Raw genomic sequence first — 71863 nt, 5'->3', positions numbered from 1 at the left:
GGCTCCTCCATCTCTACCCTCTGGCAGTGGCATCAATATTTTGCGGGGGTGCCACCAGTGAGGTAGGCAAGTTCCTGCTCCTGCTCCTCCTCCTCCTCTTGGATCTACAAGTTAGGGTTTCGATGAGCTCTCCCTCTCATCTTTCCCAACTCCAGTGGGCTTAGAAAGGGAAGGATTGGAGGGAGGAAGACCACCCAGGTAATGGGGATAGCTGGAGAGCAGTTTAGGCCTTTAGGGGCCCTAACAGAGGTGAAGGCGGGCAGTCCAGTAGGGGCGGGGGTGTCATAGTGGCGGAGCTTGGGCTGAAGGCAACCATGGCGGTGGTGGGAGAGGGGAGAATGGAGGCCACCGCAGGCACATTAGGTCTTTTTGGAGCTATGCGGCCAAGGCAGGGGCAATGGGAGCCTGAGAGGAGGAGGGGCATAGGAAAGGAGGTGGTCGTCATGGCACCACACAATTGACTGTTCATCGATGGACCAAGTAGTGGCGGCGGTGGCTGGGAGCCTTCCCCATCGGTAGGTAGCGGCTGGGCCTTGGTGGGCCTACAGGATCATGCAAGCTGCAACCTAGGCGGTAGTGGAGAGGGGTTCGTGGGGTGGGTGTTGTGCACCTTTAGGCTAGGGATGCAGCTGGGCTGTGCTGGGTTGGAGGAGCTGATTGCACCTATGGAGAAAATATTGGACCTAAAGAGAGAGAAAAAGGAGTGGATCGAGCCCAAGTGACGGATGTGGGTAGGCTAGGCCTGTGGGATGAGGAGGTGCTAGCCTTTTTTAGAAGAAAGGACACAAAACTTTCGTCCATCTGGTTTTTCCAAAAAATAACAGCATGTCTGGACCTGATGTCTAGTAGGCACGCTCCTCGTCACTCCCGCACACGCCTTCTGATAAGCATTTAATAACTAGCAAATGCTAGTGCACGTGACAAAGGTGGAGGTCCAGCAAATAAATTAAAATATCATATTAGTTTGCTCCACTTGAGGGCGGTTGGAGTTTCTTTGCAAACCTCTTCTGTTTGGCATTGGAATTGGAGGACGATTGGATGCCCAAGAAGCAAAACTTTGAACGGGTGGGTGACATCCATAAAAATATAGGTGTGTCATTGATCAGTCCCTTAGGCTCTAAGGAGAAGAAGAGTATATTTAAAAAAATAAAGGATGCTATGGAAATTCATAAAATAGTATGGAAAACAATGGCAAATAGGTAACTTTCACCCTAAACATGGATCGAGCCCAGATGGTGGATGTGGGCAGGCTAGGCCTGTGGGATGTGGAACTCCTAACCTTGTTTAAGACGAAAGGAGATGGCTTGATGAGGGAAGGTTTTCTCTTATTTCTTCTATGAAGGTCGTGTTAAAGTGGCTTTCCATGTTAAACTTATGATTCCATTTCTAAAGATAAAAGGCGATGAAGGACGTATTAAGGTGGTTTGCCATGTTATTGAGCCCCTTATACATCTTCTAACCTTATGTAAATGGTGTTGTTGATGGACTGGACAATGTTTCTATTTAGGAGAATTTGGAAGGCACTGTGCGACCATGGAAACTATAGCTATAGCTATATAATGGGCTATACATTTTATACCATAGAATAAATGGGATGAACATATTATCTCAAACTTGTTCACACTGTATAGAGGAATATAAATAATGACTTGTCAGGTTTGACATTCCTTACAAATTAATAATGAGCTGAAGGCGCAAATGTGAAACCAACATAAAATGAGTACAATCGGTTTAACCTACTTTTAGATGCTCTTACTCGTACCCATGGCCTAGAACAATGGACTTGGCTTGTTGGTTGCAGTTTGTTTTCTATCCTTGGTAGGCCCGCATGAGTTCACCCACACCATTGCATCCTTGCTCAAAATCTCCTCCCATCAATTTAACCTAGCATTGCAACCTTGCTAAACGTCGTGAACCATCTCCTTCAACCCACAATTGTGCAAGCAATATGTGCAGTACCTCCAAAACCCAAGACCTCTTAGCATCTCGTTGATGTTGTTGGTGTTGTTGGTTGATTGGATTATGTGTTTAATTAGGAGAACTCGAAAGTCACTATGCCACCATACGTGGAACCTATAGGCACGAATATAAAATGGGCCACACATTTTTTTCAACAAAAGATAAATGGGATAGACATATTTTCTCAAATTAAACATGTTCACTCTATATATAGTTGAATAAAGATAATGGCATGTGAGGTTTTGCATTTCTTACATATGGATAATGCGCTGAAGGCACAAATAATGCAAAACTGACAAAATAGTGAGGACCTCGTCGCCAGCGTCGTCTGGGCCCGGGCCCCCACCCCTGTTGCTGGCCCTAACTTGCAACACCCGTGACCCTGCCCTTCCATAATCATCTGCATCACGATGCCCCCACCACCAGCACTATTTGTGCAGTAGCTCCAAAACCCAATACTTCTTAGCCTCTCGTTGATGTACCAAAAGACATGAGAGAAACCAAAGGGCATTTTGCCACAGTGAAGTCTACAGCCACAGTGAGGGAAAGCTAGACATTTAGGCATCTTCACATTAAAGTTGATCTCTACAATGCAAACAAACCTATGTCCACCTAAGTTTGTGTCCCCCATAGAGATGGGTTTCCATTTATGTCCCCCTAGTTTGTGCACCCAGCAAACTAACACCATTAAAATTAATGGCTCACAGGCTTTCCTCAAAGGCTCCACTACGATCCAATGGACACGGTCACTTCGAGGCTTCAATGCTCTTTCCCCGCACCATGCCATGCTGCCCATGCATGTGATCCTAGGTTCGATCCCCACATTCTCCATCTTGGTTTCTCTAAAAAAATTAAAACTTTGTCCATCTAGTTTTTCCATAAAAATATAGCATGCCTAGACCTGATGTTGATTAGGCACATGCATGCCCCCTAGCACTCCTAGACATGCCTTCAGATTTGTTGCCAAAAAAATAGAGTGAACTGATAATTAGATCAATCAATCAAATGTCATAAATATATAAAAAAGAAATTATTTTCATCAAGCAGACGATCGCCCATGACACAATCACAAACACTAAATTCGATCGCCCATGATGCAATCGCGAAGACTGAATTCAATCTTCCTTCTCTTTTTACCATGTTTGTTGTGATTTTATTCTTTTCCTTCCATATGTGCATATCATTAGAAATCAAGTTGCGCCTTTAGTTCTTGGCAAAGAATTATTTAGGGTCAGACGTATTTTATCCCACCCGCCCACCTGGGATCACATGCATGCTGACCCAAGCTTGTCTCCTTCCCCACGCGCCCGATGCAACTCCTCCCTCAGCTCTCTCACCCCTCCTGAAATCGGTAGCGGGTTCTGGTGGTAGCTCCTCCCACTCTTCCCTTCGATGGCGAAAAGGTGGCACCGCCAGCATGGTAGGTAGGTTCCTCCTCCTCCTCCTAGATCTATTAATTAGGATTCTGGCATGCTCTTCCTCTCATCTTCCCCAACTTTAGCAGACTTAGAAAGGGAAGATTTAGAGGGACAAAGGGCAACTGGCTGGTGGTGATGGCTAGAGGGAAGTTTAGGGGCCTAAGCGATGGTGGAGGCTACCGGGCTAGGTTAGGGCATGGGCATCATAGAGGCGAAGCTAGAGGAGACAAGGAGGGGTGCTGGAGAGGAGGTTGTTGTTGCAACATGGCATGGCTCCCTCCATCATCGGTGGACAAAACGGCGATGACTGCGGTGAATGAGTTGCAACACGGCATGGCTCCCTACAAGATGCTCACACCCAATTGTTTCCCCCTCGACTGGTGGTGGCTGGGCCTAGGTGGGCCTACGGGAGCATGCGGGGTGCCGCCTTGATTTGAGTGGAGAGGGCCGAGCACGGTGGCTGTTGTGGACCTTTAAGCTAGGGATGCAGCTGGGATGTGTTATGGTGGAGAAGTTGGCTGGACCGTGTGGGTGACTAGAGAGAGAAAAAATTTGGGCTCGAAGGGAGGGAAAAGGTGTGGACCAAGCCTAGACAGCGGATGTGGGAAGGCTAGGCCCATGGGATGAGGAGGTGCTAGCCTTGTTTGAACCCCTTACACACCTTCTAGCCTTATGCAATTGTTGTTGCTGATGGACTAGACAATGTGTCTGATTAGGATAATTTAGAAGGCACTATGCCACCATGGAACCTATAGCTACAGCTATAAAATGGGCCATACATTTTTGTAACACAGAATAAATGAGACAAACATATTTTCTCAAACTTGTTCACACTGTATAGTTGAATATAAATAATTGCATGTCAGGTTTGACATTCCTTACAAATTAATAAAGGGTCGAAGGCACAAAGTAAAACCAACATAAAATGAGTAATGTCGATTTAACTAAGTTAATAGTTGGTCTTACTCATACCCAAAGCCAAGAATCGATGCCTTTGGCATTTGGGTTGTAGTTTGTTTTCTATCCTTAAGGGCCCTGCCTGATTTCACCCACACTATTGCATCCTTGCTCATTATCTCCGCCCATCATTTTAACCTAGCATTACAACTTTACTCAATGTCGCGAACCATGTCCTCCAACCCACAAATCATTGTGCCAGCATTATGTGCTGTAGCTCCAAAACCCAATACCTCTTAGCATCTCATCAACAGACCAAAAGACATGCAAGAATTCAAAGGGCACTATGCCAAAGCAGAGTCTATGGCAACATCGAGTGAAAGCTAGACATTTAGGCATCTTCTCATTGTTGACGGTCCTTAAAGCTCACATTTAACCATCAACTAATCGTGGAAAAGGATCCAAATGCAACCAACACCTAGACTTAGGGTTTTATCTGACAGAATTCCACGAGTTTTGGTGTTTGTCTATTTCTGCAGGGGGTTATCAGGAAATACGGAAGAAAGGCCCACACGTCGGGTTTACATAGAGATATTAATGTGCCGCGCAATTTTCTACCATCTAGAAGACTCCAGAAGCCACGGGAACGAACGGGAGACCGATCGGGCCCGGGGGCAGGGCGCCCGCCCAAGTCCCTTGGGTGCCCGCCCAGCTACAGTAACCAATCAGCTTCAACTTCGCGGATCGTGCTCCACCGACCTAAGGGACCAAGGAAAACCGTGCGATTAATGTTGGTTTGATCCGACGGCCCAGATTCATCTGAAAAGACTATATAAGCAAGGCCCCCTGGCCCCTGGAGATCATACCTCTTCTACAGAATCAAAGCTAGGGTTTCAATTCTTCATCCAAGTAGAGAGGATCCCTCTAGTTCTTCTAGTTCTACCCCTAGTTCATCTAGATCTAGTTCTAGTTCATCTAGTTCTAGTTCTAGTTCCTCTAGTTCTAGTTCTAGTTAGTTCTAGTTGTAATCTAGAAAATAGGGAGAGAGAAGAGGAGAGCGGCGGAGGAGCCGGATCTGTCGGATCTTCATCGTTCTCCAGGTTCTTCAATTCACAATTCCTGAGTTCTTTAATTACTTTTATTTACATTCAAGTTATTTATTGGATTCCCACTTGCATCAAGTGCTCTAGTCTTTACAACGCTAGAGTAGTAATTAATAGATTAGACGTGGTGTTTAGTCTTGTAATTACCTGGAATTGCACCCAATCTTGCGGATTGTTGTGGTAGCCTTAGGGTAGTGACAGCCCTAACGGTCGACGTATTCCACCACGTTCGGATCGGTGTTTGTAGGACCGTAGTCAGACCTTCCTAGCCCCCTTCTCATCTCTTTCTGTGGTTAGTGCTCTGATGTCCCGATATAGATAATCTTGAAGTAATTCTTGATTCTTAGATCAACTAGAGAACTCTCAGGAAACTTCCTCTCTTCCCACCAAAAATATTCATATAGTTATCCTTGGGCGATCTTGGATCTTAATTAGTACACTCACGTTCTCTGTGGAAAATCGATACTCTGGAATACTCCCGGGTGAAGGCTACATCGGTATCCGTGCGCTTGCGGATTTTTCTGTTTGCGTTTAAAATACCCAACAAGCTTTCTGGCGCCGTTGCCGGGGAATGGTAGCTATGCTAGTTTCGAACCAAGTCGTTCGTGTATCCTTTTTCTTTTCCTTTTTTACCACACTCACCTTATCATTTTCACCACACCACATGGATTTCACTCTAAGCATTAATGAGCATGGAATTTATTTCATAGCCACTTCAGTTACTCCATGCTCATATGCAACATCTTCACAATCCATTGGTCTCTCCAACATCACCACATTCGAGATCTCCAACCCCCTCTTCCTTTCTATTTATAAAAACTTTAAAAGGGCGGTTGTCGATGCATATGTCTATATGAAATATTGCAGATCTCGTTGAGTTGATCTTGATATAGGTCAGCGTTGGAGGGGAAACCACTTCACTGACATAAATCGATGGTTTCCCAAGGACAAGCTTAGTGTCCTAAAACAAGCACTGATCAGATCGTAACATGAGCTTTTAATTATTTACAACATTAACTTGTGTATTGAGCATATAAGGATAATTGTAAAAAAAAATTCCTTCGGGTATTCTTGTCACTAACCTTTCCAGGATTGGAGCAAGAAGATCGGATGAATGACAAGCACAAGGTATGTCTAGCCAATCATCATACAACATTGAATTAAATTCATCCAAACTTGAATTTTGCAAAATTCAAGCTTGGGGGAATAGTTTACATGAAAACATCCTTTGCCATGTTGCTATGTTGGTTGTCCCTACCTTTGAGACATGCTCAATTTGTTAAATACTAATCACACTACTTTATCTCCACTTGAGTAGATCTCTATAAATGCTCTCATGCTACCTTTATTTGCTTTAGTATATGTCTAGGTTTGGAGTAGTTTCATTTATCTCTTAATTAAGCATGGTGCTTAGTTTAGGAATGATGCTCTTACTTCCAAAGGATTTTAAATTAAGCATGATGCTTAGGTTAAAATGCCCTCCTAAATCAAATTAGACATGGTGTCTAGGTTGATTTTTGAGCCGATAGTATGCTATAGTAGATATTGGATATTTTGTTGGACTAACCCCTGCAGGAAAACTTTCAATATCGACCTGGGAAGTCCTGAGATAAACTCACATTGGAGATAAAGAGACAGACACATGAAGTTTAACAATTTACACAAGGAAGGCATAGCTCACAAGTGATGATCCATGGAGGGTGCCACAAACACGATGCACAACCGCTAAGAGAGGAAAGCTTCCACAAGGTGATACTGTACCATCACTCTTCAAGTAAGGTAACATCTTAAGGTACTTGACTATCACTTCTATAAGCTTCTCCTTGGTTCTGGCATTCACATGAATAAAAGAGACAAACATGTATGATTTACAATTCTAGATTAACCAACCCAATCGAGTCAATATGTTTAGTCCTTTCACCTTTGTGATCCCACACTAAATGTTGCACACGCAATCTTTGGAAGATATATATAAAAAAACAACATAACTATAGATAGATTATCTTTCCATTAGGTTGAGCAATCTGATCTGACGAATGTTTTAAATGCTACACTCATGATCTTATTATCCATCAACTTTGTCTTGCTCACTATGCTTAAGGTTAGAGAAGAACAAATACACTTTTGGTTCTGTTGGTGTTTTCCACCAACAGGGCCCATGCACTTGATCTCTGCCTTGTCTCTATGAGCAGGTACACTTCGAGCAAAATATGAAGGACTTTTACAACTCCTAGACTCCACTAAGTGAAGAACCTAGATATACGAGCACAAACACACTAGAGATATTGGACACTCAGGCAATCACTGCCTTGAGATGCTTGAGGACGTAACTACTGGAGTAACCCTGCTGTGGAAGTAATTACTGACCTTCTGCCGGTCAAGAGAGACAATCCAGGACGCCCCGTCATCCCGATCTCCATCGGCATGGTGGAATTCCTAGAAGCACTCTACGACTTTAGCTCCAGTGTCAACATTATGCCCGGGGTACTCTATGAAAAATTCTTTACACATCCTTTACTAGAAACAACCATGTGTTTGCAGCTTGCAGATCGTACGCTAAGTTTCCCAAAGGGAATATTGAAGAACCTCTGCGTCCGAGTTGGTACCTTGTACGCCCCAGCAGACTTCATGGTGATAGAGACTGGTACTGATGAGAGGGCACCCGTTATCTTAGGGAGGTCATTCCTGAACACCTCGAGAGCTGTCATCTACGCTAGTGCTGCCAAGATTAGTTTCTACATCAAGGGAAGGAAGGAGACGTTTTCCTTCAAGAACAAGACTACACAAATCTCAGAGCAATCCCGACATGAACCAAGGAAGAGGACCAATAGGAGGAACAGGAACAAGCAAATGTGGACCGAGTCAGCTAAGATGATCACTGCAGTTCAAGGAGGTCAAGATCGTCGACTTAAGTCACCGTTTCTGACCAACAAGGACGACCCAGGAATGCCAAGCATTCATTGCTCCATCAATGGGTAGAACTTCTACAAGATGCTTTGCTGCGTCAACATAATGGCCGCAGTCACCTATCAGCTCCTATTCGGAACCATGCCCCTAAAACCGACATACATTCAGCTCGAGATGGCAGATCAAACATTCCGAAAGGTTATTGACATGGGAGAAGACGAGTACGATCCACCCATCATCCTTGGGAGACAGTTCCTCAGCACCGTTAAAGCAATCATCTACATTGGAACCGGAGAAGTCCACATGCACTTCCTCTCTGAGAAGGTACGCTGCTATTTTAATGACCTTAACTATATAGTTGAAGACTCTAAGCAGGTTAGGACAAGAAGAAGACAACGCAACCGCAACCAGAGGAGGAAAATCATCAAGGACGGATGGGCAGACTACGAAGGAGATGTAGTAAGGTCTGAAGACATACAACTTGAACAGAACTGTCCTGAGGAGACCATAGCACCGAGTCAGGTGTGTAGAGAGAAGATAGTTATACACGAAGAGGAGGCACCACCGGAACCACCGACTACGCCATCCAGCGAATCCCAGGACGACTGAGAAAATGGAGAGTCCCGTTCGGAGGACTTAAAAACACCGAACGCCTTGCCAAGAGGTAAACTTGGTAGTTATCCTTTTCTTTTCAATTATTTAAACTAGTTTGCTTAGTTAATCAGGTTCATATCATCTTGAAAAGAAAATAAAAATGTTAAAAATAGTAAGCCCCATGTGAGTATGCTCATGGCATAAAACCCAAAAGTACATTCACTGTGGTGGCATAAAAATAAAATAAATATATTTATGTGCTATAAAAATGAAAATATAAAAATAAATTTATGATCCTACCAAAGAGAGTAACATTTATTGAGGAGGCTCAACATGATAAAGGCTAGATACTTCTGCTAACACTTAACTAGTTCCACAAAGCTTTGTTGTCTATTTGAGCTCCACAGAATTCAAGGATCAAAGAAGACTAGCAGACGGAGGACATCCTAATCGCTGTCAGAGTGTTGCTGACATTCAATACACCTCCGCCACCTGCTAGCTACATCAGAAGGAATTACGTCAAAATCCAGCTTCGGGGAGAGCACCCCTATTTATCCAGCTAAGTGTTCTACTCACGTTTATACTTTACTCTAATAATAAAAAGATGCATAATCATATAAACCCAAATAACGATTTTGTGCTTATATATATCTTTGCTTAGTTTGTTAAATAAATAAATAAATAAAGTTTGCTATGAACCCTCATGATAAGCTCTCACATGGAAATGATGAATAATTGCTCTGCCATGGCTAGTTCTCAAAATTGAAATCTCTCTCAAGTTTAGGCATGACTGTTATTAATTAAGATTTGCTCTAAACCTGAACTTGTGGGAAGAGTACTTAATCTAAAGTCTAAGTTGTTAACGGATACGATATGGGAAGGTTGAGCTGTTGTTTATCTGTTTCTAGAGATGCTAGAATTCTGGAGAATTTTATCTTTGAAAATCTTTAAAATATCACATGATGAGTTCCTGTATGATGAGAGTTTAAATTCCTACCACAGCCATATATACATGCTTCCTAGACATTGAGCCACACATTTACTTTTTTACTGCTTATGAGCATTGAGTGTGGTCAAGCTGTGTAGACCCTTAGGAGCTTGTCATGTGGTTAAATCAAGATTCACTTGCACGTTCATTCACACATGCTACTTCTACTCCGGAAGTACCATCCACATATATCCACACATTTCCATCTCCAGAATCACCCAAAAATATTCTACTCCTATTCGGGAGAGAATAGCCAAAAAAAACATTTATGTTTTCCCCTGTGAAATAAATGCTCAAGTTATCTTGTTACTACCACTTGCTACATTATCTCATGAGATGAGTGCTCTAAAAAAAGAGAAAGATACGAGGAAATAAAAAGGGGCAAGTGCCCGGAACCTCGAAGAAAAGAAAAAGTGAGACGAGAGGTAAAAATGGACAAGTGTCCGACAGTAGAATTAGGGGTACAAGATACCCACCTGAGAGGAAAGAAAAAGAAAATATAGAGCATCTCATTCTCCTCAAAAAGTTTCAAAAGAGCAAGAAAGGTATGTATCCCCTCAAAAGAGCACAAGTAGAATTAGACTTTCACCATTGTTATCACCATCATTACCATGCACCATTCATTCGCCACACATGCTCATCTTGATTTGACTTATTGACTTGTTCTTCTGGATCCATGGTTTGACTATGCAATAAATGTCTTTTAAGTATGTATTAGTTGTCTCCCACCTATGAGCTCCAGATATCAAAACCTTATTAGAGTAGGGTGAGAGAGAAGGCAATGTCACTATGCCTCATACCAAAAATACCACATACTTTGAGAGAAGGCACACACCATTACTGCCTTGGTAAGGATCCAGAAATACCACAAAAGAGAGACTAGAGAGAGTCATACAAGGAATCTCTGAGTTTTATTTGAAAATCTGCAAAAACTCCAGAGCTATAGTTAATCGAAGAACAAGAGACATGGCGCTTGACTAGACCGTTCTATCTTTTAACTGCTCAAGACACAGGTGACGGTTGCAAGCCCCATGGTGGAAGGTAATATGAGTAAGTTTAAATCTTAACAGTTACCCTAACCCAGAGATGAGATCTTGTTTGAATGCATGTATATCTTTAAGGCATGTAACCAACTGCAGAAACTCTTGAGTTCAACTTTGCTCAGGGACGAGCAAAGGCTAAGCTTGGGGGAGCTTGTTGACGGTCCTTAAAGCTCACATTTAACCATCAACTAATCGTGGAAAAGGATCCAAATGCAACCAACACCTAGACTTAGGGTTTTATCTGACAGAATTCCACGAGTTTTGGTGTTTGTCTATTTCTGCAGAGGGTTATCAGGAAATACGGAAGAAAGGCCCACACGTCGGGTTTACATAGAGATATTAATGTGCCGCGCAATTTTCTACCATCTAGAAAACTCCAGAAGCCACGGGAACGAACGGGAGACCGATCGGGCCCGGGGGCAGGGCGCCCGCCCAAGTCCCTTGGGTGCCCGCCCAGCTACAGTAACCAATCAGCTTCAACTTCGCGGATCGTGCTCCACCGACCTAAGGGACCAAGGAAAACCATGCGATTAATGTTGGTTTGATCCGACGGCCCAAATTCATCTGAAAAGACTATATAAGCAAGGCCCCCTGGCCCCTGGAGATCATACCTCTTCTACAGAATCAAAGCTAGGGTTTCAATTCTTCATCCAAGTAGAGAGGATCCCTCTAGTTCTTCTAGTTCTACCTCTAGTTCACCTAGATCTAGTTCTAGTTCATCTAGTTCCTCTAGTTCTAGTTCTAGTTAGTTCTAGTTGTAATCTAGAAAATAGGGAGAGAGAAGAGGAGAGCGGAGGAGGAGCCAGATCTGTCGGATCTTCCTCAAAATTATACTTTTGTAGCATCTGGTTCGTTCTTCAACGTTCTCCAGGTTCTTCAATTCACAATTCCTGAGTTCTTTAATTACTTTTATTTACATTCAAGTTATTTATTGGATTCCCGCTTGCATCAAGTGCTCTAGTCTTTATAACGCTAGAGTAGTAATTAATAGATTAGACGTGGTGTTTAGTCTTGTAATTACCTGGAATTGCACCCAATCCTGCGGATTGTTGTGGTAGCCTTAGGGTAGTGACAGCCCTAACGGTCGACGTATTCCACCACGTTCGGATCGGTGTTTGTAGGACCGTAGTCAGACCTTCCTAGCCCCCTTCTCATCTCTTTCTGTGGTTAGTGCTCTGATGTCCCGATATAGATAATCTTGAAGTAATTCTTGATTCTTAGATCAACTAGAGAACTCTCAGGAAACTTCCTCTCTTCCCACCAAAAATATTCATATAGTTATCCTTGGGCGATCTTGGATCTTAATTAGTACACTCACGTTCTCTGTGGAAAATCGATACTCTGGAATACTCCCGGGTGAAGGCTACATCGGTATCTGTGCGCTTGCAGATTTTTCTGTTTGCGTTTAAAATACCCAACACTCATTGAAGTCGATCTCTACTACAAAGGAACTATGCAAACAATCATATGTCCACCTAAGTTTATGCCTCCATAGATATGGGTTTCCTTTATGGGACCCAGTTTGTGCACCCAACAAACTAATACTATTAAAATCAATGGCTCATAGGCCATCTTCATAGGATCCACCATGATTCAACGGACATAGTCACCTTGAGGCTTCAATGCTCTTTCCCCCGCACCGCGCCATGCTGCCCACACGTGCGATCCTAAGTTCAATCCCAACTTTCTCCATCTTGGTTTCTCTAAAAAACAATACTTTTGCACATCTGGTTTTTCTAAACAAAATAGCATGCCTAAACCTGATGTCGATCAAGCATATGTGCACTCTCTAGCACTCCTACATGCGCCTTCAAATTTGTTTCCAAAAAACAAAGTAACTGATAATTTAATCAAACAAACAAATAACATTAATATAAAAAAGGAAATTACTTTCATCAAGCAGACGATCGCCCATGATGCAATCACGGGGACTGAATTTGATAGCCCATGACACAATCATAGAGACTGAGTTCAATCTTTCTCCATTTTACCATGTGTGGTTGTGATTTTCTTCGTTTCCTTCCATATGTGCAAATCTATCATTAAAAAGCAAGTTGTATATTTAGATCCTAGCGAAGACTTATTCACGGTTGGCCATATTTTATCCCACCCACCCGCTCACCTGAGCTCACACACAAGCTCACCTGAGCTCATTTCCTTAACCATGCACCCAATGTAGTTCCTCCCTGACACGGATCCTCCCTCTCTCCCATTTGGTGGTGACAGCGGGTTCCAATGGTGGCTCCTTCCCATGCACCTGATGTGGCTCCTCCCTCTCCTCTCTTCCCTCTAGCAATGGTGATGAGTTATGGCGGAGACACCACTGGCTTGGTAGGCGCATTCCTCCCCCTCTTGGATCTATGAGTTAGGGTTTTAGCGAGCTCTCCCTCTCATCTTCCCTAACTTTGGTGAGCTTAGAAAGGGAAGATTTAGAGGGATGAAGGTCATCTCATTGGTGGGGATGGCTAGGGGGTGGTTTAGGAGCCCTGACAATGGTGGAGACAATTAGGCTAGGTCAGGGCAGAGGCATCACCACAACAGAGCTAGGGGAGATGGAGGCCAAGCTAGCGGTGAGAGGGGGAGAAGGAAGTCACTATGAGTGCACTAATGCTCCATGGCCGCTACAGGGTCAAGGGGATCCGTAGAGGAGAAGGGTGCTAGAGAGTAGGTGGTTGTTGTGGCATTGCATGGCTCCCTACATTGTCAGTGGACCAATCGGTGGCGGCGGCAGTGGCTGGGAGCCTATGGTGTGCAAGATGCTCACACCTTAGGGTTTCCCCCTCAACTGGAAGTGGTGTGGTCTTGGTGGGCCTATGGGAGCATGTGGGCCACAACCCAAGTTGGAGTGTAGAGGGCCAAGCGGGGTGGTTGCTACTAACCTTTAGGTTTAGGGTGTGCTAGGCTAGAAGAGACGACTAGACCAAGTGGGTTGCTGGAGAGGGAGAAAAAACTGGGCCTGAAGAGAGGGAAAAAGGAGTGGACTGAGCCTAGGCAACGGATGTGGGCAAGCTAGGCCCATGGGATGAGGAGGTGCTAGCCTCGTTTGAGCCCCGTACACACCTTCTATACCTACATGAATGTTGTTGTTGATGGACTCAGTAGTGTATCTTTTCATTGAAGCTGATGGATGAAGCACACATGAAATTCTTTTTGCAGGCAGGCAAAATCAATTTTCCTAGACGAAATAATGATTTTTAATGGAGACGATCATTTTGAGCAAATTATAATGCATGCCTACAGAAATCAAAAGAATATAAAAATAAAATATCTAGGTTCTGATCTAGCTTTAGCTTCTAGGGCTACCATCACTAGGGCTCCTCCATGCACACATCGACCACACCACTCGTGCTGGCTCTGATTGCCCTAGATGCTGTGGGGGTATAAACCCCTATACCCTTATGGCTAGACTTCAGCTAGGAAGCTCGGCCCACTACGAGACGAGTTCAAGGCTTGATCCGATAGCCCGAGTTTCGCGCAAGGAAGCAGGACGTGGAGATCAAGCAGGATTCTAGTCGGTTAGAATAGGAATTGATATCGAATTATCTATGGCAATTGTAACCGGCTAGGATTAGTTTCTAGATCTGTAACCCTGCCCTCCAGACTATATAAGGAGGGGCAAGGGGACCCCCTAGGGTAGATTATCTCTCAACACAATCCAATACAACCAGACGCAGGACGTAGGTATTACGCCAACTCGGCGGCCGAACCTGGATAAAAAGCTTGTCCGTGTCTTGCGTCACCATCGAGTTCGTAGTTTGCGCACCGTCTACCGATAAACTACTACCGTGGGTATACCCCAAGGTAGACTGCCGACCAGCTTTCGTCGACAGTGGCGCGCCAGGTAGGGGGTGTGCGTGCAACTTTTCCGGCGAACAAGATGGTCACGATCCCAGCTTCCGCGACCGTGCCCGAAGGCCTCACGTTTACCGTCGGCCAGATCACGTGGACGACGTGCAGCGGCGGCTTCCCGACCACGGTCCCGAAAGAGATCCAGATCCAATCTGAGATCACGCCGTCTCCGACCACACGCATGACGGCACCAAACTCCCGGCCACCGTTCCCACTCTACAAGGGAAAGGAGATCGACTGCTCGGACCTCCTCCAAGCGCTCGATCGCGCCGACTCCAAGCTGCTCGAAGTCTCCCAACTAATAGATGGAGTTCTGCGCCGGCCCGACCAAGCCACTCAAGCGGATTTTTCGAAATCCCGCCGGCCAACTCGTGTCACCACACACGAACGGCTGGGAACGTCCCTGGCGATAACCTCAACCTCCTCAGGCCGATCCGTCGAGCTCAAAAAGGGAGACCATCCTTGCGGCCTGAATAACTCGGCCTCTGTCTACTCACAGCATGTTCAATCCGTTTTCAGCAAAGCGGGCTGGTCGCCGACAAGGAACAATCGTCACCATGTCAACATGGTGACAATCCGAGAGCTACGGAACGGCCAGGTTTCCAGCACCAACTCAAGCACCGGCTCCGTCCCCACCGAGGTTATAAACACCGAAGACGAGGGCTACGACCTGGATTTCCCTTCACACCCTCCGGGTTTCGACCGGTTCCCGATATTCCCCCCCCGGCGAGGGGACATTGTATTCAATGTCAGCGCCGACGAACCGGTTGTTGACGGAGAAACAGACGACCAGAGGCAACTCCGCGAACAGCGTAACGCCGATCGCGCCCGACGGCGTGCGGACGAGCAACAACAGACGCCACCGGGTAACCTCAACGATGCCTTTGACATGGTCGGGGACCAGCCGGTCTACAAAACGCCAAGCGCCAACGTGGCTGTCGCCATGGCCAACCTGGATCGGCTTCCTGACACACCATAATGCCAGGGGGTCCGGACCAGTATCCGAGCACACCTGATCGCCGCGATGGGACAGACAGCAACTCTGCTTAAGAGAGTCCAGGACGTCCCTTATACGGAAGCCGCCTCCGACCAGACTCATCGTAGCCGGGCCTCGCCCAGCAGGCGTCGCCGCAGCCGCTCCCCCGACAACCGTCGAGGGGACTCACGGCGCGACGATGGTGGTCGAGACGCCGATGGCCGCCGCCAGCAGAACCGCGTACGCGGCCAGGAAGAAGAAGATCAACACAGGGATCTCCGCCACAACATCCCTCCCAAAGATGCCCGGGACCGCATCAACAGGCACGCCGCAGAGAGAGCAGTCCACGAAAACCTGCGCCACATCGAGTACGATGCGACCCATGGTCCCCCGGGCCTAAGGCAGTTCTCCTCACACCTCCGCCAGGTCGTGTGGCCCAGAAATTTCAAGCTCGAAAAACTTAAAAAATACGACGGCAAGGAAAATCCAGAGAACTGGATCACCCTCTACGAAATCGCCGTCCGATCAGCGGCAGGAGATGAGCACGTCATGGCTAACTACTTCCCCGTAGTCCTCGACCAGGCTGGTCATCAGTGGCTTCTCGGCTTGCCCGAGGACTCCTTCGACTCTTGGGAAGAACTACGACAGGCTTTCATTGACAACTTCATCGCCACATGCGAACAGCCCGGAAACAAGTATGACCTTGAAAGGATAAGAGACAGGAAGAATGAACCTCTGCGTGATTACATCCGACGATTCTCGGATATGCGTCTCAAAATCCCGAAGATTTCTCATGACGAGGCCATATCAGCCTTTATCAAGGGCTTACGTTTCCATGAAGCGCTGAGGAACAAGTTGTTGCGTAAACGTCCATCAACGGTAGCAGAGCTCCTCGCCACGGCTAAAAATTATGCCGATGCTGATGACGCAGAAAAACTAATCCGAGACGATGCGAGAGGCACCGACCAGCCCTCCCGGCGAGACGACGGTCGCGGCCGCTACGACAACAGAAATCACCGTCGCTCCGACAACCGCGATCACCGAGAGGGTTGGGATCGGCGGCGCGACAGCCGCGACGACTTCAGAGGAAAGCGCCCTCGCGAATACGACCACGAAGTAAACACGGTCAAACGTCCCAATGGACGACGGGACTACCAAGACGACTACAACAAAACGTTGAAGGGACCGTGCCAGCTACATCCAAAGTCTAACCATACCATGGAAGAGTGCCGCGTCCTCAAAAATATCTATACACGGCGGGCCGCCCAAGAAGACACCGCCAAGAAAAGTAACAAACGCGACGGGCACGACCACGAAGATGAGGACGAGGACCAAGACAGGGACCCCCGACACCAATACGTCAGCCCCACCGACGTGGTCCACTCCATTTTCGGGGGCAAGGTCTCCACTGAGTCCAAGCGAGAAAGAAAGCTGTTGAAGAGAGCCTGCCTCAACATAGACAGCACGGACGAGCTGATCGCAGATCCGAAATTTCCCGCCTGGTCCCACAGGGAGATCGCGTTCAGCAGGAAGGACCAGTGGGCCGCTATCCCGGAGCCGGGTCGTTTCCCACTAATTCTCGATCCTTGCATCAACAGCATCAGATTCGAGCGCGTGCTCGTGGACGGGGGAAGCTCCATTGACATCCTCTTCCGCAACAGCCTGCCCGCCCTCAAGATATCACCGGCCCAACTAAAACCTTACGACGCCCAATTCTGGGGGGTTTTGCCAGGTCAAAGTTCGGTGCCCCTCGGACAGATAACATTGCCTGTCCAATTCGGCACACCCGATCACTTCCGGACGGAGTTCATCAACTTCGTAGTCGCGGACTTCGACGGGACCTACCACGCCATACTGGGCCGCCCATCGCTGACAAAGTTCATGGCAGTCCCGCACTACTCGTACCTAGTGCTTAAGATGCCCACGGAGAAGGGTGTCCTGACCGTCAGAGGCAACGTCTACACTGCGTACACCTGCGAAGAAGAAAGTTTCAAGATCACCGAGGCAATTGACCTCTTAATCCGCATGGCGGAAACAGCAAACCAAGCCGCACAGCTGCCCCCCGACCAGCTCCGATTACCTGAGCAGGAGACAGCCAGAAAGAATTCGAAATCCAAGGAGTACAAAGAAGTGCAGCTGGTCGAGGGCAACCCCGAGAAGACAGCCCTCATCGGGGCTAACCTGGATCCAAAATAGGAAGACGCGCTCGTCAGGTTTCTAAGGGACAACGTGAGCGTTTTCGCATGGAAACCCGCAGACATGCCCGGCGTCCCACGGAACCTGATCGAGCACTCCTTAAACGTCTCGAAGACCGCAAGACCAATCAAGCAAAAACTGCGACGGTTCGCTCGTGACAAAAAGGAGGCTATTAGGACAGAAATAACACGGCTTCTAGCAGCCGGATTCATAAAAGAGGTGTATCATCCCGATTGGCTCGCCAATCCGGTTCTTGTACGCAAAAAGAATAATGAATGGAGAATGTGCGTTGATTACACCGATCTCAACAAACACTGTCCTAAAGATCCTTTTGGTCTTCCTCGCATCGACGAGGTGGTCGACTCAACGGCCGGATGCGAACTCCTCTCCTTTCTAGACTGCTACTCTGGTTATCACCAGATCTCGTTAAAAGAAGAAGATCAGATCAAAACATCCTTCATCACACCTTTCGGCGCATACTGTTACACTACCATGTCTTTCGGACTTAAAAACGCCGGGGCCACTTATCAAAGGGCCATCCAGCAATGCCTCCACGACGAGATTCGCGACGACCTCGTCGAGGCCTATGTGGACGACGTGGTCGTAAAAACAAGGGATGCGAGCACCCTAATCGACAACTTAGACCAAACCTTCAAGGCACTCAATAGGTACAAGTGGAAGCTCAACCCCAAGAAATGCATTTTCGGCGTTCCTTCCGGTCTACTGCTCGGCAACGTCGTCAGTTGCGACGGCATACGGCCAAACCCTTCAAAAGTCAAAGCCGTACTCGACATGCGACCACCGAAGAACGTCAAGGATATTCAGAAGCTAACCGGATGCATGGCCGCCCTCAGTCGTTTCATCTCAAGGCTGGGAGAAAAAGGCCTCCCCTTTTTCAAACTATTGAAAGCGTCAGAAAAATTCTCCTGGACAGAAGACGCCGACGCTGCGTTCACTCAGCTTAAGACCTTCCTCACTTCACCGCCTGTTCTCACAGCGCCTCAGCCCAACGAAGACCTGCTCCTTTACATTGCTGCAACCGACAGAGTTGTTTCCACGGCAATAGTGGTCGAGCGAGATGAACCAGGTCACGTCTTCAAGGTCCAGAGGCCCGTTTACTTCATAAGCGAAGTTTTAAACGAATCCAAGGCCAGGTACCCACAAATACAGAAGCTTATATACGCCATCCTGATAACGTCAAGAAAACTGAAGCACTACTTCGACGGCCATCGAGTCCTGGTGACAACCAGCTTTCCCCTCGGTGACATCCTGCGCAATAAAGACGCCAATGGCAGAATCGTGAAATGGGCAATGGAATTATGTCCATTTTCCCTGGAGTTTCAGAGTCGCACCACTGTCAAGTCCCAAGCCCTGGTCGATTTCATTGCCGAATGGACGGATCTCAACGAACCGTCCGTTCCCGATGTCTCAGACCACTGGTCAATGTTCTTTGATGGGTCCTTAAACATCAACGGTGCAGGCGCTGGGATATTGTTCGTATCACCAAACAAGGACAAACTCCGCTACGTCCTTCGGATCCTTTTCCCGGCGTCAAACAATGTCGCCGAATACGAAGCTTGCTTACATGGCGTACGACTAGCCGTTGAGCTGGGGGTTAAGCGCCTCTATGTCTACGGGGACTCCGCTTTGGTCATCAACCAGCTCAACAAGGAGTGGGACGCAACCCACGAGAAGATGGATCTCTACTGCAAAGAAATTCGCAAATGGGAAACTAACTTCTATGGCATAGAGTACATCCACGTGGTCCGGGATAAGAACCAAGCAGCAGATGCGTTGTCAAAGTTAGGCTCGTCCCGGGCCCAAATCCCGCGCGGTATTTTCGTCCAGGACATCCATGAGCCGAGCGTAAGCTCCCCCCTGGTCGACAAGCAACCCAACGAGGCAATGCTCATAGATGACGCCACTCCGACAACCGGCGGGCGCGACTGGCGTGTCCCGTTCATCAAATACATCTCAGACGGGACAGGTTTTCAGGACAAAACAGAGAACGAGCGTCTCATCCGACGGTCAAAGAACTACATCCTGGTCGACGGAAAACTCATGCGGAAAAACGCAAGCTCCGAGGTACTGCTCAAGTGCATACCCCAAGACGATGGTATCAAGCTCTTGGAGGACATACACGCCGGATCCTGCGGCAACCACGCCGCATCTAGAACGCTGGTCGGAAAGGCTTTCCGAGCAGGTTTTTACTGGCCGACCGCGGTCAGCGATGCAAAAAAACTGGTTCGGCGTTGCGAAGGATGTCAGTTTTTCGCTAAGAGGACCCACGTACCTGCCCATGAAATTCAAACCATCCCGTCGTCTTGGCCCTTTGCCTGCTGGGGGCTTGACATGATCGGACCATTTAAACCAGCCCCGGGCAACTTCAAGTTTGTCTTCGTGTTAATCGACAAGTTCTCCAAGTGGATTGAATACATGCCCCTGGTCAAGGCAACTTCCGAGAAGGCTGTGGAGTTCCTCAATCAAATCATACACAGATTCGGCATCCCGAACAGCATAATCACCGACCTGGGCACTCAGTTTACTGGCACCACCTTTTGGGATTTCTGCGATGACAGAGGCATAGTCATAAAATATGTGTCAGTGGCACATCCACGTGCCAACGGTCAGGTCGAACGTGCTAATGGAATGATCGTCGACGCCCTAAAGAAAAGATTGTACACCGAGAACGACAGAGCACCCGGTCGATGGATGAAAGAATTGCCGGCAGTGGTCTGGGGCCTCCGAACTCAGACCAGTCGAAACACGGGGGTGTCTCCCTATTTCATGGTGTACGGCGCAGAGGCGGTTCTGCCGTCCGACATACACTTCGGATCCCCTAGAATTGAGCACTTCGACCAGTCGACCGCCGACAACGCCAGAGAACTCGAAATCAATTGCATGGAGGAAAAGCGTTTAGTTTCATGTCTCCGAACAGCAAAATATCTCGCGGCAGTCAGGCGATACTACAACAGGAACGTCAAGGACCGTTCCTTCGTGGTCGGCGATCTGGTGCTTCGATGGAAAACAAGCCAGGAGGGAATGCACAAGTTATCTACTCCCTGGGAAGGACCCTTCGTGGTGACCGAGGTCACACGACCTACGTCCTACAGATTGGCATACCCAGACGGAACACGAGTGCCTAACTCTTGGCACATCGACAAACTGTGACGTTTCTATCCATAAAGTTTTAGCGACTTTCTTTTGTAAGTGTCTTATAATTTGTGACAATATAATTCTCTATTTTTTGCCTATACCTTGTCATACACAGCACTCGGCAAAACTCCCGCAATGGATGCTCTTGGCGACAACCAAGACAAATACGGTGACACGTCACTCAGATATTTTTACAGCGCTCAAAACAACAGTCATGACAAAAAAGAAAACTTTATTACAAACTTTACATACAAAGTTTACAATAAATACCCTGACGGGCAGATACTAGTCTATTCCTACAGACTACTTTATTGGCCTAGCTGCTCGGGCTGATCACCCGCCTGGCCCTGCTGCCCGGACGAAGGGGTCGGGGCCACCGGCGCCTGGCTGGTCGAGACCGCAGGCGTCGACCGCCCATCTCCAGCAAAGGACGCGCCCAACAACTCCCTGGCCGACCTATCTGAGCTCGGCTGGTCTGGAGGAGTGGCCGTTCCGCACAGGTTGATGTCGCCGATCACTGTCGACGACAAGTCCAGCAGACTACCCCGAAGTTCGTCCGCTTCCTGTGGGCCGACTTCCTTCGGGTACCCCTTCTCCAGCCTGCTCAAGTCGACAAGGGGGTAGTGGGCGCGTACCATGCTGAGGACGTGCGCGCCGGCAAACTCCCCGGCGTCCTTCACAAACTGCTGGAGCCAGTCCCACGCCCGTTGCGCCTTTTGAACCGGGGTCAACTGCGGCGCGCGGGGCTGGCTCTCCGGGAGCTCGGGACTGATCAGGTCCAGGACCGGGGACACTCCCTTCCAGATCCTGCAACAGTTGACCTTCCAGGAGTCCCGGTCCTTGACCAGCTCATCCAGGTGCTTTTTGGTGTTCACCTTGAGCACTGCAAACGAAACGAAACGTTACTTTCGGCATACCAAACAAGCAAAGGGGCAGGTAGCAACCAACAAGGCGGCACCCATTACCAGCTAACTCCCGGTCTTTACGACTTAATTCCTCTTCCGCTCGCCGTCCGGACTCCTGCGCACTGGCGAGCTGTTGGCCGAGCTGCTCCTTCTCTTGTTGGAGGCTCGCCACCTCCTCCTCCAAGTCTGCGTGAATCCTAAACTGGTCAGCGAAGCAAACTATACAAGTCTGCGAAACTGCTCGGAGCGTGAGACTAACCTTCCTGCAGCCGGTACTGGTCGGCCAGGCGACGAGCGAGGTCGAGACGACGCTCCTTCTCGGTGCTCATCTCGACCACCTTCTCTCCGACCTCCGCCCGCAATCGGTCTACCTCCGCGGCAAGGGCCTTGTTCTCGGCCATGACGCCTTCTATCTGGTCAAAGCACCGTTTCCGGTACTTCGCCGTTTTCATAACGTCCTACAAAGCAAGCATATAACAATGCGCAGAAGACAAGGCAAAAGAATGCGCGGCAGCTCAAAACGACGCTTACCTTGACTTCGTCGACAAGGCGCTTGGCCGCGCGCTCCACCCTGGCGGCCTCTTCGGACTCGGCAAGCTCCTCATGACCGATAAAGTGATCCCCGCGTTGGCGCCACACATACACGTGTTGGCGGCCATCACGGGGACGACCCTCGATCTCTTCTACCTCGTCGTCGGAGGCCGCCCTGGTTTCCTCCTCCTGGGCTGCGTCACCCCCGGTGGTGGTCCCAGGCGTCAACGTCCCTTGGACCAGACCTGGGGAGCCCGCAGCCGGAGAGGCTTCTGCTCGGGGCGGCGGGGGACTTCACTCCCCCCGGCAGGAGGAGCGGTCGGAGACTTTCCCTTCTCCGAAGAGTCAGTTGGGGGAGCCTCCCCAGCCCTGGTCGGGCTGCTTGTTGTAGTCGGCGCCGCGCTCGGGAGCTCCTCGGTGCTCCCAGGCGCGACTGCAGCAGTCGGCTGTTCTGTGGTCTGGGGGGCCGCATCCCCAGAACCGCGGGCAGGCTCGCCCGTTCCCTGGCCGGCAGTTTGGCCAGGGTCGACATCCGATGCCGCACTACAGGAACAAAAGTTAAAAAAAAAAGGGGGAGTCCAAAATACGTAAGTTGAACACTTACAGGTCTGACCGGCGATGGGTCGCGGTGAACCTCCTCCTCGCCCGGCCGGTCGGCGCCTGTGCCCCCACCTCGGCAACTTGCGGGGCAGCCGCGCCGCTGGCCACTCGATCAGTGGCGACTGGTGCAGCGTCTGGGCGGCCCCGAGGCCGTCGGACCAACGACGGCGCAGCCTCCTCGTCGTCGTCGTCGTCGTCGACGATCCGCACGAGCCGACGACGCTTCGGCGCTTGGCTGCTCTCCGCCGGTAGGTCTGCCGGCAGCTCCGGCGTCGGTAGGGGATCCACCGGCAATGGCCTTTTCCCCGCCACCCTCTCCTCGGAGGTCGGGACGGGGCGGGCTCTGCCTTCCTCCGGCGGGACCTCTCCCACAGGATCTTCCATCCCCGGTGCCAGTGATACGTACACTACGCACCGGTCGACATCACCGACCTGCAAAGGTAACAGAGATGAGCCAACTACAGGCGACATACGAATGATCAAACGAAGTCTGCTACATACCTTTGGTGCTGGTCGTCCTAACTTGAAGGCTTGCACCCGATCACTGCTACGGGTGAAGCCCCCATCCGCGAAGTTAAACAGCTCGTTCAGCAGCTGTTGTACCTCCACCTTCTCCAGGATCTCCGACCGCATCCTGGTCGGGTCTGTGCTTCCGGCATACTCATACGCCGAGTGCACCCTCTTCTGGCAGGGCATCACCCGGCGGCAAATGAAGTTGCCGACCACGCTGAGCCCATCCAGGCGCGACCAGTCGATCAGCTTCATCAGAACCGCCACTTGACCGTCGAACTCTGGGCGGTCAGTCCAGCTCGCCCTCTTCTCGGGAACGTACCCCACGTCGCAGAACGTGGAGCTGCCCGGTTCCTCCCTGACGTAGAACCACTTCCTGTACCATTCGGTCAAGGAGGTGTTCCATGGGCAGTGCAGGTAGCGATTCTTCATCCCATCACGGAGGTTGAGGTATACTCCACCTGCAACCTTGAAGCCTCCAACTGCTCCCTTCTTCCTCAGACAGAAAAGATACCGGAAAAGATCAAAGTGCGGCTCTATGCCAACATAGGCCTCGCACAGATGGATGAAGGTGGAAATAAGGAGAATTGAGTTCGGGTGCAGATTGCAAATCCCGATCTCATAGTACAAAAGAAGACCTTGAAGAAAAGGATGGACTGGAACACCAAAACCTCTCTTAATGAAGTCTTCAAAAACGACGACCTCACCGGCGCGAGGATCGGGGTAGCTCTCCCCCTCTGGCGCCCTCCAGCCGCCGAGCTCTGCGTCGTGCAGCAGCCCCATATCGACGAGGTCACCAAGAGATTTTTTGGTGCTGCGAGACTTCTTCCATTCCTTGGCCATCAGGTCGGCCCTCTTCCTGGAGTCGCTCTTCGCCATTAGAGGTGCGAATGTGGACCGGAGTTAGGAAGATGCAGGTGATTGGAGAAGATGAGAACGGAAGGTTTGAAGGCAATGGCCGGAGAAGCGGTACAGGCGGTCCTATTAGGCCCTTATAAACCAGCGACCCCACCTCTCCCACTTCCTGTAATCTCGGGAAGTGGGCAGGCCATGCGGCGGACGCGGCGTTTCGGTTTACAATGATTATAGACAATTAATGCGGCGGAGTTTTCGTACCAATTGATGGTTTCCTTTTCTCAAACCACGCAAAGAGCGGTTGTACAGTTGCCAGGCACAGCTTTTCATGCATCCGTCTGACATATCGTCAGGAGACCCCGTCACGTCAACTTTAAATTTGAAAGACCTTTTCAAAAGTAAGAAGACACATACGCCAGTGAGTCAGCAATCCGGGGACTGCACCGACCACCGAGCACTCGACGCTCGGGGACTGGTCGCCCAGTTTGTCAGCTCGGAAATTCAAGGACTGCACCGACCACCGAGCACTCGACGCTCGGGGACTGGTCGCCCAGTTTATTAGCTCGGAACTTCAAAGACTGCACCGACCACCGAGCACTCGACGCTCGGGGACTGGTCGCCCAGTTTATCAGCTCGGAACTTCAAAGACTTCACCGACCACCGAGCACTCGACGCTCGGGGACTGGTCGCTCAGTCTATCAGCTCAAAGCTTTAAAGCATGCACCGACCACTGAGCACTCGATGCTCGGGGACTGGTCGTACAGTATAGTAACATGTAATTCCAGGCAGCACACTAAGTGCCTGGGGACTGGTCGATTGGTCTTTTCGATTGCAGACGAGCATGACATGCTCGGGGACTGGTAAATTCAATTTTTTAGACCTTGCTACAAGGCTCATACTTCGCCTTCCAGCAAGCTCGGGGACTACATCGGTACGATGCATCTAGCGATGCATCTCAGTCTCAAAACTACTTTGGGGAATTTTCTTTTGACCCTGGCACCACGTGCCTACGACACCTACTACCAGGCTCGGGGACTAAGTGGGCACACTTCACCTAGCGGTGAATTTGCTTGCTTTTTTGTTGCTTCTACCTTTCAGAAAGGCAAAGTGGGCACACTTCACCAGGAAAGAAATTTTTTTTAGAGCACCATGCATTCTTCGAACAACCTGCTTCTTCGATGACAACGTTGATCAATGAACCGTTTGGGCGATTTCCCCGCTCATTGAAGACGACAGACCACGCTGATCGAAGAAGCTCAAGACGGAGTGTTGCGTCACAATACATGGCGCTCGGGGACTAGCTGTGGGGGTATAAACCCCTATACCCTTACGGCTAGACTTCAGCTAGGAAGCTCGGCCCACTACGAGACGAGTTCAAGGCTTGATCCGATAGCCCGAGTTTCGCGCAAGGAAGCAGGACGTGGAGATCAAGCAGGATTCTAGTCGGTTAGAATAGGAATTGATATCGAATTATCTATGGCAATTGTAACCGGCTAGGATTAGTTTCTAGATCTGTAACCCTGCCCTCCAGACTATATAAGGAGGGGCAAGGGGACCCCCTAGGGTAGATTATCTCTCAACACAATCCAATACAACCAGACGCAGGACGTAGGTATTACGCCAACTCGGCGGCCGAACCTGGATAAAAAGCTTGTCCGTGTCTTGCGTCACCATCGAGTTCGTAGTTTGCGCACCGTCTACCGATAAACTACTACCGTGGGTATACCCCAAGGTAGACTGCCGACCAGCTTTCGTCGACACTCCCATCACCTAGATCTGCTAGCTCTGGAGTCCTACTTCCCTCCACACCCATATATCAACAAAGAGGGAGATGGAAACATGAAAGAGATGAAGAGGAAAAGAGAAAAGGAGATGGATAGAGCTGTATCTAACAGATTCGTGAGTGGATAGCCTCCTTCTCACCAGAGTTATGCACGAACGGCCTTCTCCTTGCTAGATCTATGCATGAACGGCTTCCTCCTCACTAGATCTATATGAGGTCAATCTCCTCACTAGATGTGTGTGTGGCTGGCCTCCTCCTCGCTAGATCAATGCATTGTCGGTCTCCTCTATGTTGGAGAGGGAGGCGCGTTCGTCTCCTTAGCACTAGAGAGGAGGCACGTGTAGAGAGGAAGGTGCGCATAGATAGAGAGGGAAAGGGAGCAGCAGGAGAGGTAGTGTGAGTGACAAAGTGCCGAGCATAGAGAAGAGGGAGCAGGCACGGTGAGAGAGGGAGTGCACATGGAGAGGGAGAGGGAGCGGCGAGAGAGGGAGTGCGTGTAGAGAAGTGCTTCTCTATTGTGGCGGCTGTGTGGTGAGAGAGGGGGAGAGATGGAGAGAGGGGTTTTGCCTTTTTATACTTAGAGTTTGGAGTGGGTCTCGAGAAAATCTGCAGAGGACACTAATGCAAACAAAACATGGTATATGATATATCTGTGTGCTTTTCATGGACCATATTTTAGTTAATGAATTACTATCTATTAATTAGCATGTGTTTTCTTAATTGGTGTTGCTATCTTTATCTTCCTTTTTCCTATATAGACTCTAACTCTTATTCAAAACAGTACTACATCTGGCCCCATCCAAATCTAGTGCTGCAACGCAAGGTACGAAGAGATAGAGAGGACCCAACCATGGTGAATGAATTAGGGGAGAGAGAGATTATGGGCTCACATATGTGTGCCTTGGATCCGGCCAAGATTGAGCTTGCATGCTCCAACGTCAGCCTTGCGCCACACAAGAGCATGCACTGATCGAACCCAGACGAGAGTTTGCATCCTGTACCATCTGCCTCATTCGCACCATGCATGAGATGTGTTGTCCACCAAAGGGGACAGTGCCCATGCGCCATGGCCAGATCTAGAAGTGGTTGGGGACACCCTTGTACCCCGAAGGAGATAGCACAACATTTGTGGGCTCAAGATCTTGCATCCAAATCTAGGTTGTAGTGCTAGATAGTCCTAAAAAGGTCAGGATGGTGGATCTACAAGATGAAGCAGTTTAGGGGTAGAGAGGATGAGGCGTAGGGGTAGGGCTGCTCACAAGGTGGGCAGAGAGGGTATACAACGAGCGAGAGGAATGTGGGATGTGGTGCTCCTTGCAGATTATGGATAGAATCTTTCTTATATACCCTAAGGCCTTTTGTGGACCAATGCGGGTCACAGGTATGTAAGTGGGCCATCCATCATTAACAGAGCCTCTAAAATGGCCCTTGCGAACCACTTAAGAGGCCCGTCTCTATTAATTGATTTTAGGATGCATGAATTTTTTAAGTGTCTCTACAAATAGTATAACTACTCCTAAAAATTATGAGACATTTTAGGAGACTCGAGCTTTTTTGTCCGCCTCAAAAAATAAAAAGGGATGTCTCGTGAAATTGTTTTTCTAGTAGCGACTAATACTTAAAGCGTCATTCTAGCTCATCAGTACTAGGAATCCAATGTACATATGTGTAAGCTGTTTATCGTCCCCTGGAATTTTGCCATCATAGAAAAAAAAACTTATGTCCATGTCAAATGACAAAAGCATGATGAAGAAAGTGTGTGAGTGGCTCTCCATGTTGCCAAGACACTTATGCACCTTCTAGCCTCATGTAAACGATGATGTTGATGGACTGGAGGATGTGCCTACCATACGTTGGAGAATTTGGAGGGGTCTATGCTACGGTGGAACTTATAGCAAGGGATATAAAATGGACCATATATTTTTATCAACACAAAAATGGGACAAACACATTGCCTCAAACATGTTCACACCATATAGTTAAATTGAAATAAAGGCATGCCAAGTTTTACATTCCTTACATAAACGCAACACATACGTACCTCTCTTGCATAGCCCACACTAATATACTCCCCCTACCACTATAACTCATTCTCAGAATCTTGGAGAGTCAAAGGATCTCAAGTTTAACCAAATTTATATTACAAGGTCATTAGATTCTTCAATAATTATATTTTCATTATATATCTATTTGATGTCATAAGTCTTTTTAATTCTCTCTAAAATTTTAGTCAAACTAAAGATGCTTTGACTCTCCGCTATTTTTTAAATGACTCATAGTTTGGAATGGAGGGAGTACAAATATATTCTATATACAGCCATATAAGGCCTTCTTTACTTGCACTCAAAATTCAAAAACTTTTCAAGATTTCTCATCACATCGAATCTTGCAGCACGTGTATGGAGAATTAAATATAGATAAAAAATAACTAAAGGCCTAATATTAATTAATCTATGTCTAAATTATGAATATTAAAATGAATTCAATTCCAATGATCTAAAGGTAGGAATAAAAATATTAGTTAAATCTTTAAGGAATTGAACACTACACCGATAAGTTTGGAATTCGGGCTTCTCAACCTCGTAGCTGTGAAACAGAGTTGTTCGGCTAGGAATTCCTCTTGGCACTTGTAAAGTCACTCACAATGCAAGACTCTATCACAAAGTCCAAGACAATTAATTATATATTATTTATGGTGTTTTGCTGATGTGGCAGCATATATTTATTGAAAAAGAGATAGAAAAAATAAGACTCCAAGTCTTATTTAGACTCTAAGTCCACATTGTTTGAGGTAATAAATAACTTTAGACTCTATAATAGAGTCTGCATTGTGAGTGCCCTAATGCAAGACTCTATCACAAAGTCCAAGACAATTAATTACATATTATTTATAGTATTTTACTGATGTGGTAGTATATTTATTGAAGAAATAGATAGAAAAAATAAAACTCTAAGTTTTATTTAGACTCTAAGTCCACAATGTTTCAGATAATAAATAACTTTAGAATTTATAATAAAGTCTGCAGTGCGGCTGGTAGACGCCAAGAACCCAGGTGGGGTTGGGTAGACCGGTTGGCCACTTGGCCACCTGCTGAGCCCAGTCCGCTGGCGGCCTGGCACCTGGGATTTTGGCTTTGGACTTTGGAAGGTCCACTGTGCCATGCTGCGAGTTGGGAGGAGAGCCGAGTATTGGGCCCAAGGCCTTGTTAGTTTCCAAAATATTTTGTAATATTTTTATTTCTCATCATATCGAATATTGCGACACATGCATGAAGTACTAAATATAGATAAAAGAAATAACTAATTACGCAATTTATCTTGAATTTGTGAGACAGATTTTTAAACCTAGTTAGTTCATGATTGGACAATATTTGTCAAATACAAACAAAAGTACTAGTATTGCTATTTTGCCAATAGAGTCCTTTACCCGTGGCCCATGCCCAGGACCTAGGTGGTCGTCTTCTACCTCTAGCATAGATTCGGATGTTTAGATATTTAAAAGATCTGATATTCATATCCATTTTAGCATCAATATAGATATAGAGATAGATATTCATATTCATATTTGATTATCATATACTCTCTCCATTCCAAATTATAAATTCATTTTAAGAATCTTAGAGAGTCAAAGCATCTCAAGTTTGACCAAAATTATAGAAAAAAATTACAAAGACTTATAACATCAAATAGATATACTATGAAAATATAATTAATGAGAAACCTAATAATACTTAGTTAGCACCATCAATGTTATTATCTTATCGTATAAATTTGGTCAAACTTTATATGGTTTGACTCTCCAAGGTTCTTAGAATGACTTATAATTTGAGATGGAGGGAGTAGATGCTAAATGGATATATAATCCATTTTCTATGATTCTTCTTTATTCGGTTTCATATCCATATTTGAAAAATATGAAATATCTAACATTATTTAGATCCGTGAAGAACAAAGAAAATGATAATGATTTAATATAACTCATTTAAACTATTAAAAGATATCTCTATGGAAAATTAGACGTCTTTTTTATCTTTTTTCAAAAAATTCACACAAATATGCCCCTGATAGTTTCATTTCAAAATATAGACCTAGGGCTTGGTGCTACCTGTAATGGCCCCAAGCTTGACGCCACCACCTTTGGCGCTAAGATTGGCGCCGTAGATCTTGGCATCGAGCTGTTACCATATATATCTTGGAGTCTGAAACAAAACAAGTATTATTGTTCCGAGGTAATGACACAAGTTCACTTTGGTACAATTGGTTAGGATGTGTGTTTCTAAGTGGAAGGTCTTGGGTTTAAACCTCTTGGGCTGTAGCTTTTTGTGCTACATTTTAAATTAACTAGGAATATTTTTTTGCTATATTTTAATTTAGCTAGGAAACATGCCTGGGTTGCGATGGGTGAAAACAATTATCAAAATTTTTTTGCTATGTTTTAGTTTAGCTAGAAAACGTGCTCGTGTCGTGCCCATGCTTAATAAGTTGTTAATATATTTAGTTTATTGATTAAGTTTTTCCTAGCACCTCCGTTTTTAGTTTTTAACTATATAAAACAAGTTGACTGCCCACATTAAGATACTTATTCCTATTCTCACTAAAATTTATTTGTCATATTAACTTGTTGATCTTTCAAGTCGCCTATTTAAGTATGATTTGGGAATATTTCTTAATATAAATCATAAGTACTATACTTTGGGTTAACAAATAGTTGTAACAAAAATTGAATGGTTTCTAATCAAATCTCTAATGTTAAAGACATAAAATTTTGATGCTTGAACTGGATTTAATGTTTGTTATCAATAGTGTAGAATTAACTCTATTTATGTGCTTTACAATGAAAACAAAAATATATCAAAATATATTTTATTTATATAATACGATATAGACATAGTGGGATAAGTAACATTATTCTTAATATTATATATCGTACTTATATAAAACTATAGCTTTTCAAATTAACTTTTATAAAAAAGATAAAAAAAATATGCACACTCATGTTCTCATAATGTTTGATAATTGTTTTCACTCGTTGCAATGCACGGACATATTTTATAGCTAAACTAAAATATAGCAAAAAATAATGTTTGATAATTACTTTCCCCGTCGCAACACGGGCACGTTTCCTAGCTAAATTAAAATGTAGCAAAAAAAATGTTCCTATTTAATTTAAAATATAGCACAAAAAGGCCCCAAGGGTTTGAACCCAAAAGACCTTCTACTTAGAAGCATGCATCCTAACTAATTGTACCAAGGTGTAAGTTGTGTCCATTACCTTAGAACAATAATACTTGTTTTTGTTTTAAACGCCAAGATATATATGGTAAGAGCTCGACGCCAAGCTTAGCACCATTGTCAATGGCACCAAGCCCTGGGTTCATATTTTGACATGAAACTATCGGGGACATATTTGTAAGAATTTTTCAAAAAAATGGCAAAAAAAACAAAAAAAGACAGAAAAATAGACCAATCATAAAGGTTAAGTTTAATTTATGATAATTTTAAAACTTATATTATGGTAATTATTACTAACTTAGTTTATTTTAAAAGGTTCCATTTAAATTTAACTAACTTTAATAGGATTATCATTTTAACGTAATTTATGATGATTTTAAAACTAATATTAAAAGTAATTATATAGAAAGCTTAAGTTTCACTAATTTTAATATGACTAACATATTAGTTTTAAGTACGTTATTAGTTTATTTATATATTTATGAATTTTTTTTATTTAAATCTGTTTATAGATAAATACTTATGCGTGTTGGAATATTGTGCACTTTCTATTGATTTTTGTATATTTAATTATATAGATATTTATTAATACATATGTTATCTACAAGTCTACAACTATCGCAAAGCATGTGGATATCTATTTGTATTCGTCTGATAATTAATAGAGTAGCACAGAATCAACACATGCCTTGTTTACTTCCACCCAAAATCCAAAAATTTTCAAAATTTTCCGTCACATCAAATCTTTAAACGCATATATAAAATATTAAATATAACTAAAAATAAAAAGTATATAATTACATAGTTTGATCGAAATTTACAAAACGAATCTTTTGAACTTAGGCCTTGTTTAGTTCGCAAAATTTTGGGTTTTTGACTACTGTAGCACTTTCGTTTTTATTTGACAAACATTGTCCAATCACAGAGTAACTAGGCTCAAAAGATTCATCTCACAAATTTCAGTTAAACTGTGTAATTAGTTTTTATTTTCATCTTTATTTAATGCTCCATGCATGCGACCAAAAATTCGATGTGACGGGGAATCTTGAAAATTTTTGCGAACTAAACAAGGCCTTAGTTAGTTCATGGTTGAATAATAATTACCACAAACAAACAAAATTGCTACAGTATCATAAAATTTTTTCACTCACAAACTAAACACGGCCACAAACAAATCATCAACACGGCCACAAACAAATCATCGGTACATGTTCAGGCATCTGCTCAAAAAAAAAAGGCTTCTTTCCAGCTCGGGAGCGGTCGCTGCGGGAGTGACCCCACCCGATCACGCCCCCCGCCTGTAGTATAAAAATCTCAGCGGCTTCCCCCACACGATTCGGCACTTCCACAGCCGAGAGCAGCAGCACGGATGAGGAAGCCAATGCCGGAAGGGGACGCTTCTCCCCAGCCACTCCGGGATCGAAGCAATCAGGTGAGACTCCACCTCCAACTCCTAGTGGTCGAATCGAAGCCCACTCACTCCTCGATCCATCGCGCGGTTCGCTGGGATCAACCGCGGGCGCTTAATTTTACCGCTGCTCGCGTTGCGTTGGGTTTTTCCCATTCCAATTTGGGGGGTGGATTTCTGGGTTTTCAACTTTTCATCATGGTTTCTCTGGTTCGTTGAGGGGTTTCTGGTTTTGTCGATGCACGCCTGCTTGGTGGGGGCGGGAATGGTGATCGATGCGGTAGGGTGGGGTACTGGCCGACTCGCTCCCGACTGGCTAATTTTGGTTTGGATGGCACGGGAGGGGGGTTTAGCGTCAGTGATCGCTACGGGTTAGGGTTTAGGCGATGCTAAAATTTTGGGTATTTTGGGGGTGCCGATTGCAGAATCACTAGATTGCTTCATCTCTGAGGGGTTTCCTCTTACTCGGGCGCGCCGCTTTGGTAGAATTTTGCTCTGGTGTCTAAGCGCCAGGTGTTCAATTTTGCAGTTTCGGTTGGGGACTGTACGCTTGCATCAGTTTTTGCCTTCTGCTCGTCTCGTCTCTTCACAACCTTGTGGTTTGCGGTGGGCGCAACTACTTGTTGCTGCAAACTCTTGCGGATACACATTATTATACATATGTGCCCAGTGGGGGGTGGGCTGTGCAGCACTTGTGCGGTTTAATTGTTCTGTTTATCACAATGCACAAGGTGTTAGTGTTTGAGCAGGTGTCAAGATGTTAACTGTTTTGCACAAAATAGTGTTTGAGCAGGTGTCAAGATTTTTACTACTTTGCACAAAATATCTCTAGGGGTGAGGGGTTTGAGCAGGTGATAAGATTTGTATATATTTATTTATTTTTGCTGAACCTGAATATAGAGTTTAAGCAGGTCTAAGACTTCAGGTTTGTGTGGTGAGGGTCACAGGGATTGCTATTTGATGCTAAAATGAGGACAGTACAATTGATTGTCCTTGTGTGGTGAATTTTTGGTTTGTTGTTTACGTGCCAATAGCTGAATTTTGTAATTTCGGTTGGCAATTGTACCTGCAATCACTTGTTGTCTGCTTCTTCTTACTTTCACAATCTTATGGCTTGTGGGTTGTGGTGGGTATAGGTTTTGTTGGTACAAGAGCTTGTTGAATATTGATGCTAGATGCTGTGTGCCTGTGAGGTTTGGAACAGTAGTGAATTTGTATTTAATTGTTTTTTGATCAGATACTATTGGTTTTACAAGGTCCTTGTACGATGATTACTTATGACAGTTTTCTGCACAATAACTTCTGTCCTTGAAATAGTGGTGACATGTATTTCTTTTCACTGCTGTTTTTGAGATTGTGATGGTTAATCCATTGGATTCATATGTTCTTGTGTGTCACATTGGTTGTACTCGTATTTAGTGTCCCACATGGTTCCTGAAGCTTATATTATAATTTTGGTACTCTTATCAGGATGAAATTGGATCTTTGTTGTGGCTTAAGAAGGCTGGTTATTAGGTGCTGAGGTAGGCATTTGACTTGTTGATTAAAACTGAGGGATAATTAGATGGTTGTATTTGGTCTAATTTGGGTCCACCCTTTTATCTGAGTACTTGATTAACTGATTGTTATGGCAATGACATTGTTTATTGTTTCAGTTTGATTTTTCAGTACAATGTTGTATGTTACTCTGCATAACCTTCATGAATTTGTTACATTGGAATGTTTAACTTGTGTAGTGATTTTGCTTGGTAACATGTCAGGACCAAAGGACTATCTATGCTCTTCTCCTAAGATTTACAATTGTCACATCCTTTTCTCTGTTGTTTGTTCTTTGTAAGAAGAGTGGACTGAGTTGTTCTTAACTTGGATGTTTCAAGTTGTTCCCACTTTGAAAATCATATTACAAATGTTTGGGACCTTTTACTTCCAGTCACTGTTGTATATGTATGCATTGTCCTCCATATTATATCTTAATAATGCAGTGTTATCTCTTTGATTTCACTGTATATGCTATCTCTTTGATTTCACTACATACCTAACTTATGTGCCTTGCATATTCTCAAATTTTTGTGAAGCACAGATGTTGGAAGGTGGGACCCATAATCTTGCAATGCAGACGAATCATCAGAATACCAAATATGGGGAACTTGCCCGTAATATCCGAGAAAACCAGCTTGGAGGGGTGATCTTTGGCTGCAAGCATGATACAATTGAAGAATGCTTCAGAAAACAGCTATTCGGTCCGTTAAGTGCACCTTTCACCTCTTGCTACGCCCTACTGATTTTGTTAAGATAATATGATATTATAGATTTTGTATGCTGATGGAAAATAAAATGCCTTGTTTCTAAATTATTGACTCAATTAATTTAACTTTTTGTGGAAGTTTCTATCTTGATAACATTATGATTCCTTATTGACTTGTTTAGTTGTTTTATAGGTCTGCCTTCAGTCCACTATTCATATGTTAGAAATGTCAAACCTGGCATGCCTTTATTTCTATTCAATTATAGTGACAGAAAGCTCCATGGAATTTTCGAAGCTGCAAGTCCTGGTGAGATGTATATTGACCCATATGCTTGGAGTAATGATGGTTCTTTAAGGACAGCTTTTCCTGCGCAGGTATCAAGATATTAAATATCTGTACTCCCTCCATTCCTTTTTGTTTAGTCGTCCTAGCATCCATGATACCAGACTTTATAAACTTGTACATTACATAAATATATGTTAAAATCTATCAAGACCGACTCTATCAAAAATATGATAAATAAAAGTATGCCCTTATTATATATTGATAGTCCACCTGGAAGACCATAAAAATGTCAGCAAATATAATAGAATGGAGTAGTTGGCACTGCTGTTTGTCCCATTTTGTTTACATCAGATTGTTTGTGTTTTTAAGGTTCGTATTTGCACAAAGACTCAGTATCCACCTCTACTGGAGAGCCAATTCAAAACATTGCTTGGTGACAACTATTACAACCATCACCACTTCTATTTTGAGCTCGACCATGCACAGACAAGAGCCTTGATTTCTTTGTTCAAATCACTTGCTCCTGCTAATCAAGTTCAAGCTGTTTCAAGCAAAAGGAATATTGCAGTATCATCACCACCAACTAGAATGAAGCTATCAGCTGTTCCTGACCCAAAGAAGGTCACAGCAAATTCTAAGGACACCAATCCATTTAGTGTTCTATCAAATACAGCCGCTCCATTTAACTGGGCTGATGATGTGGAAAGTGCTAGTAACACTGATGACAAGAAATCTGATGATTCAGTTTCTGATTTTGACAATTTGGGTGACAATCTTCTTCAAGACCAATTCAGTCCTCATTCAAATCCAGATGAGGTCAGTCAAACTTCCTCAGGCAAAACTCTTGGCCAAGGACTGGAGCTTACTGAATGCAATCATCCAGTTGTCAATCCTGTGAATGGTGAAAGAATCATAACTGATGGATCAATGCTTTTGAATTCACACAATGGTGCTGTGGAAGTTGATGAAATAGAGATTGAAGTTCAAAATAATCCAGGTGGTGGTGTTGGGATACAGCCAGAAAGACAGACTGTACTAGAAAAACTGAAAGAATTATCTTCCCTACGACAGCAAGCGGCCATATCTTCCCAGGATTGTACTGATTCTGGTTCAGATCAATGCGTACCTGATGAAAACCAGACCAACCCAAATCTTTCCTGTGGCCTGTTTGATGCTACAATGGAAGATAAAACCTCATTTGACGAGTGCCATGGAAATGCTGAGGTGACTATTGTTCCTTTTGTTAGCCTTATTTTATTTCAGTATTCAGTTTTGTTTCATAGAAGTGCCTTGCACAATTCATATAATCCTCTCATATTATCATTACATCCATTTATAGGTGATGCAAATCATCACTCATTTACAGATGAGAACTGAAGCATTGGAGAAGAAGCTGGTAACTTATTTCTTCTTGAGTAATAGAGATAAATAGTTTATTGATGTCCTCATTTGTTGTAAGGGATGAATTGCTGACCCTAAGGGTCTCTCGTTTTGGAAAACTATTACAATTTGTTGAACTAAAGAGGGGTGGTGCAGACCCTTAGAGTCACCAATTTGCACCCCTATTAGTTTGTTTGTTTGTTTGAAAGTAAAAAAACAAATGAACTCTTTTTCCATACAAACATCTATCCTGCCATTTTGTTGACTTGAGTGATAGAGTGATATGTCTGTAACACTCAAATTTCTAATTGTAGTGATAGTTGACATGGTTGACTATCACATACCTTTTAGTGGAAAACTATGTTTTCTTGTATGAACTATTTAGATCATTTTACAAAAAATATTCTAGCAATGCATGGCCTAACTTGTTTGGGGGAACCCCAACAGACTAAATTGGATAGCTATAGTTTTTCTTCCATATCTGCATGCCTTAGTGTTCGCCCCAGAAGTACCCATGCTACGAGATCTTTTAGTGGCATTACTTATTTTATTATTTATGCACATGGTGTCTCCATAGGATATTCTGATTATTTTCTGTTGTTTTCCAGATTGGGTCAGATAGAGAAATACTTTCGTTGAGGGAAGTAGTTAAAGACTCAGGAAGAAAAGTTCAGCAACTGGAATACCTTGTAGATGAGTTACAATTCAAATTTGACTCTTCGCTGTCTCTTCTTGGAAGCATGTGCAATACTCTAGCCAAGCCATCAATATTCCTGATTGGTGGTTATAATGGTGTGACCTGGTTATCATCTCTTGATTCTTTTACTCCTGAGAAAGATGCAGTCCTGGGTCTCACACCAATGAGTTCTCCCCGCTCATATGCATCTGCTGCTGTATTAGATGGTCACATATTTGCTGTTGGTGGTGGTGATGGCATGTCATGGTATAACACAGGTATACCGTGGCATCTGTAAGATGATTTTGTGACTTCTTTTGCATGAGCTTTCATCTTTAATTGCTTGTATTTACTTATCTCTGTTTTTTTTTGGGTAGTGGAATGCTATAGCTCGAGAAATAATGAGTGGACGGAATGCCCCTCCTTGAACCGGAAGAAAGGAAGTCTTGCTGGGATCTGTCTAAATGAGAAAATATACGCTATTGGTGGAGGAGATGGAAATGAAACTTATTCAGAAGTTGAGATGTTTGATCCGTACCTTGGGAAATGGATATGTAGCCCATCTATGCTGCTCTCTGTATGTTCTCAGCCCCAGTTGCATGCATAATTACCCAATTTGGTATTGTTTAACCTATTGCAATGTATTACTTGAATTTATGCTTCTAATCTGGAATATTTGGATTCTTATAAGTTCAGCAACCTTCAGAATTATGTACTAACAATAACAAGAGATATATGCATATGCATTTTAAGATGTGTAACATTGGTGCCTATTATGACAGTTCATTGCATAAATATTTACATGCCCTGCCTAGACTTTTGATGATATGTTCTAGTAGGATGGCTGGATGGGATACTGTATTACTGAAACAAATCTTTGAACCAACATCTTATTTGGGCTGCGTTATATTTCAGCGGTTTGCTCTTGCAGCGTCCGTACTAAATGGAGTCATCTATACATCTGGTGGCTATGATGGAGACATGTACTTGGAGTAAGATCTGTCACGATTTCCCTCCATGTTGTTACAATATACTCCAGCAAAATTACTTCAGAGACTAACAGTGACAAACATACTATACACAGATCAGCAGAAAGGTATGATCCAAGGGAGGGCTTCTGGGTCCGGCTTCCAAGTATGAGTACTAGGAGAGGATGCCACACCTTAACTGTCCTTGGAGATACCCTGTCAGTAATTTTCTCTGATACTTCAGACTTGCGCAGATAACTAAGAGCATCTTTTCTGAACAGATAGCTAAGAGCATCTTGTTCTTAAATCTTGGAAAGAAACTTAGTTGCAGTGCTGACTTGTTTTCCAGATATGCCATGGGAGGGTATGATGGGGACAAAATGGTTTCTAGCGTCGAGATCTATGACCCTCGTCTTAATGCCTGGAGGATGGGTGATCCAATGAACACCCCAAGAGGATATGCAGCTGCCGTTTATCTTGATGATAGCTTATTCGTAATTGGTGGCATGCAGTCCAGTGTGCAGATCTTGGATACTGTAAGTGATCGTGCTATACATATCTCTTATCGTTCAATTCTATGCTCTGTTCTGTTCTGTTCTGAAGATAAGTCCTCTCATTTGCTCTAGGTGGAAGTTTACAATGCAAATTCTGGCTGGTCAGTCCTTGGTTTTAGTTCTATTGGGAAGAGGTCCTTCGCATCTGCTGTTGTCATGTAATTGCTAGTCAGGAGTTTAGGGTTCACATCACCAAATTTTGTAACATGGCTGCCATTACAAGGAATGGTTAGCATAAATCAGGGTAAACAACCCTTCTGAAGCATTCTGGTCACCAACAGCGAGATACGTCAACATGGCGGTTCGAACTTCTACTTCTAAAATCCTCGTTCGCCGACTAGAAACTGCACATTCACCGCATTGTGTGGATGAACATTTTTGTCGGATAGGAACGCCCAAACTGATGGGAGTATAATGCAAAAGAATCTTTTGTATCGCGTTATTGCTTCTGTTTTTCTCATGAAGGTCTTGTTTGGATTTTGTCGGATTCATCTCAATCCACATGTGTTGGAGTGGATTAGGGTGGAATTTAGTTCAAGTTCCACTCCAATCCACCCCAACACATGTTGATTGATGCGAATCCGACTACATCTAAACAAGGTCAAAGTAGGCTTATATACATCGCAGTGCTTAAACCTTTGAAGATGGTCGAGCAGACTTTCAAGTTTGCAGGTTGCTCCAAACTGCAGCAAATGTTGCTGTTAGCTTTATTCAGCTACCCGTTCGTTTGAGTTTATCAGCCGAATCTGCTAGCCATTTAACAATGTTTTTCTCTAGCCAACCAAACAAACAATACGGGTAAACAAGTGTTTTGTGATTATTTATTCATTTGAGACGAGATCAACTAAATATATGCCAAGAAATTTAGGATTTGTGATTTGTCATTCAAATCACTCACAAATCGGGGTGCCTGCCTGCCACCGATTGTCAACTGTGGGAACATGGTTGAACTGTTAAATTCGAAATGTGGGAACATGGTTGAACTGTTAAATTCGAAATGATGTGGATGACCTTTTGTTTCCTTGTATCACTTCAAGTTGGCAGTTTTAGTTCTTTGAACTGCATGCATTACCTATTTATTTTATTCTTTACGGAAATCGATCGGTATCAGTTGATTCCATACTGGCGGCCAAACATTTTAAACTCATTTGCGTCAGATATTAAATTTTTCAGTGCCGTCATGAAGTTGGATAGCAGGACTGGACGTAGCTGCAAATTTAGGGCCTTAGAATGGGAACGAAATTTTTTGGGTGTCACATCGGATGTGTCGGAAGAATGTCGGGAGAGGTTTTTAGAAACTAATAAAAAAACAAATTACATAGCTCGTCAGGAAACTGCAAGACAAATTTATTAAGCATAACTAATCTGTCATTAGCATATGTGGGTTACTGTAGCACTTAAGGCTAATCATGGAGTAACTAGGCTTAAAAGATTCGTCTCGCGATTCTCAACTAAACTGTGTAATTAGTTTATTTTATTATCTACATTTAATGTTCCATGCATGTGTCCAAAGATTCGATGGGATGGATGAAAAATTTTTAGGTGGAGACTAAACAGGGCCTACTAAGATTTTCACAACCCCTCGTAGGTTGTTTTCACTCCTCCCAATTTCATTGAACTAATAAACCAAAGCATACATTGAATATTTTTGTTAGAGAACAAGGTTTAGATCTACATTTACACCTGGTACTACTTTACTTATGTTTACATCTAAGAACACAACGGTATTTGGGCGCCACCAAATTATTTATAATCAATATATCACATCACATAAGTAATAAGCTAAAATACTATAACTTTACTGCTGCAAACACTGTCGTTGTTCCTTGCGTTAAATTTTATTCATGTAATAACAGTACTTAATGCAGCCTAAAGAACTGCAAGCAGCTGCAGCCGCAGCATTCTCAGAGCAGGTACAATGATAAGTTTATAGCCAAGCTAATATTGATGTGGAGCAGAGAAGAGATGAGAGAGATGATAGCTTGGCTCTCATATAAGCACCAATCTAAACACAGATGCATAGATAGTGGTGGGCTCAAATAACAAGTGTTACGAGAAAGAATAGGAAAGAGAAAGATATTTTAGAGACAAGTATGAGACAATTTATTTTATAACTTGGCTTTAATCACTTTGCTTATGGCCAAGTACTTGGCTCTATTATTGACCTTGCTCTCAGGGCTTGTGAAAATATTTGTTTTAATTATTATAGCACTTTTGTTTGTATTTAATAATTGTTGTCTATTTATAAATTAATTAGACTCAAAAAATTCATCTCACAAATTATAGATAAACTATATAATTAATTTTTAGTTCTCTATATATATATCAAAAATTTTAATATAATAAAAAATCTTAAAAAAATTTGGAACTACAAGGCCTCACAAGGCCACTCTAGCCAGAGCGCACAGCTAGATTCCGGCTTTTCTGCCACCCCACGTGTCAATGATTAGTCACGTCCTCTGCGCCGCACCACCCCCGCCGTGCCCACCGGAGCTCGGCCGCAGTCACTGCGAGGTGGCCCCACCACCGCCCACCTCTCCCACACATATATAAGCCTCCCCGTCCTCCCCGTACACGACTCCGCCAATAATGCTCCGGGCACACACACGCAGACGCAGCGCAGCAAACGAGATTTAAAAAAAAAAAGCAGCACCCAAACGAAAACCCCCGAACCAGAGCGCGGCCGCAGCGCTTGCTTCGCTCATCGGAGCTCCGGCCACCTCGGCGTCGGCGCGGCGCAATCAGGTGCGGTTCCGGCCACTCCCCCAGCGCATCCAGCCGCTACATTCCTCCCCGATAGATCGCGCGCTCCGCGAGGTTTGGTTCCTCCGTACGTACGGCTCGCGGCGCATTTTGTTTTTCATTTTCCATTTCGGCAAAAATTTCTGGAACATGTTCGTGTTTCGTTGGGGGCGCGTGCGGGGGTTTAGCCCGTTCCGGTTTGTTGATGCGTGTGTGCTCGACGTGGGGGTGGCGGCTGGGAACCGAACGCGGTGGGATGGGTGGCCTGGCCTCGGTGATTGTGGTTTGGGTGGCTCATCAGTGTTAAGCGTCGTTGATCACTGGGGGGTTAGGGTTTAAAACCGAGGCCAAGGTTTTGGCTGTTGCGGGGTGGCGGGGTGCCGATTGCGGGGATTGCTAGTTCGTTGCGTTGTCTAGCTGTTTAATCGCAGTCAATCGCGGTGGTTTTGGTGGGTTTCTGGTTGGTTGTACGAGCGGTTTTTTTTTTAAAAAAATGAGAAATCCATGCAATTTTGGTGGGCAACTGTGCCTGCATGTAATTTAGTTACGTTTTTTCCGTTTCTTCGTTTCATGACTGGTGGTTGTGTGGGTTGTGGTGGATACAATCAGGTGGATTTTCTGTATTTTTCCATGCGGGCTGTACAAGATTTTTATTTGTACAAGAGCTGACCCAAAATTGGCTGCATGTGTGATTTGTGTCCCTTGGGATGTGGGAGCACTTGTGCGCGGTTTAATTGTTTTGTGGTGGCATGGTAACATGGACCACATTGCTTCTGTGTGTTCGTCCTTGTTGAAGTGGTGATGTAAGCCTATATTGACTTCAGATGTTCTTGTGCATCACATTTCGATCAGACTTTTTTTTTGTGTGTGTGCTCATGATTCGTAAGCTTGTATTGCAATTGTGGTCTGGATGGGGGTGGAATTGAGTCTTGGTTCTGGAAGGATGGTTAATTAGGTGGTGCATTGGGTATGCATTTGGTTCCTGTTGGAAGGCAGGGGATTAAATGCCATGTGTAGGAAATTTTGTTTCAATGGTTTCCTCAGGGTTGTGTGCTTGTTCACTGATTGATAATCTTTTTGACTGATTATGATGTCCATGGCTCTATTTTGCAACAAGATTTAGTTTCAGTTCAAATTTTTGGTACTTTTGTTGCTACTCTGCATAACATTCATGGTTTATTGAAATAAATATAACTTTCCTTGCAAATAATGGACTAGCAGTGGATTGTTTTGGTTACATGTTGGCATCAAATGGTTAATCTACATGTTACTTGCACTTCAAAAAAGAAAATGTTGCTAATGTTTTCAACCGTTTGACCTATGAAACCACTGATGGTTGTATGCTTTCTCTCCTCCAATTATGACTTAGAACCAAGTGTTATCTTATTGATACCATTGTATTTTCTTAACTGATGTGCTGCTTCCCATGCAACCAAAATTTCTGAAGGTCAAGCGCTTGAAGGGACCCACAATCTTGCAATGCAAGCAATTCAGATTCAGCCAAACAGCCAGCCTGGGCTCCAGATTCGTAATCTCCCAGTAAAAAAGCTTGGAGGGGTGATCTTTGGATGCAAGCCTGAAACAATTGAAGAATGCTTCAAAAAACAGCTCTTTGGTTCGCAACCACCTTCATAATTTTTAATTCCACAATTGGGTTTACAGTATCCTGTTTAGTTGTGGCACTATTATTGGGCTTGGTTTATAAACTATTTGATTTCTCGGTTTAATTAGACTGTTTTTTGTTTGTTTTGTCTCATAGGTCTTCCTTCAGTCCATTATTCATATGTGAAGAATGTCAAACCTGGCATGCCTTTGTTTCTATTCAATTATACTGACAGAAGACTCCATGGTATTTTTGAGGCTGCAAGTCTTGGTCAGATGTCTATTGATCCATATGCTTGGAGTAATGAGGACTCATTAACAACACCTTTTCCTGCTCAGGTATCAAACTTTTTAACTGATTGTTTGGTGGAATGGTTTAAACAGTTAGGTTTTCTCCATTCCATTTGTCTCAAATGACTGTTTCTACTTTTAAGGTTCGTATTCGCACAAGGACTCGGTATATACCAATGCTGGAGAGCCAATACAAAACAGTGCTTGGTACTAACTATTATGATCGTCATCTGTTCTACTTTGAGCTGGACCATACACAGACAAAAGCTTTAATTTCTTTGTTCAAATCACTTCTCCCTATTAATTTCAATCAAGTTCCAGCTGCTTCAAGCAAAAAGAGTATTGTTGTGTCTTTACCACCAACTAAAAGGAAGGCACCAGTTCTACCTGACCCAAAAAAAGTTAAAGCAAATTCAAAGGATATCAATCCATTTAGTGTTTTATCAAATGCAAGTGATGGTGTTCTACAAAACTGGGTTGATTCTGATGTGGAAAATGCTAGCATCAATGAAAATTCACACAGTGATACTGATGAGAAGGAATTTGAGGAGCCAGTTTCTGATTGGGAGGATTTGGATGACAATGCTCTGCAATACCAGTTTAGTCCTCATTCAAATCCAGATGAGAGTCAAAACTCCTCATACAAAACAGTTTGCCAAGGAATGGAGCTTCCTGAATGTATTCATCCAGTTGTCAATCCTGTGAATGAAGAAAAACACACCATGCTTGTACATAATGAGCATAAAGCTGCTGTGAGTATTGACAAAATAGAGAGTGAAGTTAATAATATCCCGGGTGGTGTTGGGCTACAGCCTGAAAGGCACACTATCCTGAAAAAGCTGAAAGAGTTGTTTTCCATACGACAGCAGGCGGCACTGTCTTCCCAGGATTGTGTTAATTCAAGCCCAGATCAATGTGTACCTGAAGAAACAAAGGTCAATGCAAACCTGTCCTGTGGCCCATTTGATGGCACTGTGGAAGATAAACCCTCCTTTGAGGAACACCGTGGAGAATTTGCTGAGGTGATCTATGTTATTCATTATGTTTGCCTTTTTTTTAATCGACACACTGTGTCTAGCCCTCTTACATTTTCTTTTTCATGGAACTGTAGTCCCCTTACATTTTTACTTTCCTCTGTAGCTCCGACAAATCATTGCTGATTTATCCAGGAGGGCTGAAGCATTGGAGAAAAAGCAGGTTTGTCATTTCTTCCTTGAACAATGGAAATGGAAAATTCGTTGGTGTATTCTTTTGTTTGTTGGAAGTGGAAAATAAATGAGTTTTTTGTTCCTAGAAGAAATAAACAATAAATAAATAAATGACTTTGCTTTCCCTATTCCGCAATTTTATTCACTGGGCAATATTTACCTTTTATAATCATGTTGATAGTTGATATGATTAGTTTAAGCATACCAGTTTCTTTCACCGAGAATCTGTAATGTTTTCTCTTGTATTTGTATGCACCATTTAGCTCATATCTACAGTGCCTATTTCATTTAGCTCATATCTACAGTGCCTATTTCTTGCATTTGTATGCTTACTGTAGTTTTTTCAAATCTGTTTGCCTTAGGAATCCTACCAGATGAATTTATGGTGGAAACTTTGTTGCACAAGATTTTCTAATATGTTTACGTTATTTTCTCAGAAAGGGTCAGATCAAGATATACTATTTTTGAGGGAAGTTGTTAAAGATTCAGGAAGAAAAGTACAGCAGCTGGAATATCTTGTAGATGAGTTACAATTCCGATTTGACTCTTCATTGCCTCTTCTTGGAAGCACGCGCAAGCCATCGATATTCCTGATAGGTGGTTACAATGGCGTGACCTGGTTACCATCTCTTGATTCCTTTTCTCCTGAGAAAGACACACTGATGGGTCTTGCACCAATGAGTGTCGCCCGCTCATATGCATCTGCTGCTGCATTGGATGGTCACATATTTGCTTTCGGTGGTGGAGGTGGCAACTCATCATGGTATAACACAGGTATGACATGGTTTTCATAATATGATTTCACTACTTTTGCATGACCTTTTCATTTTTTGTGGCATGTATTTACTTCTATGTGGTTGTTTTCTTTTGATAGTGGAATGCTATAGTTCAAGGAATAACGAGTGGATAGAATGCCCCTCATTGAACCAAAAGAAAGGAAGTCTTGCTGGTATCAGTCTTAATAGCAAAATATATGCTATTGGTGGAGGAGATGGAAATGAAACTTTTTCAGAAGTTGAGATGTTTGATCCATATCTCGGGAAATGGATATGTGGTCCATCTATGCTGATTTCTGTATGATCTCATCCTCTCTTTGCTTATACTATTTACCTAGCTTGATGTCTTCTAGGCTCTAGCCCATTACAACTTAGTGCTTGGACCTTGAGTCAGCTATGTTTGTATTCTGATTAACCTGGTGCCCTTAAGAAATAAGAACACATAAAGGGAATAACTTTATTTTTGTGTAAAGATACATAAGATCAGTTATGATGTGTAATTTTTCTCACTTTTTTTTATATACTTACAGCAGCATATGGTGTTCATTCTCTGTGTAAAGAATTTTGCTTCATATAATAATAATTCATCTGATCATTGCATCATTGTTTGCATAATTTGCCTAGATTTTTGTTTAATTGAGCGACAATCTATAGCTACTTACTCTTGTATCTTCACAATAATTTCTTACATCAGTTGTACTTATTAGAGTATCTCAAAGAGGTAAATAGTCTTGACACCAATATGCTAACTTTCTCACAATATATGTCACAGCGATTTGCTCTTGCCGTAGCTGAATTGAATGGCACCATCTACGCAACTGGTGGATATGATGGAAGCACGTACTTACAGTAAGGCCTCCTTAACACTTCCCTTCATGTTGTTACATGATATACAGTCACATAAGACAACAGAACTAAACTTAAGAAACACATTGTTGCATGCAGATCAGCAGAACGGTACGACCAAAGGGAGGGTGTCTGGGCCCGTCTTCCAAGTATGAGCACAAAGAGGGGATGCCATGCCCTAACTGTCCTGGGAGAAAGCCTGTCAGTAGTTTCCTCGTCTTTCTGGCAGAATTAAGCTCATCCTGGTATTGAATCGTGGCAATGAACTTATCTAGCTGTTTGCCCTGTGTTTCAGATACGCAATGGGAGGATACAATGGGGACAAGATGGTTTCTAGCGTTGAGATCTTCGACCCTCGCCTCAATGCCTGGAGGATGGGAGATCCCATGAGCACCCCAAGAGGATACGCTGCTGCAGTTACTCTGGATGGAAGCGCGTATTTAATCGGTGGCCTGAAGTCCAATGTGCAGATCCTGGATACCGTACGTAACTGTTGGCTCCTCCTGACAGTTACTCCTGACAACAATTTTACCTATGATAGATGTTGCCTGGCAAACCTGTGCTCTTTCCTGAACCTGAAGATGGTTCCTCTCTTCTGTCACAGGTGGAGGTTTATAACGCGAGCTCCGGCTGGTCAGCTCTCGGTTTCAGTTCACTCGGGAAGAGGACCTTTGCATCTGCCGTGGCCATGTAGTTACTGATCAGATCAGGAGGTTAACTAGTGTTAATAACATCAGGTTTAACATAGTTGCTGCCTTTCGCAAGGAATAGTAGTTAGGGTAAAGTGGGTGCCGATGTGTATTGTGTTTGGATCTTCATCAGGGTAAATCATCCGAATGGTATGGGAGACTGGGTACGTGGCCCGTGGATTGACCGTTGAACCCTCGCTGACTGTCAGTCTTGAGAACCCATGCATGCATTCGCTGTTGTATGCGTGCCACTGCCACGCCGTTGAACTTAGCTGTACTATCAGATAGATAGTGATACCCAAACTCACGGAGTTTAATGGAACAGGATAGAATGCTGTGCATGGGGTTTGTTGCTTCCTTCTTTTGGCCTTTTTTTTTTCAATTGGTGGTGGTGATGTTACAGCCGGTCGCGCTGTACCTTATCTGTGCTGAAACTCGGCCTCCAGGCTCCAACCACAGCAGGTAGTGAAAGTGCAAACCAAGCAGGCACATGCAACTGCTCTCTGCTCAGCATGATCTGGGGTTGCATCAGAGCTAGCTCGAGTGTGGTCACTGCGCGCGGTTATTCTGTTGACCACGCGTCCAGCATGATGCTTATTTGAAGGACCATGCCCGTGTCGTGTCAGGTGTCCGTTACACGTATGTTTTTTTTTTTTTGCAGACGTAATAAAACATCAGCGATGTGGCGCAAAGGGTAAGCACGTGGTGACGTGGCAAACGATGTAACCGGTAGCCTGTACGCCGCTATGTTTGTGAGTTCTGACGATGGCAAGCGATGGGGTTTGTTGCTTGTGAGTTCAGCAGCAGTTCCAGGCTCCAGATCGTGCTCCTTGACACTGACACGTACGCTCCAATGCTGCCACCGCGGTCTCCACTCTCCACTTCTCCAGTGCTGCGAACCGGGAGTCGAACTGAAAACTCGCCGTTATAATTAGGAAAAAACCCTGAACAGTAGAGCCACCAGCCAAACTAGCTGAATTCTCTCCATGGTCACGTATAATACATTACACGAACAAACATATCCTAACATTCATACTTAGGAGTTTTTTTTTTAAAAAAAAAGAAGTAAAACTATGCATACAAATAGTGCATCTGTAGATATGTATTGCCACAAAACTTTAAGATTCAAACTCATATGATTTTTTTCAAAACGAGTTTGAATCTTAAATTTTGTGGCAATGTTGTAGATGCACTATACGTGTGCTTAGTTTTAATTTTTTTTTAATTTCTAAATATTAGTTTTATAAAGGGTTTTTACGATTGCATCAAAGATATAATTTGGCTACACAGTATCGTTTTCTTACTTTGCTTGTAGAGATTGTTCATTCCCATATCTTGGCGAGTTTGGGATTCTATCAATACTACTTGGGCTTTGATATACTCCAATTACCACATACTCCTATATGATTATAAAGTAGTAATAACTTAAACAGTTTCATCTTTTGATTTTTTATATAGGATTTATTACTACTAACGTGTCCGTGCGTTTGCAATGGTCTGATATGTTTTGAGATCAAACTCTTTATCATGACTAGACATCTACTATTATAACTCATATGAGCACGAGTCATGAGTTCAGAGGTTACGGATGGACAGTACTCCTACATTGTAAACTAATTATGGTTCTTATATTTTTATACACGAATGACAACACGGAGTTGAGTGTATATAGATTTGTGTGGGCCAAATTTTAGAGGTCCATAGATGCAATGCAACTATTCGAGGCTGGTGCTGAGGTGTAGTAGGTGGCACGGGGCCCGTGGGCCGTGGTTTACGCCTCTGCGTTACGGATCAGGGGCCTGGGATGATGGTGAATTCGATGCAAGAATACTAGGCCTTGTTTACTTCACCCAAATACCAAAAACTTTTCAAGATTGTCTGTCACATCGAATCCTACGGTATATGCATAGAGTATTAAATATAGATAAAAAAAAACTAATTATATAGTTTGCCTGTAAATCGTGAGACAAATCTTTTAAGTCTAGTTACTTCATGATTGGACAATGTTTGTCAAATAAAAACGAAAGTACTACAGTGTCAAAATCCAAAACTTTTTCAGATCTAAACATGTTTTAAACTTCTAGTAATTTTAATTCAGACTACTGACGCCAAACATCAGAGTGGCGCAGCGGAAGCGTGGTGGGCCCATAACCCACAGGTCCCAGGATCGAAACCTGGCTCTGATATTTTTTTTTGGTTCTGTTGTCCGACGTAAATTCAATTCTGCATGCATTAGGACTTCTTCTGACCGCTCGACTATCAGATTTATTTACGCTATGTTCCAAATTTAAATAGTTGACCATGAATAAGTTACCTTTTTGACATTTAGTCCTGTAGTTTGCTCACATGAAGTGATAATTTTTTTTCGTATGTCCTCTTTTTTTCTTCTTTGTTGTCAGATGTAAATTCGATTCTGCATGCATTAGAACTTCTTTTGACCGCTCGACTACCAGATTTATTTACGTTATGTTCCAAGTTTTAATAATTGACCATGAAAAAAGGTTTCCTCTTTGACATTTAGTTCTGTAAGTTTGCTCACATAAAGTTAGCAAATCTCCACGGTAAAAGATTGACCTCACGATAAAAAGAAGCTTCTGCTTTGCAGTTAAAAGCGAGACTATGATGTGGCTTTGTCTTCAGATGATCTATAAAGACACGAATTGAAACTACTGAATGGCTCTTAGGCCAGTCTCAATGACCTGTTTCAATGCACTGTTTCCAAAACAAATCTGTTGACAGAGCATCAATGAAACGAACAATAAAACAACCTCCACAATGCATGAGTTTCACTTTGATGTTTCCTAGGCTGGGCAAAGCATTTAATTACTGCAAAATGATTGGATCACATGTAAGATGGTGAAACGATTTAGTTCTCAGTGGGGATTTCATCCTGTTTCACCGCGTGGGAAACAACGCCAGCGGAGTTTCACCATGGTGAAACTACTTCATTCTCTCTCCTCTTCGTTTCATGCAAAAAGTACAGTTTTGCTGACATGGCGCTCTAATAAATGTGCATGACATCCTGATGAAACCCCCACTGAGACTGGCCTTATATAAAATAAAGACAAACAAACTATAGATGATACTACCCATTTAATGAGGAAATTAATTTACATTGTGATAATATAACCGATGATATCTTTCTATACTAGTATTTCCTTTTTATTTTTTATCCATGTTGTGTGAAATTTTAATCTATCTATCTATAACTCTTATAGTCCTAAACCCCACTTACTATTTGTCTAAGCATGCAAACTCTCCACTTAAGCAATGCACTATCATATTCAATTAAAATCCACCAAGTAAAATCTCAATAACTATTCATCTCAACATGCAATGCACTACTACATATACAATTAAAATCCAATAGCACACATGATAACTATAATGTCCATGTCAGCGTACTACATAATTTACTAATCCACAATTCCCGCATCAACGCGCGAGGTATGCTCCTATATTTGAAAGGATCTAATTGGCCTAGAGGGGGGGTGAATAGGCGTATCTTAAAAACCTGAAACTCAAAAACTCAAGTTGCGGAAGTCAAATGCCTGTCGGTACCACCGACAGTATGGGCCGGTACTACTGGTGTCACACAGCCAGTAGTACCGACGCAAACTGCTGGTACTACCGACTCCCTAAGACAGCTACGAAATCAGAGTGTAAAGGGCTTAGATTTCAGATCTGAGTTTTACCCCACTTTCCTAGGTGTAGAAGAAGGTGTTGTTGAAGTCTCCTTAGCTTAGTTCTTCTCCACACCGTAGATCGACCTTTGTTTACCTGTGGAAAAGAGAAAAGAGATAGGAACACCAAGAACACAAACAAGGGTAGTCGAAGCTACCTCCACAGCAAGACAAGGTATTTTTCCCGAGGTTCGGCAATCTCCACTAAGGAGTTCCTACGTCCCCGTTGTTGAGGTGACCACGAAGGTCTGACCACTTAGGTCTCCTCCTCAAGCAACCACAAAGGTTGGCTTGATGTTTCCACTAAGAATCAAGGGGTAATACAAACACTTCGGGGTGCCCTCACAAATGAATCAACACGGGCAACCACGAAGAACGCCTAGCCGGCTAGGGTTCCAAGAACCCAAGAGTAACGAACACAAACCAAACCGGCAAGACGAGGAACGGAGTGCTCAAGTCACAGATCGAAGCTCCCAACTCTCTAATCTCACTTCTCTAGCTCGAATCTCTCAAGAAATGAAGTCTAGGAGCAAGAGGGAGAGAGAGTGGGTGAGACAAAGCTTGGAGACTGTTTTCTCAGAGTTGGAGTAGCTAGAATGAGCAAGCCAACGGTTAGAAAAGAGGAGAGAGCTATTTATACTAGAGTACAGAACACTGGCCGGTACTACCGGTGCAAACACCGGTACCACCGACGCCCCCAGATCTAAACGTGAGAAAGCTGAGAAAGATGCGAGAAAAAGGCCTACCGGTACTACCGGCCTTGGGCCGGTACCACCGGAGGAAGGCCGGTACCACCGGCAGTTCAAAATCTCGCAAAACCGCAGTTCTGCGAGAATTTGGCCTGCCGGTACTACCGGCGTTTCACCGGTACTACCGGTCAAAGCCCGGTACTACCGGTAGTTCATTTTCTCGCAAAACTCAGGAGAGAACTGACACTGCCGGTACCACCGGCTCTGAGGGCCGGTACTACCGGCCCACCCTGGCAGAGAAGGAACTTTCCAGAAGTTCGTGCGTGCAAGTGTCTCTCTCAAGCGCAAAGACTAAGTTGACTTGAGCACCTTTATCCTCATCTTACCAACTCAATTTGCATCCCTCTTGATAGTGCGGCATTTCCTATAACTCAAACAAGAAATAAAACTAGGTAGCTTCTTGAGTTGAAACGTCGCTTAAATGAAGAAAATTTTGGGGGTGCTGTGATTCACCAAATGTACATGTTTGATCCCATCAATGAACTAACACCTGTAGATCATACTTGATAGACATGTTAGTTCCTAATTTGATTGTCATAAATTATCAAAACCCACACCGGGGGCGAATGCACTTACAAACTCCTCCTTTTTGGTAATTGATGACAACCAACTTAGGCTTATAAAAGATTGAAAGAAGTAGAGCTTTTGAATTCCAAAAGTTAGGTTGGGCTCCCCCTTAATGTATGCTTTGAATTTGGAATTTCAAGTCTTGATTGATATCAAGATGGCATACATTAAGATCAAGCTCCCCCTAAATTTTGCAATCCGTGGGGTGCCTAAAAGAGTGTGTGTGTGACAAGAAATAAACCGTGATGCATATGACAGGATATATCACAAAGAGTAAAAGAAGAATTTGAATGATTATGCAAGAACCAAGGAGCTCACAATAACCATTCAAAAACAACAATGCACCAACAAAAGTCTAAAGAAGCTAACACAAGCAAGATATAACGAGAAATAACAGTGTTTAGCTTACAATCATCCATCACACAACGTAGTTCTTGTTCACCACACATAGTTCATTACTAAGAAAGTTTAAGACGGGCACCAACAACTAACTTATTACAGCAAATATAAGCCTAACACTCCCCCTTTGGCAGCAAGTGCCAAAAAGGGTAGGCTGTGAGGGAGAGCTAGAAAGACTACTCGTCACCATCACCAAGGTCGTCGTCGTCGTCGTCGCTGTAGTCGATGAAGGTACGCAGCGGCCCCTTACCATGAGGATCAGCGGAGGTGGACTGCTCGTGAGGGGGTGCAACAGAAACAGAGGCCCTAGTGACATTGTCCGCAGCACCAAAGATATCCTGATAAGCAAAGCCAGCCTCGGTGTCCTCCATGGAGAAGCCAGCAGGTATCCCACCACTATAGAATGGATCGAATGCAGAGGGTGGTGGAGGATCCTGCTGCTCCTCATCCTCATCAGCAGAAGTCCGGTGCATGTTGTCATATTCAGCATAGGGGTCCTGGAACTCACGAAGAGGAGAGGACGGAGGAAGAGCTGCCTTCTCCTCAAGACGACGGAGACGCTGATCGGTCTTCTTTTGGCAATAGCAATAGCAAAAGTAGGAGAAGAACCGCTACAGCGCATGATGGGTAGGACTACGGCGACCACGACCGCTGTCCTGAGGAGGAATAGCTTCACCATGAGCATCAGCAGCACCAGCAGGAGTGGCCATACCGGGAGTAGCAGCACCAGGAGTAGCAGCGCCTGGACTGAGAGGAGGAGCATGAGGAGCACCCAAGTGCTTGGCACGAACCGGAGCATGAATGCAAGGGTGCGAGAACTGCATGCCAGTAACTTGCTCAATAATATGCATCAGATATGGAGCATAGGGCAAGTACTTGTTGGGATCCACGGACGCATCAGCAATCTTGTTCCACATGAAATCCGAGACACCAAAGCGGCCACCATTAGCACCAAAGCGAGCCAAAATCTTAGGAGCATCTTGGCGAAGGTGAATGGAATCTCCAAACTTGGGGTCAATGGTGTAGCGGATCAGGTTGTTCAACACATAGAAGTAAGGCTTCAGGTGAGTGGTCTTGAGATCCGGATGAGCTCCTGGCTTGTACATTTTAGCAGCATCAAGGTCAGCCTCAGAAATCCCCTCAGCAAAAATGGTAGACAGCCGGGGTGCATCTCGATCCAAGTGATCAAAACCAAGCAAGCGAAAGAAGGTGATAAAGTCAAGGCGATAGTGAACACCTTGAGTCATCCAATGCAGTACCCTAGAGGCTTGATCCACCCACAAAGTTGCCCAAAACTGAAAGATGATCTCCTCATTCCAATTCTTCTCAAGGGTCATAAGAGGAAGAATGCGCCATTCTTCAAGCCTGTTAATCAAAGCAGTGACCTCTGGATGATTGAAATCTTGTAAGGACTTGAGGACCACATACTTGTGCTGAAAAAGTGGTCCATTCTGGGTGGCTTTGCTGCCCTTGTAGAGGACGGACTCATAAAAGTCATTGTGAAATTGAGACCTAAACCGCTCCTCAACTCCCTCAAACTTGATAAACTTGTAGGGGTTCTCGCTGCGCTGATTTCTCAAGTCCACAAGACGCTTCTTGTAATCAATACCAAATCGGGGCAGCGTACCAGAGGGAATAGAGGGCCTCCGGACATGGGCATTGAACTGAGGATGCCATGAGAGAGTCCGGCGAGCACCAACTTCACTGAGATGCAGAGGCGAGCGACGAAGGACATTGGTGTCCATGGATCTGCCCTCCTCTTGCACAGGATCAGGCACAGCTTGGCTTCAAACTCTAGCTTGATGAGAAGGAGGCGGACACGGGACGGTGTGGTTGTGAAGAGGGGCAGGAATGCCCTCATCACCGGCGGAAGCACCAGCCGCACCCGAACTGCGTGAAGGGGTTCCACGACCACGCACCGCCCGGTCCGCAGAGCGACCACCGGCATCACTGGAGCGAGGACGAGCACCACGAGGAGGGTTCTTGCGCTTGCCGGAATCCATGCTACAACACCACAAAGAGGGGCAGCAAGAGAACGTTACAAGGCCATACTAGAATGCAACAAGAAATCGATCAAGGCGATGGGAGGAACTGCCTTGCTCACAGGGGCCGGTACTACCGGCGGCATCGCGGAGCAAGGGAATCACCTCCAATCGACCAAATCGACCACAGGAAAAACGCATAAAACATTCTAGAGGCAAGAACACACTAAGATAAGGAAAGGATTGCGAGGAATCGGCCTAAAGGTAGGTACATTGGGAGATCGGGCAACTTCAAGATGTACCTTGCTTCACAAAGAAGAGGAGCCGAATCCAAGCAAACCCACGGGTCTTGGAGTCAACCAAGGACCTCCACGCGTCCCTCACGGCCGGGGCAAGGTCCTCCTCAAAGTTCGGGCGACAAAGATGGAGGAGCCAAGAGATTGGGGCAAGAGAAGAGCCGCCGCCGCCGGAGAAGGAGAGAGAGAACGGGTCGGGTGGGTGGGGAAGAGATGGGAGAAAGAGAATGACTGCGGGCGGCTTATATACCGCAGTAAAAAGCACTGCCGGTACTACCGGCAGATACCTGCGAGCGGGGTTCTGCGGGATTTTGGCCTACCGGTGCTACCGGGCTTTGGCCGGTACCACCGGCTGGAGCCGGTACCACCGGGGCTAGGCGCCGGTACCACCGGCCGGGCAGGAAAACAACGCTTAAGATGAACTTAGTGTGAAAAATAGATTTTGAAAAAGCACTAGATTTTTCACAAAGGTTTGTCCTTTCTAATCAATCAAGTATGTGCAAGACATCAAGCCATGTTACGAGAATCAACGATATTTAGTTCACGCCTCAAAGCACAAAACCTTGACTCATCTAGAGGTTTAGTGAAGATATCGGCTAACTGGTATTCGGTTCTCACATGTTGCACAGCGATATCTCCTTTGGATTGGTGGTCTCTCAGGAAGTGATGTCGAATGTCTATGTGCTTTGTTCTAGAGTGGTTTACAGGATTATCAGCTAGCTTGATTGCCCCCTCATTGTCACACAAGAGGGGAATCTTGCTTTGCTCACAACCAAAGTCTCTCAAGGTTTGCTTCATCCAAAGTAGTTGGGCACAGCAAGCGCCTGCCGCCACATACTCGGCTTCAGCGGTGGAAAGGGCAATGGAGTTTTGTTTCTTAGAACTCCAGGACACCAAAGACCTACCAAGGAATTGGCAAGTCCCTGATGTACTCTTTCGCTCTACCCTGCAACCGGCATAGTCCGAATCGGAGTAGCCAAGTAGAGTGAAAGTGGAGCCCTTGGGGTACCATAAGCCAAGATTAGGAGTGAACACAAGATATCGAAAGATTCTCTTAACAGCCATAAGATGACATTCTTTCGGATTAGCTTGAAACCTTGCACACATGCACACACTAAGCATAATATCAGGCCTAGATGCACAAAGGTAAAGCAAAGATCCAATCATGGAGCGATATACCTTTTGATCAATGGCCTTGCCGTCTCCATCAAGGTCAAGATGTCCGGTTGTTGGCATTGGTGTATTTATGGGTTTGGCCTTGTCCATGTCAAACTTCTTTAGCATGTCGGTGGTGTACTTGGTTTGACTTATGAATGTGCCGTCCTTGAGTTGCTTGATTTGAAATCCAAGGAAGTACGTCAACTCCCCCATCATGGACATCTCGAACCTTTTGGTCATGATCCTACTAAATTCCTCACTGAAGTCCGCATTAGTACTACCAAATATAATGTCATCGACATATATTTGGCATATAAAAATATCATTATTGACTTTGCGAGTAAATAAAGTGGGATCGGCTTTCCCAATCTCAAACCCTTGTTTGAGTAGGAAATCCTTGAGACAATCATACCAAGCTCTAGGGGCTTGCTTAAGCCCATAGAGTGCCTTGTCCAGCTTGTATACATGATCGGGATGATGTGGATCTTCAAAACCCAGTGGTTGCTCCACGTACACGGTTTCGGAGAGGGGGCCATTTAGGAATGCACTTTTCACATCCATTTGAAACAACTTGAAATCATGGTGAGCAGCAAAGGCAAGTAATATACAAATAGATTCAAGCCTAGCTACAGGTGCATAAGTCTCCCCAAAATCCAAACCTTCGATTTGAGTGAAACTTTTGGCTACCAACCGAGCCTTGTTTCTAGTGACCACGCCATACTCATCTTCTTTGTTGCGGAAAACCCATTTGGTACCTATCACGTTTTGCTTGGGTCTTTCCACCAAGGACCAGACTTTATTCCTAGTGAAGTTGTTCAACTCTTCTTGCATAGCCATCACCCAATCCGGATCCGCCAAGGCATCTTCCACCCTATTTGGCAACATAGAGGAGACAAAAGAGTAATGTTCACAAAAACCAACTAAACGAGAGCGTGTTGTTACCCCTCGTTGTATGTCTCCCAAAATGCTATCAACGGGATGATCCCGTTGAATAGACTGATGAACTCTTGGGTGAGGCACTGCTGTTCTTGTTTGAATGAGACCATCATCTTCATCTTCATGGTCTTGGTTGATTGGAGAGTCTAGATTTTGAACGTTTTGATCTCCATCTTGGTTTGGTTCTTGTGCTTGAGGTGGATCTTGTTTAGCTTGTTCTCTTGAGTGATGACCTCTTCTTGATGTGGAAGCATCATCATGGGTATTGGTTGACCCATGATGCAGATTTGGGTCACGAGAAATTTGCATGTGTGCATCATCTTCTTCTTCTTCAACGGGTTTCACTTCACCGGTAGCAAGCTTTTTGATTACTTGGTGTGATGGCTCTTCTTTACCTAAAATTTCAGCATTGACTTGCTCTTTTTGAGAGCCGTCGCTTTCATCAAAAGTCACGTCTACCGCTATTTCAATTTGACCGGTGGTCTCATTGAAAACACGATAGCCATGTTGATTAGTAGCATAACCAAGTAAGAATCCTTCATCAACCTTTGGTGCGAACTTAGAGCTTTTGGATCTTTTATTAAGTATGAAACACTTGCATCCAAAAACTCTGAAGTAATCCACCTTAGGCTTTTTACCGGTTAGGAGCTCGTAGGCAGTTTTCTTCCTCAGCTTGTGAAGATATAGGCGGTTGATTGCATGACATGCCATGTTAACGGCTTCTGCCCAGTAATCCTTTTCAGAGATCTTGTATTCATCCAACATTGCTCTTGCGGCTTCAATGAGTGTTCGGTTCTTTCTTTCCACCACACCGTTTTGTTGAGGAGTATATGCAACCGAGAACTCATGCTTGATGCCTTCTTCATCAAGGTATGCTTCAATGTTGGTGTTTCTAAATTCAGTCCCGTTGTCGCTTCTCACTTTCTTGATCTTCACTTCAAACTCATTTTGAGCCCTTCTTGCAAACTTCTTGAAGATCCCTTGAGTCTCACTCTTGTCCTTCAAAAAGAATACCCACGTGAAGCGAGAAAAGTCATCGACAATTACAAAACCATATTTGTTACCTCCAATGCTTATGTAAGCATTGGGTCCGAATAAATCCATGTGAAGAAGCTCAAGTGGTCTTGATGTAGTCACGATGTTCTTCGCGGGATGCTTGGCTCCAACTTGTTTTCCCGCTTGACATGCACTGCAAATTCTATCTTTCTCAAAAGAAACATTCGTTAGTCCTAGGATGTGTTCACCTCTTTGAAGATCGGCCAAGTTCCTCATCCCAACATGGGCTAGACGGCGATGCCACAGCCAGCCCATGCTAGATTTTGCCACTAAACAAGTCTCGGACCCCACTCTACTAGCTGAAAAATCAACTAGATAGAGCTTGCCCTTTAGTTGACCCGTAAAAGCAATAGAGGAATCCGACCTTCTAGAGACTTCCACACCCTTATCCGTAAAGAGACAATTGTAACCCTTCTCACAAAGTTGTGAGACGGACAACAAATTGTATCCCAACGAATCCACAAGCAAAACATTCGAAATGGAATTATCATTTGAAATTGCAATTTTACCTAAACCAAGGATATCTCCTTTACTATTGTCACCAAACACAATCCTTTCACTTGTGGTTTGATTTGGTTGAAAGGAGGTGAACATGCTCTTCTCTCCGGTCATGTGATTGGTGCATCCACTATCGAGCACCCAACTTGGCCCACCGGAGGAATAAACCTACAAGATAAGATTAAGCCTTTGTTTTAGGTCCCGAGTTGGAACCTAGGGGGTTAGACACATAGGATTTGGGCACCCAAACACTCCTCAAGATTTGTCTCTTCTTGAGGGCGCCCACATACTTCACAACAATCTTGCCATCCTTATCCCAACAACACATGTAATCACAGATATGATTGCGTGAGATAGGCTCTTGTTGCTTGGGCATTTCCCTTTGCTTCCTTTTGATGTCCTTGTTGCTTGCAAGTGGAATTGTAGGAGTGACAACATTGTTCACTTTGTCAATAAGGTCAACAAGAGGCACACTCTTGTTGAACTTCACACAAGCCACCCCATTTATCATGTTTCTTCCATTGGCTCTACCATTATACCTGTTGTATCCGAGGCCATCCTTGATTATGGGGTGCCTTGATGCCTTGAACACATTTGCCGGTTGCTTGTCCTTGCACTTGCAACCAATCTTGACAATTGTGTTTAATCTTTGGATCTCCTTGTCCTTCTTTGCTAACTCATCAAGGTTAGTGAGACAAGCATTTATGTCAACATTTATGCATCTTTCACAGCTTTTACTTGAAGAAGCCTTTGAATCCTTGGAAGCGTTAGAGGTGCTAGACCAAAGCTTTTCATAGTTTAGTTCAAGCTCATGATATTTTGTTGTCAAGCTTGTGAGGCTTTCTTGAGCCAAACTATGATCATTCTTTAGGCTAGCCAAAGATCCATTGAGTGAGGAATGTTCCTTAGTCAATCGCTCATTGGAGTTTTGACTAGAGACAATTCTACACCCAATTTCTCAACCCTCTCCTTTTCCTTGGAGAGACATACTTCGAGCCCTTGGTTCTTCTCCCTTTCCTCTAGGAGCAGTTCGCCTTGCGACTCGATGCATGACTCAAGCTTGTCATTAGCGTATATTAGCTTTAGAATTTTAGTTGCAGCAGCTTTACCATATTTCTTAATGAGATTGTTGGCATAGTTTTCATCATCTTCATTATCACTATCATAGTCACTAGTGGTTTGAGGAGAGGAGTCAGTTTGTACCTTGTCTCCTTTTGCCATAAGGCATGTAGGAGTGTCATCATCGTCATCGGAGAGATTGGCGAAGAGCCTAGGCGATGAATGGGTGTCGGAGATGAGTGCTGTTGATGAGGCAACGTTGGTGAGGATCTTGTTTGGGGAGGATCCTTCTTGTACTGCGATGGCAGCTACACTCTTCTTCTCATTGTCATCATCATCACTGTCACTGTCCGATTACCATTCTTGCCCGAGGTGAGCTTCCCCTTTCTTCTTGTCTTTGTACTTCTTGTCATTTTGTTTGGTGTACCTTGACTTCTTTCCTTTATTGGGACAATCTGCTGCAAGATGGCCGGAGTCACCACATTCATAGCAAAACCTCTTCCTATATGGCTTGCTTCCTCCATATCTCCTCATCTTATCTTTCTTCATTCTCAGATAGTTCTTGTAGTTTCCCACCAGCATAGCTTGTTCTTCATCAAGATCATCATCATCTTTGTGCTTATGCTCACAACATCCCTTGTTGCAATGACTTGACTCACTTCCATGTGAAGCTGTGAGTGCTATGTTCTTTCTTTGATTTAGGGCTTCTTTGGCTTCATCATCCAAGACTTCATGGTGCATTAACTTTGCTAGCATTTCTTGAGGAGTCATAGTATGATAGTTGTCTTTCTCCATGATGATGGATGCAAGCATGTTGTTCCTTTGTCTATACACTCTACAGATCTTTCTTGCTGCAGAGTTGTCATCCCATGTTGTTGCTCCAAGTGCTCTAATTTGATTGATCAATGACATAAACCTATCAAACATGGCTTTTGTTGTTTCTCCCTCAAGTATGCAAAAGTTCTCAATCTTTCTTTGTAAGAGCTCAATGTTTCCTACTCTCACACTCTTGTCTCCCTCAAAAGACACTTTCAAGGTGTCCCAAATCTGCTTGGCATTTACCATATCGTTTACTTTGTTGTTGTCTTCAGGAGTAAGACATTGCAGAATCAAGGTAGCAGCTGTTGCATTAAGGTGAAAATATCTCTCATCTTCAGGAGTCCATTCACTTGAATTTTGTGGTGGATTTACTCCAATATCAACTACTTCCCAGCATCTTGCTGCAATGAGATGCAACTTCATTCTATGAGCCCAATCGGTGTATCTTATACCATCAAATGGAGGTGGCTTTCCTGGATTGATCATTGGCAATGTTGTATTCTTGCTTGAACTGCTGTAATCAAACCCAGCGTTGTTGTAGGTCTTTGACCCTTTGCTAGCATCTTCATTTCCACCCTCGCTATCCGATTCATGATTCCTTTTGCCTAGGAGCTCTCTCATCTTGTCTAGCTCTTCTTGCATCTTCTTCATCTGCTCTTTCTGCTGCAGCTGCAAGGATGCTGTGATTTGTGCTGTGATTTGCTCAACGATTTGTTGTTGAGTTGTTGGATCCATCTTGGCCAATATTGTTCCTCACGCGGTGAAGCGTCTGAACGAGGAACCCTGCTCTGATACCAATTGAAAGGATCTAATTGGCCTAGAGGGGGGGGGGTGAATAGGCGTATCTTAAAAACCTGAAACTCAAAAACTCAAGTTGCGGAAGTCAAATGCCTGTCGGTACCACCGACAGTTTGGGCCGGTACTACTGGTGTCACACAGCCAGTAGTACCGACGCAAACTGCTGGTACTACCGACTCCCTAAGACAGCTACGAAATCAGAGTGTAAAGGGCTTAGATTTCAGATCTGAGTTTTACCCCACTTTCCTAGGTGTAGAAGAAGGTGTTGTTGAAGTCTCCTTAGCTTAGTTCTTCTCCACACCGTAGATCGACCTTTGTTTACCTGTGGAAAAGAGAAAAGAGATAGGAACACCAAGAACACAAACAAGGGTAGTCGAAGCTACCTCCACAGCAAGACAAGGTATTTTTCCCGAGGTTCGGCAATCTCCACTAAGGAGTTCCTACGTCCCCGTTGTTGAGGTGACCACGAAGGTCTGACCACTTAGGTCTCCTCCTCAAGCAACCACAAAGGTTGGCTTGATGTTTCCACTAAGAATCAAGGGGTAATACAAACACTTCGGGGTGCCCTCACAAATGAATCAACACGGGCAACCACGAAGAACGCCTAGCCGGCTAGGGTTCCAAGAACCCAAGAGTAACGAATACAAACCAAACCGGCAAGACGAGGAACGGAGTGCTCAAGTCACAGATCGAAGCTCCCAACTCTCTAATCTCACTTCTCTAGCTCGAATCTCTCAAAAAATGAAGTCTAGGAGCAAGAGGGAGAGAGAGTGGGTGAGACAAAGCTTGGAGACTGTTTTCTCAGAGTTGGAGTAGCTAGAATGAGCAAGCCAACGGTTAGAAAAGAGGAGAGAGCTATTTATACTAGAGTACAGAACACTGGCCGGTACTACCGGTGCAAACACCGGTACCACCGACGCCCCCAGATCTAAACGTGAGAAAGCTGAGAAAGATGCGAGAAAAAGGCCTACCGGTACTACCGGCCTTGGGCCGGTACCACCGGCAGTTCAAAATCTCGCAAAACCGCAGTTCTGCGAGAATTTGGCCTGCCGGTACTACCGGCGTCAAAGCCCGGTACTACCGGTAGTTCATTTTCTCGCAAAACTCAGGAGAGAACTGGCACTGCCGGTACCACCGGCCCTGAGGGCCGGTACTACCGGCCCACCCTGACAGAGAAGGAACTTTCCAGAAGTTCGTGCGTGCAAGTGTCTCTCTCAAGCGCAAAGACTAAGTTGACTTGAGCACCTTTATCCTCATCTTACCAACTCAATTTGCATCCCTCTTGATAGTGCGGCGTTTCCTATAACTCAAACAAGAAATAAAACTAGGTAGCTTCTTGAGTTGAAACGTCGCTTAAATGAAGAAAATTTTGGAGGTGCTGTGATTCACCAAATGTACATGTTTGATCCCATCAATGAACTAACATCTGTAGATCATACTTGATAGACATGTTAGTTCCTAATTTGATTGTCATAAATTATCAAAACCCACACCGGAAGCGAATGCACTTACAATATTATTATAATTGGATAACACCATATAATTATGTAACTACTATGACGTTACTCGACTCCACGCATTTTAGTAAACCATAAGGTTAGTTTATTACTTCAGTGGTGCCTTTACTCTTTTAGCATTACTATCATATACTCTTATAAAGCTAAACCCCACTAGATGAATTCTCTCTTTATGCAAGGTGTCCACATCATTCCCCACTAAGTGACCCACTAAATATTCTATCTCTTAATGCAATGTGTCCACATCATTTTTCTCCACTAAGTCCATGTCATCTCATATTAATTATAAAAAATGACCATGTCATCTATATCATGTGAAATACTTTAAAATTTTAATCTATTAACATACAAGTCATGTACATACACTATTTATTTCATCACCAATTCCTCTATAATATAACCAAATACTCCCTCCATCCTAAATTGTAAGTCATTCCAAGAATCTTGGAGAGTCAAACTTTTCAAAGTTTGACCAAATTCATATGATAAAATAATAATTATTATGATACCAACTAAATATCATTAGATTCTTTCTTAATTATATTTTCATAGTATACTCACTTTACATTACGAATCTTAGTATTTCACTCTATAATTTTGGTCAAACGTGAAAATGCTTTGACTCTCTAAGATTCTTGGAATGACTTACAATTTGGGATGGATGGAGTATTAGTTTTTCTTCTATTAGCTTAGCAATTTTTTTACTAGATCTAATACAGTAAAATACATGCAGGTCAAATTCATATATATACATAATATACTGAATACCAATATTAATACTATGTATATAATGATTTATTTTTAAGAAAATTCTGCAGCAACACGCGGGAAAATTCACTTAGTTTAATATATTTCTATGTACTGGAAGAGAAAAAAAGTGTCATGAATGATTGAAGTTGAATAGCTTATGGCCGTAGTTTATATTTCATCCTGAGCCCTCAAATTTGTAAAGACAACTAGGGGGAGTGGAGAGACGAAGGTGAGGATGGCAGTGTATTAGAACAGTTCAAAAAAGAAACATCAGATAGGGCCTTGTTCAGTTTCAATTTTTTTTTGGGTTTTGGGTATAGTAGCGGTTTCATTTTTATTTCATAATTATTGTCTAATTATGGACCAACTAGGTTCAAAAGATTCATCTCACGATCTATAGATAAACTGTGTAATTAGTTTTTATTTTCGTCTATATTTAATGTTTCATGTATGTGCCGCAAGATTCGATGTGGCGGAGAATCTTGAAAAGTTTTTAGTTTTATTTTTAGTGCTGACCGCTTTTTATTAAGGACTTGTTTCCAACATTTTTTTTTTTGCAAAATAGACACTATATCATTTTCGTTTGTATCCAGTTATAAACTAACTAGACTTAAAAAATTCATCTCACGGATTACATATGACTTGTGTAATTAGTTTTTATTTCATTTAATTTAATGCTCTATACATACATCTAAATATTCGATGTGATAAAAAATATAAAAAAATTTGTAAAATTTGTCAGAAGTAAACAAGACTAAGTACAAACTCTATCTCGCGACAAGTCGCGCGCCCGTGCACTGGCACGACTCATCCCGCGTGCCGCCGCTCGCTGGGAGGAAGAAGCTTATTACAAGGTTAGAGAAATTCACTCATCGACAGCAGTAGACAAGAGTTTAGGGAGGCGATGGTCGTGATAAGACGGTGGTGACGGGTGAGATGGCGGTTGAGAGGGGCTGAGGCGCACGACACTAGGTGCAAGGACATCGCCAAGCAAATGTTGAAGAAGGGTTTTAGGGCTGCAGTTGACGTGCATCTCCGGTGAATCAAGGGTTAAAAGGAAACTGTTGATGGAGGCTAGAAAAATCAACATCCAAGCAATGCACGAAGGCGGCATGCTGGCCTTGTTTAGTTTCTAAAATATTTTATAAAATTTTTCATAATCCATATCAATTCAAATCTTGTAGCACATGCATAAAGCACTAAATATAGATAACTAATTACACAATTTATCTGTAATTTGCGAGACGAATCTTTTAAACCTAGTTAGTCTATGATTGAATAATATTTGTCAAATACAAACCAAAATAGTACTATTTATATTTTGCAAAATATTTTAGAAGTAAACAAGGCCGAGTCGAGGCATGGCTACTGCCAGCGGACCGATTGACTTGGCCCCACGTGTCGACCGTGTTGGCCTCTTCGGCTAAGAGCAAGCTTAATAATACAGCCTACTTGCTAGTTGTAAGGTTTCTTATAGCTTTCTCCCAACCCACCTATACAATAGTTAGCTATTCACTATTAATACATGATCCAGTTATCTCTCTCACAAAGTTTTTTGGTACCTAAGCTGGTTGTAAGCTTACAGTCTACTTCTCCTCTCTCTCCTCCCTTCTCTCCTCCACCTCAACATTTAGCCGGCTTACAGCCTACTATAATACTTGCTCTAAGGCCTTGTTTAGTTCGTGAATTTTTTTAGCTTTAATTATTGTAATTTTTTCATTTGTGTTTGATAAATATTGTCCAATCATAAATTAACTAGACTTCAAAGATTGATCTCGCAAATTACATTTAAATTGTGCATTTATGTTTTGTTTTCGTCTATATTTAATACTTTATCCATACGCCCAAAGATTTGATGTGATTGAGAATCTTAAAAATATTTTGTAAAAATATATAGTTTGGCTGTAATATGCAAGATACATTTTTCAGCCTAATTATTTTATAATTAGACAACATTTATAAATATAAATATAAATACTACTATATTTATTTTACATTTTTTTATAACTAAACAAAGCCTGTGACAGACATCGCTTCCCCTCTTCTTCGCCCCTGCCCCCACGGCCCAGGGCCCACCCAGAATTTTCCACAAAACTTCTCCATTGTACTACGCCCAGTTTCTCAGGAAAATTCAAAAATTTTCAAGATTTCCTGTCACGTTGAATCTTTCGACGCATATACGAAGCATTAAATATAAACGAAATAAAAACTAATTACACAGTTTACCTATAATTTGCGAAATAAATCTTTTGAGTTTAGGGGGTATTTGGTTATGGTTGGTAAAATTTAAGTAGCATTTTCGTCTTATTTAAAAATTATTGTCCAATCATAGATTAATTAGGTTTAAAAGATTCGTCTCGCAAATTACTCTCTAACTGTATTTTTAATTTCGTAAATAGTCTATATTTAGTACTCTATACATGTTTCTTCGGTACAGTTTATCGGAGGAAACCAAACACCCTCTAATTAGTCTATAATTGGACAATATTTATATTATATACAAATAAAATTGATACCGTGCTCATTTCCCAAAAAAATTTTGCACCAAGGCCCTAACAGACTTCAACGCTGCACGGGCCTGGCCCGGGCCCACATCGCATTGAAATTAACCATCCCGCACGGTCCCACCCTGGCTTCCACCTCCCAGTCCAAAAGACTCCAAACAGTCCAGCTACGACCGCCAGGTCTCCCCCTTGTCGCCGTCGCGCGCGCGCAGGGGAAGCGGGGGTAATTCCGTCGAACACCTACCCCACGCCGGCGCCGGAGCGCCATGTCCGGAACCGGTTGCCTCCCCGCCGACGGCGCGGCGGCCCTAACCAGGGTCTGCCGCGACGGCGCGGCGGCCTCGCGGCTCAAGACGGGGTCCCTGCTCGCCATCCTCGTCGCCAGCGCCGTCGGCATCTGCCTCCCCGTCGCGCTCACGCGCGCCTTCCGCGGCAGCCCCAACTACGCGCGGGGCCTGCTCCTCGTCAAGTGCTACGCGGCGGGGGTCATCCTCTCCACCTCGCTCGTCCACGTGCTCCCCGACGCGCACGCCGCGCTCGCCGACTGCGCCGTCGCCTCGCGCAGGCCCTGGAGGGACTTCCCCTTCGCGGGCCTCTTCACCCTCGTCGGCGCGCTGCTCGCGCTCCTCGTCGACCTCTCCGCTTCCTCCCACCTCGAGGCCCACGCCCACGTCGGCGCCGACGCCGACGCCCACCACGGCCACGGCCACCAGGAAACGCCATACACCCCAATCCCCAAGAAGGTTCCTGTGTTCGAGCTCGCCGGCGAGATGAGCCCCAAGAAGCGCGCTTTCTTGGATGACGACCGAGAAGAGGACCCCGCGCCGCACGCCGCCACCAACGGCGGCGCCGACCCGGACCGCGACGACGTGGCGCTCTTCGGGCCCAAGAAGGGCGCGCGCAGCGACGAGGTCCCGGTCGTCGTCGCTGCCGGCTGCCATGGCGTCGCTCATGAAGTGGTGGAGGTAGGGGAGGGGCCCGGGGAGGACGAGGAGGAGACCAGGAGGAAGCAGAAGATGGTGTCCAAAGTGCTGGAGATTGGGATAGTCTTCCACTCCGTCATCATCGGGGTTACAATGGGGATGTCCCAGGATGTCTGTGCAATCCGTCCACTTGTGGTTGCGCTATCCTTCCATCAGGTGTTCGAGGGGATGGGACTCGGCGGATGCATCGCACAGGTGAGAGCCAAAAATATTTATTTTTCTCGAATTGTGTGCCTAATAGAAGAGCTCATGACCAATTTGCTCATATTGTTGTTGTTGTTGTTCTTTTTCTTGCTCGGAGTTGCTGGTTTCGTCAGTAACTATTTTGAGAGTTTGGGATTCTTGAACGGGGTAGTGGTAGAAGTGAAATTTAAGTTCATAACCAATTTTGACCTTCTGTTGTGAATTTAGATTTTGTAGTATCAGGAACTAGGAAGTTTTACCTTGAAAGAATCTGTGATGTCAGTGCTATGCTGGATAAAATATCATTTGACCGATTGACTTCCTTTTGGAGTACAATGAACTGATAGCCCTATTTTTATTAGGGGGTCACATTGTGTTATTAGCTACCTATATGCTTATTGCTTATTATGCCTGATATGATAATTTGCACTTAGACATGTCAAAGGATCATCTCTTATTATTGATTTATAAATAAATTATAATAAAGAGGTTGATTTGTCTGCCTTGGATTCAGCTTGTCGTTGATTGTTTTCAGTTTCAGACTTGGGAATCTTATCTGCACCGCATTGCTATATTCTATACTAACAGTTGATAATGATTTGTTTAAGCCCCATGTGTCCCCTGATCCCTCCATATAACTTAATAGAGTTTAGAATGATTCCTGGTCGAAGGTTCCCCGTGGTCCACAACAATTAACCAGAGTGTCCTTTTTTGTACTACTCATTGCATTTGTTTTAGCCGTAAAAACCTGAAGAACTTTTTGCACCATGAAGACCCATGTGGCCAATTGTCCTTTTTCCCCACCAAGTTCTGTTGGTTCATGCTCAACTTTTATGACTCATCAAATGTTTGGACAATGTTTACCTTTGTCCTCCTTCCACTATATAAGGTAATGAGGCTGATGTGTTATGCACACAGGAGAAGTGACAAAGCAAATAGCATTATAAGGCTTAAAAGTCCTTTTTGTTTACGTGGTATCTTGCTGGAGAGCAATTTACAGAAAAAATGTAGTGAAAGAGTAAAGTAAAGAGTTTGCAGGGTATGCCCAAGCACTAGGACCCATAAAGATTCACACTACCTGAAAAGTATGACATTAGTACAAGAGTAACATGTCCAGTTTGGCAGCGGTGCTAGTGCAATTTGCCAATTTCTATCCTTTTCCTCAGTGAATAATTCATAATGGATACCAAATAAAGCCATCACCTTGGATTTCATTTAGCATGCTGGCAGTCTTATTTTGACATTCATAATTCATAACTAGAGGTGAACACTAATTTCCAGTTGCGTGCATTACCCTTTGGTCTGCATAGTATTATGTCATCTCTTCACTGAAACATACTGAATATTTGCTTTTGCAGTCTTTGTTTCTAATCTGTACTAGCATATGAATTCCACTCCGAGACACTTGCATTCTTCATTGATTTGTATGTGCTTGTCTATTTCTCTCAGGCTGGTTTTGGGATGGCAACAGTTGGCTACATGTGCATAATGTTCTCAGTGACGACACCATTGGGAATTCTTCTTGGAATGCTAGTGTTCCATATGACTGGTTACGATGATAGCAATCCAAATGCCTTAATAATGGAAGGGATTCTTGGTTCACTTTCGGCTGGAATTCTCATTTATATGGCACTAGTCGATCTAATTTCTCTTGATTTTTTCCATAACAAGATGATGTCAGCATCTTTGAAACTGAAGAAGGCATGTTACATTGCGTTGGTGCTTGGATCTGCTTCTATGTCAGTATTAGCTCTCTGGGCATAGGTAATTTGCAGAAGAGCCATATGTACGATCTTCAGAGGAACATGATGTAATGTTGGTCCCCTGATATCCTGTGTAGGAAGGAATGGATAATTTGGGGGCCAACACTACACTAGTCCCCTGCTCTCATGTAAATTTGAACACAAAGGAAATTGAAAAATCACAATCACAGTTCGTGAGCCGTGCATACTAAAGTGTAGTAGGGACATGTTTTTGGCAACGAGGTTGGCCTTGCTGCTTATACTGTTGTAGTACGTGTTGTCTGATCTGGAACCCATGATATGATGAAATGCTTACTGATGGAGATTGAGAAAGTTAACTTCTTTTGCGAAGCAGGCAAGCATTAATTTGCAAATAATGGCGTGAATGAATAAAAAGTGTGCACTATCACCTGAATACATTTCTGAATGTTATGTGCTTCTTTCAGATTTGATGTTTATATTATATTTTTCTTCTGAGTCAACCTTGTTTTCCACCAACCGTCTTTCTACAAACAAGCAATCGTTACTTGGCTTCACATAACAAATTTCATGTCTGTTAATCTCAGTATCTGAATTAGCAAGGCATGCAGTATACATGTGCTACTCAGTGATCAGCATTCATAACCCTATATAAAAAAATTTGATACGAAAATTGAATGAGCCATAGGACCGGATCATGTGCCTCTGGCGCAGAGTAAGGTTAATAGTCGTCTATAAGAGCAACACTACAAAGCTTGCAGCTCCCTACTCAGAGTCGCAAGGGTTAGCTTCTCAGAAGTATGCCCCACCCACCTGCATGGTTACACCGTGCACAATGGGAGATAGAGATGATACGCGTAGGCCTGCGATTGTGAGGCATCAGGAGATTATACGAGGTATAAGAGATGTTGAGGTCACGAGCAAGTGCAGCACTATTTCCTGTTGGCTCTAGGTTTTAATTTATAGTACACGTAGGCACAAGTAGTTTGAGAATAACAGAGCTTCTCTCTAGTCAGCACCAGTTATTTTTCTCTTCACTCCCTTCGCTTTCATTTCTCTGTTTTTGCTCTTTGACCGTCTTCTAGAGCTACAGTAGCCTGCAGAAGAACTAGTGCCACCCCACAAGTCACTATTCTTTCTCGAGGTGGCATCTGAACCAACGTGGCCTGATGATGACTTGATGAGGTCACTAGCTGAATCACTGTCGCCCTGAGTAATGCCCCAAACTCTAAACTTTGATGGTCATATTTTTATACAGAGATCCTAGCTACTCTTGTTTGCTTATGCCCTCATGTCTGATATCATAATTTGCACATAGACAACACAAAGGATTATCCCTCTTATTTTGATTTGTAAAGTGGATGATTTGTGTGCCTTGGATTAATAAGCTTGTCATCTCTTGCACAATTATGGTCTCTCCACATCATTGTTTGGTGGAGAATGTTTTATACTTGACAAATGACTGTTTAAACCCCTTGTGTCCCCTAAAATCTCCACATAACTTTACAGAGGTTTTGAATGATTCCAAGTGGAAGGTTTTCCGATTCTTACAGCAATTAACAAAGGAGAGATTTTTGTACCAATAGTCGAATTTATTTTAGCAATAAAAATCTGAAGGCTCAATCTTTTGTACCATGAATTGAAATCCTATGTGGGTCAGTCTGTCCTTTTGTGCCCATCCACTTCTATATGTTGGTTCATGTTCTACTTTTTTTTTACATAATGTTTACCTTTTCTTCATTTCACTATAGAAGCAAATGAGTCTGATGTGGTATGCACACATAAGGTTAAGTGATAAAACAATAGCACTATAGTAGGGATGCAAGGTGGGTGCAAATTCGCAAAAGTTAAGCCTATTTGTGGGTTCGCGGACAACCCGCCTTACATCCCTAATTCGTAGGACTTAAAAGTTCTTTTGGTTTTTGTGGTACCTTGTTTCTCTACATGATGCGAATACTAATGGCAGCGAAGATCAAGTAGAGTAACAAGTTTGCAGGATAGGCCCATACATTAGGATCCATATATAAAGATTCAGAGCACTTGAAAAATACAATAGCTTCAGTTGATACTTTTTTTTTCATGACCGTGCCTAGGCATGTATTTCATTAAAGAGCCATTGGGATTCCTTCATTTTGGAGGAATTAGAATCTACTTATTAAATTAGGCTATTTGGCTTGTAATAAATTGCACAACTTTTCCAAGCTCACAAATAAGCCTATCTCAAATTCATAGGGTGAGAGACGGAAATTAGTTCTATAGATCACCATGCTATATTTCTACTCTTCAACTTATAACATGCTTGTCAACTCACTTTTCTATAGTAGAAATGCAACAAATAAGTATCTCCTTTGTATGACTATCAATAATATACAAATATATTCCATATATAACCATATTAGCTTAACGAATCTGTGCATACATTATAATTATTAAAATAAATTCAATTCCAAGGATCCAAATAGGACCTAAGAGAAAGTAGAGAAACATTACAAGTGTCCTGTCAATGGTAAGCGTTGATCTTACCAAGGAGGAGGAGGAGGAGGACCAAAAACACACAAAAAAAAGAGAACCAGAAAGAAGCTAAGGACTACAACAAACTTAGAGGTGACCTCAACTGTAGGAAACCTGTCAATGCCCAATCAGAGGCCACATGGGCTATGAACTCCCTAACCACCCAACGTCATGCTCGATCGTGTTGAGGCCGCGCACAATCCAACTCCTTAGCACTGCTTGGCCAGAACAGTGTAAACCTTCAGGGTGAAGTTGTCTAGGAATAGTACCTTGAAGGCCTCATGCTTGATCTCCAAAAGCGGTTCAACAAAGATGGACTCAGGCCTTGTTTAGTTCCAAATTTTTTTGGGAAATGGTCACTGTAGCAGAAGAGCCATATACACGATCTTGAGAGGAACATGATGTATTGCTCCTCCTGAGATATCTTGTGTAGGAAGGAATGGATAATTGGGGCCAACACTACACTAATACCCTCATGTAAATTTGAACACAAAGGAAACTAAAAATTCACAACCACAGTT

The 71863-nt window shown here is 43.9% G+C and overlaps 3 protein-coding genes and 1 non-coding gene across 6 annotated transcripts; all 4 read left to right on the top strand.

Moving 5' to 3' along the window:
- On the top strand, nt 32826–39479 carry LOC8071219. Of its 2 annotated transcripts, XM_021447697.1 has the most exons (12): nt 32848–32934; nt 34381–34433; nt 34991–35150; nt 35349–35530; nt 35811–36665; nt 36781–36837; nt 37430–37775; nt 37875–38074; nt 38413–38489; nt 38582–38683; nt 38815–39001; nt 39092–39479. In XM_021447697.1, exons 3-12 carry the CDS (start codon nt 34991–34993, stop codon nt 39179–39181), a joined length of 2256 nt encoding a protein of 751 aa, XP_021303372.1. In that variant the 5' UTR covers nt 32848–32934; nt 34381–34433; the 3' UTR covers nt 39182–39479. The 2 variants fall into 2 exon arrangements, with proteins under 2 accessions (XP_002440672.2, XP_021303372.1); XM_002440627.2 differs by lacking the exon at nt 34381–34433 and having other exon boundaries at nt 32826–32934.
- LOC8071218 lies at nt 41620–47531 on the top strand. Of its 2 annotated transcripts, none has more exons than XM_002440626.2 (11): nt 41620–41764; nt 43209–43376; nt 43521–43702; nt 43798–44676; nt 44795–44851; nt 45300–45636; nt 45737–45936; nt 46411–46487; nt 46584–46685; nt 46780–46966; nt 47089–47531. In XM_002440626.2, the coding sequence occupies exons 2-11, from the start codon at nt 43241–43243 to the stop codon at nt 47176–47178; spliced, it is 2247 nt and encodes a 748-aa protein (XP_002440671.2). In that variant the 5' UTR covers nt 41620–41764; nt 43209–43240; the 3' UTR covers nt 47179–47531. The 2 variants fall into 2 exon arrangements, with proteins under 2 accessions (XP_002440671.2, XP_021303371.1); XM_021447696.1 differs by having other exon boundaries at nt 41620–41836.
- On the top strand, nt 49288–49359 carry TRNAM-CAU. The gene has a single exon. It is a non-coding gene; the product is annotated as a tRNA-Met (tRNA).
- LOC8080928 (zinc transporter 6) lies at nt 66080–69190 on the top strand. Its single transcript, XM_021446891.1, has 2 exons — nt 66080–67122; nt 68560–69190. The coding sequence occupies exons 1-2, from the start codon at nt 66211–66213 to the stop codon at nt 68872–68874; spliced, it is 1227 nt and encodes a 408-aa protein (XP_021302566.1). The 5' UTR covers nt 66080–66210; the 3' UTR covers nt 68875–69190.

This window comes from Sorghum bicolor, chromosome 9 (assembly GCF_000003195.3).
Source record: "Sorghum bicolor cultivar BTx623 chromosome 9, Sorghum_bicolor_NCBIv3, whole genome shotgun sequence".
In the NCBI taxonomy this organism is placed as follows: Eukaryota; Viridiplantae; Streptophyta; class Magnoliopsida; order Poales; family Poaceae; genus Sorghum; species Sorghum bicolor.
The sequence above is the reverse complement of the archived record's forward strand: the minus strand, read 5'-3'. Positions and strand labels throughout refer to the sequence as shown.

Excerpts from the sequence above, each read along its gene's own strand:
- LOC8071219 (XM_002440627.2), top strand. The coding sequence starts at position 32,872 with ATGAGGAAGCCAATGCCGGAAGGGGACGCTTCTCCCCAGCCACTCCGG. Across the intron at positions 38,075-38,412 it reads GCCCATCTATGCTGCTCTCT|CGGTTTGCTCTTGCAGCGTC; the intron begins GTATGTTCTCAG and ends GTTATATTTCAG. Across the intron at positions 38,684-38,814 it reads ACTGTCCTTGGAGATACCCT|ATATGCCATGGGAGGGTATG; the intron begins GTCAGTAATTTT and ends CTTGTTTTCCAG.
- LOC8071218 (XM_002440626.2), top strand. The coding sequence starts at position 43,241 with ATGCAAGCAATTCAGATTCAGCCAAACAGCCAGCCTGGGCTCCAGATT. Across the intron at positions 43,377-43,520 it reads CTTCAAAAAACAGCTCTTTG|GTCTTCCTTCAGTCCATTAT; the intron begins GTTCGCAACCAC and ends TTTGTCTCATAG. Across the intron at positions 45,937-46,410 it reads GTCCATCTATGCTGATTTCT|CGATTTGCTCTTGCCGTAGC; the intron begins GTATGATCTCAT and ends TATATGTCACAG.
- LOC8080928 (XM_021446891.1), top strand. The coding sequence starts at position 66,211 with ATGTCCGGAACCGGTTGCCTCCCCGCCGACGGCGCGGCGGCCCTAACC. Across the intron at positions 67,123-68,559 it reads TCGGCGGATGCATCGCACAG|GCTGGTTTTGGGATGGCAAC; the intron begins GTGAGAGCCAAA and ends TATTTCTCTCAG.